The sequence below is a fragment of the Thunnus thynnus genome, chromosome 20, assembly GCF_963924715.1.
Source record: "Thunnus thynnus chromosome 20, fThuThy2.1, whole genome shotgun sequence".
NCBI classification, from domain to species: Eukaryota; Metazoa; Chordata; class Actinopteri; order Scombriformes; family Scombridae; genus Thunnus; species Thunnus thynnus.
The window spans coordinates 20,337,522-20,398,469 of NC_089536.1; the positions used below are offsets into that span (position 1 = coordinate 20,337,522).

General features: G+C 41.5%; 2 protein-coding genes across 8 annotated transcripts; one reads left to right on the forward strand and one right to left on the reverse strand.

Annotated features, from left to right (window-relative positions):
• Positions 1 to 5,252: 5,252 nt before the first annotated feature.
• mrtfab (myocardin related transcription factor Ab) lies at positions 5,253 to 43,374 on the reverse strand. Of its 6 annotated transcripts, none has more exons than XM_067576563.1 (18): positions 43,190 to 43,374; positions 21,981 to 22,046; positions 17,339 to 17,394; positions 16,643 to 16,718; positions 15,716 to 15,877; positions 14,430 to 14,593; positions 14,180 to 14,320; positions 13,910 to 13,978; positions 13,149 to 13,333; positions 11,374 to 11,545; positions 10,446 to 10,841; positions 9,331 to 10,350; positions 8,942 to 9,148; positions 8,764 to 8,856; positions 8,219 to 8,359; positions 7,992 to 8,084; positions 6,942 to 7,002; positions 5,253 to 6,836 (listed from the first exon to the last, which is right to left on the reverse strand). In XM_067576563.1, the coding sequence occupies exons 1-18, from the start codon at positions 43,311 to 43,313 to the stop codon at positions 6,250 to 6,252; spliced, it is 3,813 nt and encodes a 1,270-aa protein (XP_067432664.1). In that variant the 5' UTR covers positions 43,314 to 43,374; the 3' UTR covers positions 5,253 to 6,249. The 6 variants fall into 6 exon arrangements, with proteins under 6 accessions (XP_067432664.1, XP_067432665.1, XP_067432661.1 ...); XM_067576564.1 differs by lacking the exon at positions 43,190 to 43,374 and adding an exon at positions 28,049 to 28,774 and having other exon boundaries at positions 13,910 to 13,981; XM_067576560.1 differs by lacking the exon at positions 43,190 to 43,374 and adding an exon at positions 28,025 to 28,774 and having other exon boundaries at positions 13,910 to 13,981.
• A 10,104-nt stretch (positions 43,375 to 53,478) lies between these two features.
• On the forward strand, positions 53,479 to 60,543 carry get4 (guided entry of tail-anchored proteins factor 4). 2 transcript variants are annotated; one of them, XM_067576570.1, is made up of 9 exons: positions 53,479 to 53,646; positions 54,886 to 54,964; positions 55,592 to 55,673; positions 56,443 to 56,592; positions 57,226 to 57,364; positions 57,788 to 57,928; positions 58,655 to 58,730; positions 58,921 to 58,993; positions 59,661 to 60,543. In XM_067576570.1, exons 1-9 carry the CDS (start codon positions 53,507 to 53,509, stop codon positions 59,750 to 59,752), a joined length of 972 nt encoding a protein of 323 aa, XP_067432671.1. In that variant the 5' UTR covers positions 53,479 to 53,506; the 3' UTR covers positions 59,753 to 60,543. The 2 variants fall into 2 exon arrangements, with proteins under 2 accessions (XP_067432671.1, XP_067432672.1); XM_067576571.1 differs by lacking the exon at positions 53,479 to 53,646 and adding an exon at positions 53,817 to 53,964.
• The last annotated feature ends 405 nt before the right edge of the window (positions 60,544 to 60,948 follow it).

Below are 60,948 nucleotides of genomic sequence, written 5' to 3' on the forward strand. Positions count from 1 at the left end.
CAAATGCGGTTAGGGTTAGGATTAAGATTAGGGTTAAGGTTAGGGTTACATTAAGGTTAAGGTTAGCATACAAATCTCGTGAGAGTTTCACAAATTGTCCCTCTGGCTTATCCGATCTAGCACCAACCTTGACATATCTGATATTAATACACCTGAAACATTGTAAACTGATAAATATTCCGAGATAGTGTGTGGGAGTTTTTCCTCATTTTTATTCAATTTATGCTTGACTTTAAAATCTTGAATGAAAATGTTGATTGTTGATTGAAATGCAGCTGTGCCAGCGACTTTAAAAAAACCATGTGTGAGAAGCAGTTTATAGCAACAAGCTAAGCTATTTTTTTCCAATATGACATGAAAGCAGCACCAGTTTCAACTCTGCAAAGTCTATTTTTTTTTATGTTGACTGTCTGAAGTGAACAATGCCCCCAAGGACAGCTTATATTATACCTCCCCCTATACAGTTCACACACCACATCACACAACTGCCACAAATTGCCATCACCACTTAGTAGGTGGTTGTAATTAGGTAACTGAGTGGATCAGAGGAATCCACACTCAGTCAGCGAGCTCAGAGTGACTGTTTTGACTGCTCTGTTTGCACGTCCTCCTCTGCGACTGTCTCGCTGTCTCTCTGTTTTGCCCACGTACCTCTTGTCTTTCAAACAAACAGGTGTAGAACAAAACACCGCTGCTATTCTCTCAGTGCTCATCTCCCTCTTTGCCTCCCACTTCCTTCCCTGATCCCCCCTCAGTCTCCCCCCGCCTGTGCAAATGTCAGCCTTCACATCCTCTGCTATCAAAGGCTCCGCAGTCTCAGCAGGATCCACCCAAACCTGACTTCTCCTCTCACATCATACAACTTCACACCAAAAGGAGACGGAGGCACGACGAGAAACCTTCGCTCTCCCCTGAAACACCGAAAGGTTCGGCTGAACAAACACATTGGTTTTGTGCAACTTTTCTCTCAATAATGCTGCAGCCCAGAATCTGAACCTACAAGCAAGATTCACACATGATACACACATCACGCTTCACCTTCCATCATCTCTACATTTTGTAACACATAAACGTTAACAAAGGACAAACTATTGTCACTGTGAATATCAATGTCATGATAGCCCAAAAACCGACATTACCTCATTCTGACAAAGTAACAACGCACAGGGAGTTTAAATCTAAAACCTTTAGTGTCTTCAGTTACTAGATCAGTTGATGAGTCATAAGGAGTGTTATTCAGCCTGAGAAAATGATTGTATAATCTGGTTCTGGAGGAGCTTTACTAAAACTGAGACAGATTTGTAATGGAAATCCTGTTGCAAACTGGGGGGCTTGGAGTTTGAAAGGTGTGAGTGTTTACCAGCCAAGGAGGGTCTAACAATGAGTGTGTTTTCATACTTGTGCTGTTTAATCTGGTTGATTCGGAGTCTGGTTGGTTTTCTGCCTTGGTGAGATTTGTTTTGGCACATCTGAACACAGTAATCACACTCGGCGGCAGACCAAAACAACTGTACCGAAACCCTTTGAGAAGGTGGTCTTGGTCCAGTCCCAAATGAACTCTGGAGCGGTTTGTTTGTGGTGGGAACGTGATCCGACCTCGATCCAAACCAACTGGCGTACTCTGTGAGTTTGAGGTTAACGGCTCTGTAATTAGAAGCTATCATTGAGGTTTCAGGTCAAATTTCAGCTTTGGTTCTGAGAAATGACGCTTTGTTCCCAAGTTTCTTGAGAAATAGTTTACTTGACCGCAAGCTTTAGCAAGTCCACTAGAATCAGAGACATAACTGTTAAATTAGCAAGTCTAACCACAAACCTGTTAGCATTTATTTGGTGAATTGCAGGTCATGAAATCTCTGAGTTAAACCTGGGATAAATTAACCTGTATTGTATTTCTATGTAATACTTGGCCCCAGATTGTCTGTGTGCTCATTTTTATTAATCAAAAATAACTTAACGAAAATGAACCATGTAAGCACAAAACTGTCTGAAAACTAGATTTTTTTTTTTTACAAACAGGGTGGTCTCATGTCAAGGCATGTCATGTCTGTTGATAGTGTGCTTTAGTGGTTCATGCAATGCACCCAATCAAATTCTTTAATTGATTAAATGACCACAAGGAGTTCACACAGTGTACTTGGGGTTTTTGGGGCCGCAAGGGGTTCCCAGTTGCCCGCTTTGCCTGTTTAGTTATCCAGTGTCTAAGTTAGATATACAGTCACTGCTGCAGCAACATATAAATGACTGTATTTCAAAGTGTAGTTAGAATCTGCCTCACGTTTGAAATATTTTAATCCTGTTGAAACTACAGTCATATGTATACACTGTATAGATAACCCAGACATCTAACAATTTTTACTTTACAATATAATTTACCCTGGTTTTTGATGTACAAGTCACAAAATGAGTGCTCACTGGTAGAAGTAGAGGTAGAAGAAGAAAATCACCACAGATCACTAATCTGGATCCATGTCTGGATCAGTAAAAGTCTTCCCCAGTAACCTCTTTGACACCCATGGCATGATTTCATAGCTATGATGGCGGTCAGTATGAGCAGAGGGGTGCCACTTTTCTTTCATTCTTGTAGCCTTCACATTTTGGTGATAAAATTTTTCCGTGCACGTGTGATTAAAAATCCTGCGTGACTGCTGGCTGCGAGGTGGTGTTCTCCTGTCAGCGGGATGTGGAATACAGAGGAGATCTTTAGCCCTTGTGGCGCTGCGGCCCTTTGGAGCTCACTGTAGTTAATTAGTGGCAAGGCCTCGGGACTTTTATCTGCTCTGTGTATAGGACTGCACTGGGGAACTGCTGTGACCTGTGTGTCTGTGTTTGAAGTGCGTTTGTAAGAGTGTGCTGAGCTGGTTACATGTTTGCGTGCTGTGCATTGAAAATCTGTGTGTGTGTGTGTGTATGTTGGATTCAGTGTGTTCGAGAGCTACAGAAGGCTCATCAGGCTCTTTGAGAGATGATAAGGGCCTGGCTGAGTGACGCTTGAAGAACTGGAAAGAGGACGTGAACGAGTCAAACAAGGCATTAGAGCTCGATTCAGTCCGGTGGCGTAAAGAAAGGGAAGAGGGGGAGATGAAGGAGAGGTCACTTCACTCTCTCTGTTCAAAACAAGAGCTCCCTAATTACTAACACTTTTCTCCTTAATTCTGCTCTATTGAGGCTTCTGTGGGTAGAAATTAGTCTCTCTTCACTGATGGTTTTCTCCCTGTAAGAGACGCCCTCGTTTGAGTCCAACCCTACATTTACCTGTGATTTTCTTGCTATTAAACTCTGCTGCACCTGCATAGAACAACTAAACATGACAACCTGGTTAATGTTTTGCCACTTATCTGCAAGAAAACAACAAAAACGTACACCAGTAGCTGTTTTGAAAAGTGTTAATATGATAGCATTGGGGTTTAGGTTTCTGTCTTTATTATTATAAATTCTCTCCTTTTCTGCTGCTCTCCCATTTTGTGATTTATGTTAATATGATGAGTGGAACTTTAAAAAAAACTTGAAAAAAAGTAAACCTTGCTGCATTTTGCACTAATAAGCCAACTACCCCGCAAAAAAATATATCAGTGAAGTAAACTGTGTGCATTTAGTCATTTGAGTCTCTGTTTCATTCTCTGAGTTAGAGGTTAAGCGTTAAACGTTTCATCTTGAAACCAGTAAATAACATTCTGCAGTTCTGGTGTGAAAAAAATAAAGATTAAATATTGCAGTACAACAACAGTGAGAGAGGAAACCATGTAAGGTAATAGCATAAATACACACTGTGTGTGTGTCAGGCAGAAGATATCAATTTCTTCCCACAGATTGTTTTACATGACAATTAAGTATAAGAGCTGCCAGTGGAAAGAAAATATCAGTCACAGGTTTTAGTGTAGTTGACACTGAATCACTTTTTGAGGACCATTACTGTGTTGCTGTGTGTTTAGTACAACAGATCACTTTCAAAGTCATTATTACTGTGTACAAATGGAGCATTAACGATGACTAACCAGATAACATAGAAGACACAAAGACAATCAAAGTGTAAAAGAGTAAACTGACTTGATTTACTTGTTTTACACAGTTTTCTACTTATAAAGACTTACACTGCACTGAGTGATCAGGGAAATTTAAAAAAAAACAAAACAAACACCTGACAACTGAAAATTTTAATGTCTGGGACACTCAAACCCCAAACTGGAGAGTCAGACAGACAAGTGGACAGGACTCCATACGGCAGGAGCAAACATGTAGAAGTTTATTGGGGGTCGATAGGTCGTAATGCGCAATGTCAAACTATCAATACTAGATGGAAATTGTTGCAGTATAAATGGATCATTCACATATATATATATTACACACTACTGTCTTACATCAATTTAATAAAAATAATTCAGACACTTGTATATAATGTGGCTCAGAGGATATTAACACATTGTATGTGGAAGTGCCAGAGGATGACTAATAAACCACAAACAATTATTACAGATCTAATCAGATATTGTTTCCTTTTATCATTTCCTTTCTGCCACTGACATTGTAAATAATATGGGGGCGCTTTATGCACTACCTGGAAACCAAGTTACCCTGCAAACTCTTCTGATGAAGTGATGAAATGTAGTTTATATATGACAGTATGGTGAACTATACATTCCCCTCATATATTAGTTTGTTTTCCTTCTGTTTTGCTTTACTTTTTATGTCCTTATTTCATGTGGAAAATGTGAAAACTTAATTGTAATAAATATCTTCAAGCAATCATGTAGACACAAATCAGATTAAAGAGCAAATACTTGAGGAATTTTCCCACATGGCTGAACAAAAATAAAGTTAAAGGTCTCTACAATAAACTATCAAGGACTAAATGCCAACAATAGACTAAAGAAAGGGAAACATTCAGTTTTTGCATGAAGTCCACTGTCAATCAATCTATGTGTTTGGCACTGCCAAAAATCTGTATCATGTTAAGCACAACTAAAATTTGAACTAGAAAACAGCCATGACACTTGTTGGTATCCTTGTTGGCAGCTGATTTCTTTACAATGGCGCCCTCTTGTGACTGTTCCCTTTATCACCAGGATTATTTTTCCACAGATAGTGAAGAGCAGGTTACTAATGATTTGATAAATGATGAAGTTATCAATAATAACACTAATAAAGCGAGCTGAGATTTCTCTTTTTATAAAGTGACTATATTTGGACACTGTATTCATTTTATAATTTCATTTTACTCATTTGTTGCGAACATGTAAAATAAAAACAGACACATCTTTTGAGTTTTTATAGTATGTTTATTTTTTAAACTTTTTTTCTTTAAAAAATGACAAGGTCCAAGTGTTTTGGAAGCCCCGCCCTCACCCTATGTTCCCCAGCCGGCCAGCTCGACTCTAAGCAACCAGCAAAGAAAAATAAGTCATATGGACAATTGATAATATACACCCCATATACAGCAATACATAGTGGTCTACCATGTTACCAATAATACGCAACCTCCAATGAGGCTTCAATTCAAACTGTTGCCAATGATATGGTTCATTTCAATAGCAACTCTCAACCAATGACGGTTGTGTTTTTGACTAGTGTGGGCGGGGTTCAGGTTGCCACGGTAAGGCGGCGAGGCCACCGGCAGCTGCCTTTCTTTTTCACACCATCCGTTGACGGCTCAGCTGATCAATAATATAACACAAGGTGGCTTTCGGTCCGCCTCACCAGACAGCGCTAAGATTGACCTGAACGCCCTCTTTAAACCAATCAGATTCAGCATAAGTGCAAAGTTTAGGAGGCACTGGCACACACACGATGCTATCTCGAGAGAAGCCCGAGTTAACGTCATTGACGGCCCCTCCTCGGCTCTCATCTGTCGAACCGTTTCCGAGGGTTGAAATGACGTTGCGGTGAACAACGACCGCCTGTTGATTCACTTTGACCTGGTTAATGCAGGACAGAAAAGACGGGATTTTATCAGCTTGTCTGAACAGTCTGCTGTTTGGATCCACATAGAATTACAATTCAAAAAAGATAACTTACAGTCCACCAAGTCCTTTTCTATGAATTTCATTTCTATGTTTCTTTCTTATTTTCACCTCATCCTGAATAAAGTAACAGCCAGTGAAAGACAGGGCAAACTGTGTGTATGTGTGTGTGTTTGCATGTGCCAGTGACTCCTGCAGTGGTAGAGACAGCATAGAGAAGGTATCTGTATGTGCATAAAATAAAGACGGAGCCTGTACACAGTGTGAGCGAGCGCGCGTCCCTCAGTGGGCGGGGCTACAGACACGACTCCCAGTGCAGCTGCAGGTCTGTGCTGTCCAGAAAATCGGCCGAGAAGACGCTCGGCGGAGTGTGCGGCGCCAGCGGGGCCAGGCTCGTCCCCCCGTCTCCTACCCCCGCTCCACCTCCTCCTCCTCCTCTCCCCCCTCCGCTGCCCCCGTTCCCTCCGCCTGCGCTCCCCACCATGGAGATATCCAGCCAGTCCATGCTGTCCAGGGTGGGGTCGCCAAAGTCTAGCCCCGTAGAATGGGGGGAGAATCCCAGGTCGGACGTGTCCATGGGGGAGGGAGGGTGGTCCAGGATGCTGGCGGTGCTCAGCATTTGGCTGTGGAGGTCGTCGATCAGCGTCAGGCCGCCGTCCGGCTCCACGCCCAGCAGCGGGGCGCCGGTGGTGCTCTCCAAGAAGTCTTCCAGGCGTCCGCTGCCTGTGCAGGGCTCTCCTATGGAAGGCTGGGGGGAGATTAGGGGAGAGGTGGGAGTGGGAGGGGAAAGGTGGAGTGGGGACGGGGGAGAAGATGGGGAGGGCGGGTCAGAGTGGAGCGGGGCGAGGGAAGGGTCGGGGTTGGCCTTGAAGCCGGGGATTTCTAAATGGAGACGAGAGAGAGAAAACAAGAAAATTCTCATCATTACACATAATGACAGACTCATATCGTCCTTATGTCATCAATGTTTGTGTCACAGTTTCTCACCTCCGCTCTTCAGCAGGATGTCAAACAGGTCGTCCATCTGCTGACTGTTCACACCATTCTCCTGCTAACAGAGAGCAACACGGTGTTATCCATCAGCTGACAAGAACACACTCATACACACAGCTTCACTAGACAGAAAACAAAAATTACATCCTAAAACACAACAATTTTAACACAACTTTAAAACTTGATTTATTAATCGTTTCCTCTAGAAAATGTCAATTTGGTCTGAACAACAGTCCAAACCCAAAAACCTTCAGTTTACAACACAAACCAGTAAATATCTACATTTGAGAAGCTGGAATCTGATCATTTCTAGCATTTTTGCCAACATAATTACTCAAAGTTAAATCAATTATCAAAATTATTGCCAGCTAATTGATCAATTAACTAATTTCAGCTCTTATTTAAAGTTTCTGGGCCCATTTCGTTGTCTATTTAAGTGGATCACATATTATAGCAGATCTTAACTTCTCCTACGCAATGTGCAGCATTTTCCTTTATTCTAAAACTTTAAATGGTTCAATTTGGTCACATTTAGAATCTAAAGCCAGGAGAGGAGGAAATGCTTTATGAAGTCTTAACGAACCAGAATACAATATTCAAGCGACAAGTGTGATTTTTACTTTCTCTTATCTGGAAACACTTGACTGACCAACGTTTCACTTTTTCTACCTCCAGATATGTCACATCTGAATGAAACAAGTTTAAACCCACTCTCTGGGGATCCCCTAAGGCATTATGGAAAACAGTAGACAGTAGCTAAATTAAGAAGTAGAGGTGATAGACTGAGACAAGTCGGCAACACAAAAAAACACACATGAGAAAAGGGAAGAAAATAAAAACCCCTAAATAAAAACAGACTGATGACAGCAGCAGACAAATGGAGAGCAGCTTTACAGTCGAGCACTATCACAACACTGCTGTACTCATTTTACTCAAAATTCATTCAGTAAAACAAATGTGAGGAACTAAGATGGAAAAATGGAGGGACAGACAGAAAAAGGACAATACCAAAGGAAAGACGGAAAGAAAGTCTGGAGGACATACTTTGGAACGCTGAGTAGGAAGGGAGGTGTTGGGTTTGGGAGAGGGAGGGGTAAACAGTGTGTGCCGGTCGTAAGGCGGACACACCTCCTCTCTCTGCCAGGATGGAGTGATGGAAGTGATGAAATGAGAAAAGAAAGAGAAACAAGGAGAAAAAAAGGTCAATGAAGTTTAGCAGCAGAGATGAAATGATGATGGGAAACTATCGGCGGCGGAGGCGGTGCTGTTACCTTGAGGGACGAGATTATGTTGCTTTGGCTTTCGCTGTCGGACATGTCGTCGAAGAAAGGCTGCAGATTGGGCGGAGCGGTGACTGACTGGCCGGGTTGTGGAACACCACTGGTGTCCAAGTGCAGTGCTGCCTTCTGTCCCTGAGAGAAGAGAGTGGAAATATTTTGACTTTAGGACAGCGGACATCAAACTTGTTGGATACTCAGCTGATTGACTGTCAAGTCTTATTGCTGAATGTCATGGCTCTCATCAGCCCAGTAGATGATTTTAAACTGTGTTAATGGTGACATCTTGTGGAAGAAAGAAGCAACTCTTTGGAAGATGCAGACAGTCCTGCTGCACTTTGTTACATTACATTCATTAGCAAATGCTATTGTCCAAAGCTCCCTCATTTTACAACCATTTTATAAGAAATGGCAAATATATTTGGTGAGTAGTCAAGTAATAAGTTGGGTAACATGCAAAAACATACACATACACATGCACAGTGAACAAAATTAATTAAAATTCATGTTGTATAGTGACATATTCCAAGTTGTCGTACCTTTTTGATTGGCTGGCTCACAGGCTCGGCCTCTTTCTGCTCTTTTGATTGGCTGTCAGTGCTGGGGAGTTTACTAGGAGTCGACTGCAATCTCTGAAAGACGACAACAAGGGTATGACTGATGATGGTCTATCCTGGAGTGGATACATGTTACATCACAGATGAAGTTTGGCTGTACCTGCAGCGTGATGCGTCCATTGGTTTTGGCCAATGAGGACACTCCGTTCTGTCCGTCCGTGGTGTGACTGGTCAGAGCGATCAAGTAGTGGTTGCCGTTGCTGTCGGTGACCAGTGTCGGCGTTCCGTTGGCCTTGAGGAGGTCTAACGAAATAGCCTGAGTGTGGAACTGAGTGCCGTTCTGTTGGTTGATGAAGACTGGAGTCACCTGGAAACAGAAAGGACAGTTATTTCATCCATTTTACTGTCATTAAAACTTATTAGCATTAGTTATTTCTTGAATGTATTGATGTTGCAGTTGTATAACAGTTGATATGTGAAACTGAAATGACAATATAAGATGGCAGATGATGTTGGTGATGAATATGTCTGAGTATTTGTGGTCATTACCTGTTGTGTGGTGACAGCTGGCGTCTGCTGTTTCTGCCTCTGCTGAGCCTTAAGCTGCCTCCTTTGTTGAGTTTGGTTCGCTGCAGGCTTCTGAGTTGCCACCGTCTGATTCTGGATCTGCACCTGAACCTGCTTCAGCTGAACCTGGTTCTTCTGCTGAGCTTGGACCTGCCCTTGTGTTTGCTTCAGCTGGTTCTGCTGCACCAGCTTCTGCTGACTGAGTTTCTGCTGGGCCAGTTTCTGCTGTGCTAACTTCTGCTGGGCCTGGAGCTGCTTCTGTTGGGTTTGCTGTATGATGAGCTGCTGCAGTTGCTGCTGCTGGTGGAGCAGGATTTGAGCTTCTTTCTTCTGCTGTTGTTGTTTTTGAGGGTTTGACTTGACCTCTGCCACTTTCTGCAGCTGCGTCTGACTCTGCTGCAGCTGTTTCTGTTGTTCGGCTTGTTGGACTTGCAGCCGATGAATCTGCTGCAGCCTGAGCAGAGTCTCCTGAGAGCACTGCATCGGTTGGGCCAGTTTTTTTATCTGGGCCTCCTCTGTTACTCCCTCCATCCCCTCCTCAGACTCCAACTCCTTCTTCACCTTCACCACGAGGCCGTTGGGGAGCGTAGGGGGCTGAATGGCTGAGGCTTTTATCAGAGTTTGATGTTTAACCTCTGGGGATGTCGTTCTGCTCTTCTCACTTCCTTCTTTCTCCACCACTATTCCACCCGCCATCTTGCCCTGCTCCAGCTGGGATCTGAGCGTCTCCACCAACCTCTGCTTCTGCCTCAGCATCCGAGTCAACTCCTCGATCTGTTTGTCCTTCTCCTGAAGCATCTGGTCTTTGTCCATGGAGAATGTGTCCATGGCTACCCCAGACAGGGGCTCTGGAGGCTGGCCTGAAGCGGGTGAAGTCCTGGAGAGGCTGCATGAGCTCTGGGTTTCCTCTTTGACCTTGGAGAGTGGCTGTGAGAGCGGGGAGACATTTGGCGGGTGCTGAGGAGAGTGGTGCAGGGTGAGTTGGGTCAGGGGAGAGCTCACCTGAAGGACAAGAAAGTAGGATGTCAGGGAAAAGGCTTGAGGGAAGGAACATTTCATTTAACAACAACCAAAAAAAGTTAAGATGTAGATCTCACCATCTCTCCAAACATGTCTCCATTACAGCTGGTTTCATCTGGACTCATCCCCGCTAACGACCGCTCAGATGGAGTCGGCGACACAGGCGGGCTGGAGTTGGTGCTGCCGAAACGCATGACTCGCCCTGGAACAGTCTGAGCCAATGTGGAAAAAGCTACCTTAAACCCGCCCTCTCCTGATTGGTGTTCAGAGGTGGTAGTTGTGGTTGGAGAGGATGTGTTTGTGTTAGCAACTGAGACCACACCCTGCTGGCTGGGCTGCGATATGCCATTTTTCAAAACCGCTGCGGTGGAGCCATTTTGTTCTTGATAGTTACGAAGCCTCTCAATGAGATCATTCTTGGTGCCTGACACGGTCAAACCACGTAATTTCAGTTCCTGCTTTAACTCAGCGACCTGTAGGATGAGAAACCACACCAGCACTCATACAACAGATAATGACTCAAAGTGAAAGAGAACAAAACAATAGATATGTGAGGGACAAAAAAGTATCAAGTTCAGTGGAACATCCTTTAGCCTGACTTTTAAAAAGGTCATATAAGTGGTGTGAAGGGACAGCAAAGCATGACATCATATTTTGAGAATAAACAAATGATGTAATTTTCCCTCATTCAGCAGTTCCTTCATTTTTTGAGATGATAAAATGACCTCACTTGTGGGCGATTTTTAAGTTCACTTATTCTCAAACTTTGAACTTACGTGTCAAAACATGCTTGATCATTTGTATTAGTCAGTGAGAAAGTTTTAAATAAACACAGAGGACCTGATCTCATTCATTAAATGGCATTAAAACAAGTAGCTAACATGACCTCCATTAAAAAGATATTAGTTTTAAAAAAAAATTCTGATTAAATTTAGTTTCCAATGGTGTAGCAGATGTGCTATGAGGTTCTATATTTATGACACTGGGTAAAGTTGTTTAAATTACCTTGAACTCATCCAGGTTGGCTGGCAGAGTGCTTGGTTTGACTCCTCCCACTGCTGTTTGGCTCTGCCGGGCAGTCCCGCTCTGATTGGTGGGGGCTGAGGTGGTCGTCGTGGGAACACTGCGGGAGGGGGAAGGGCCGGAGTTGGTTGTGGGAGGCTGCTCGGTTGGTGGCCTGAAGGGAGACAAAAAACAGCTGTATGTAGTATTTCTCTGACAGAGCAGGAATGTTTAACAGAGGCCGTACCACAGGTTCATGCAAATGCAGAAGTGCGAATTAATAGTTTATTTGGCTTAATTAATGTTTTCGGTGGATTTTTACACTTTCAATTATATCACACTTTTATTTCCTTAACCTGATTGCTTGTAATCCTTCAAAATCAACTACCTTTCAAGTGCTAATCACCAATCATTTGCTCGTTGTTTTATTGCATCAATAAATTGTTATTCAAAAACTAAGTATATGTCGTAAGTCACACATTTTACTGTCAAGACACACCTGTTGCTCTGGGATTTACTTTAATTTTGAAATACTAGTGCAGTGCCTGTTCAAAACATGCCTGCTCAGAATGGGTAAACTGCTTGGCCTCCGGCCGCTACTTCAACACAGAAAAATTAATACAGTTGATGTGAGGTGTGAATGAGTATATACACCAACAACATGAAGGAAACTAACATTTTATTATACACAGATGTTATAAATAATAAATACTCATAGTAAATAAATGTTCTTTTCTCATTTCAAGTAGCCTAAAATGAGGGCTGCATTTAAAACTAAAATAAAGTGGATCGGTCATATTGGGCTCTTAGATCGTTTATTTTCTGTGCCTTCAGCTCGGATTTGAGTGGGTATGTTTGCTCCAAAAATTTGTGCTGTCTCTGTTGTGGTGCTTCACAATCGCCACAGTCTCGGAACATAAGAGACAAACTGGTTTTGAACTGCCTGTGGAAAGTATTTTCTTCGTTTTACATGTTTAACCACAGTAATTGTGTATTGGGCTCTGACCGCTTCCAAAATGTGGGTGACCTACGTTCAACGATGTACCTGAATGCCTCCTGTGCAGACACTCACTTACTGCTGCTCTGCTTAACCTGCTGCTAATGCTACGCTTTCTGTCTAGGCACAGGGTAAGATTGTCTATCTATTCTTGATTAAAATCTCTGTTCACTGTATACTTTTCTCTTTTTAGAGCACTTTTCTGTGACTCGTGTCATGCCTCGTCTCTGGTCTCTGTGACATGCTGGAGGTGCCCTGTGCAGGGGCAGGACTCTGCTGTCAGTCAGCAAAGTCCTGCCCCTGCACAGAGCGGAGTGGCTCACTGATCGCTGGTTTATTCAAAGTTTATTAATATTAAACATATTACATGTTCAAATTGCACCAAATTCGACACTGCACTCCCTTGGGTCCCCAGTCATACACCTACAAAGTGTGGAGTTGATCAATTGAACTGTTCAAGAGATATGTGAAGGACATACATACAGTACAGAGATTCCTTCCTTTAGTAGACAGATTACTTCTACTTGGAGCTCTAGGCTCAAAATATTCATCCAAAACCCACTAATGTGGAAAGAACAAGCCACAGCAGAAAGGTTTGGAGAAGACAGTAAGTCATAATGAAAACCGCTACAAGCTGTGCTGCAGAAATGATTTTCATGTGAACCACACTACGTGTTTAATATAGGGAAGAAAAAGGAGGGTGTTCCGTTAAAACCACTGCAATCAGTCATCCTCACTTCCACATCATACACACACATACGCGGTCATGCTTGATACTCACTTGGGAGGGGCGGGCAGGATGGTGTGGTAGTTGTAGTGCTGCTGTTGCTGGCTGAGGATCTGCAGCTGCAGGAAGAGCTGCTGCTGATGGAGGAGCTTCGCATAGGATGAGTCCATCTGAGGCGGACGCTCCTTGTCTGCCTTCTGGTCCGGAGGGATGTACTGGTGGTACTTGAGCTTCTTCACCTTCACCAAGACAACAAAGACAGTTAAAGGACAATTCCACCGTTTAGTACTTTCACACTAATGGATAACATCAATGTCTGACATCTCTGCTTCATCTAGGTCTACTTCAAGTGTCAAGAATTACCATGAGAAAAATGGAGAGCCTAATAGTAAAAGCATAACTACAGCACCTATTCCAAGAAAAGGCAACTATATTCTTGTGTTTTGAGGATACTGCGGTTGACGGAATTGGTATCTCTTCCTCTTCTACTATAGATATCTCCTTGTATGACTGTTATATGTCAAAAACTTGAATTTTGACATATACAGAACCCCCCTGCTCTGTGAATCTAAAGGAACCAAAACCACAGCCCTTTAAAAACGGCTCTTCCAAATCTGATGAGTCACTTTAAATGAACTCCAGCTCCTTGGCAAAATCTGACAAACACAATCTTCATTCTCAAAAACTGAACTGCAGTCATAAATCACTCTAAAAATGATGTGCTGACAGATACATCTTCATATTTATTTATACTTCTATTTAGTTTCCTGTGTCAGTGCCTGTTATAATGAAAATGAAACAAAGAGCTTGCTGACCTTGGGTTTGCTGTCCTTTGGTTTCTTAGGTCTCTGTTGAGGGCGGTCTGAACTTGTCTTAGCCTGAGACTGCTGACAGAAACCGTGAGAAATGGGGTCGGGGAGGAGGCGGTAACGAAATGAGGAGAAGAGGGAGGGTTAGACAGTTATAGCTGCTCCACAAATAGAGATTAAGGTCAGATTTAGTCAAAGTCGTCAAAATCTGCAGAATGTTCAGCTCGAAACAAGCTAATGGGTGAAAACACAGTGAAATAACTTGCGTTCCTTCACCTTGATATGTCCAGTAGAGGGGCGGGAATTTGCTGGCGTCCCTGTCGTCCCATTTGTCGCTTTTGGGAGTGGGGAGGAGTCTGACCCATTCACCTGGGGAGGAGGTGGTGGAGGTGGTGGAGGAGGGGGCTGCGCAAGGAACTGAGATGATACAGTATTACTCTGGTTAGTGGTGTGATCATGTTTATAATCACTTTTTGTATTGTTGGAATAATTTCAAGTCCAAGTCACTCTCATTCTGCAATGGTACCTGTGTGGGGGAAATGTCCCCATTCTGGGTGAGTCCGTCGGTGGGGGACAGCTGTGGGACAGCACTCAGGGGAGAGTCGTGATTGGTTAGCTGGTCTGGTGACAATGCATCACTGCTGTCTTCATCTAAAGATGAACTCTCTCCCCCAGCTCCCTTCGGAGAATCTGTGACAGACCAGAATACATACATATATGAATACATATATAATACATATATAATCATATAATCATAATGATATTCACAATCAGAATATGAACCAGCTTAGAAGATATAAGGCAGCAACTGTGGCATCTTTAGGTGGTCCTACTCTCTGGCCAGTAAAAGACTGACAATAGCTTGTGAATTTGGAAATTCTCACAGTCAGAGTAGCCAGAGGGCCGACCTGTTCATTTCCTGGCCTCATCATGCTGTGTAACACAGTCAGAAAGAAAACTGCTAAAAAGGAAATGACTAATTATAGAGAAGTTACACAACACTGTATGTTTCAAAAGACAACTATGTCCAAACATACTGTAGTTGTTGTCCATCCAGTGAGATGATGCAACTGACAGCTGCTAAGCAATGTGCGTGTCATGTGCTTATACACTCACTCTTACAATACTGCATTACAATTTTGTGGAGATACCTGGATGTTGTAATTTCTCAGCTTAAGGTGTGTTCCCACTGAACCATAATTAAATTTTAGAGGTGACGCAACTGGACACGAGGGCAACTCGGTGATAGAGGGGAACAGATTGTAACCTCAACGCAGTAAACACCTGCATTCATCCCTGAGCTGTATGGCTCCAATAGATTCAGCAAACATTTGTCAATAAAGTCAACAATTTACTTTGTGTTCAGTCTTAATGCATTTTAAGAAGTCCAGTGTTTTGGTGTTTATAAGTTTAGCTTCATGAATCATACTGCTTGCTTGCGAGTGTTACTGAATGTTGTGTGAGTGCGTGCGTGTCTCTGCACCAGCATACTTGTTTGAATGTTATAAATGAAGTGTTTTCTTTGCACTGTGTTGTTTTTGCTTCATCTTTACTCCACTGTGTGTCTCTTTAAATGATTCAATCTGAATAAATGACACTGTTTGAACGTATGTGCATGTGCAGTATGTGTATTTACATGTGACTGTGCCATGTGTTCATATGCTTTTTGTGTGTGTCTTTACTGACACAACTGTGTACTTATTAGAACGTCCTTATTGAATTCGTCTTTATGTTTTACATATTTCAAAAACACAACAACAGTGTATCGAGATGTATGCAACTGTTTGAATGTTAGGGGGTGTGTGTAGTTACCCAGCGGTGAGTGCTGCAGAGGGCAGCTGACAGACAGGATGTTCTTGTGAACCAGTTCGATGGGACCCGGTCGGTGGGAGATCTTGTCGTTGAGGTCGTCGGCCAGTCGAGCTCGCTTCAGCTGCAGCTGCTTGGCCTGCAGGGAGGGCTCTGCAGACGTCTCTGTAGAGGACACAGCAGGATAACATGTAGTCAAAACACCCATTGTGACCATATAGATGTACAGCAAAATCAAGATCAGGTTAAGTGGTTTGCGTTCACAGAGTGTTAACATTGCAATGCGACATGTAATCCATTTGAGTATTTTCAGCTGATCCACAAAACAGGAAGTTGGCTTTCTGAAGTACACAGATAATGAGTTTTAAGTCCTGTTTTACCACTTCCTACTTTTGAATTTAAACTCAATATAATTAAAAGAAACCCCAAAAGCAAACCTGCTGCTACCTCAAACTTTGAATGGATAATTATACAAGAAAACAAATAAAGATTATGAAGCATGAAAATACATGACGCAAATAAACATGCCACTAAATGAAAACCTTACACTGCAACAGTTTTCTAAAAACCTGCAGATACCACTGCAGAGCGCTGGTAAGATAGAAACATACTTGTTCTAAATTGATGTTTGTGGCCAAATCAAGTTAATGAGTTTTATAGTGCTGTGTGTGCTATAATACTTTGTGCAGTGCTGTGAAATTATAACAAATTAAAGTTTAACTCAGTGCCCGTATGTATATGAAGGAGGAACTGTGCAATAAATCTTATAACATGGAGCCGGTTCCGTTTTGTTTACCGTATGGTTCCTTTTTAAGTCAAGTTTCATGTATTTTTACGTCACCTTCATTCCCTTATGATATCTCTAAGGAAATGACTTTGAGACTAACGAAGCGGTTCTACCTATTGTGCTTGAAATGATTCAAAACTCACCCTCCAGAATGTGCATCCTAACCAGCTCAGAGCGCTCCGGACGACACCGGATCTTCCTCTTCAGATAGTCCTCAGTCTGGGCGTGACATAAGAGACGGAGGAGGATCAGACCAGATAGAGAGAAAACATTTGCTATATTGCAATGACCTACTCTGCCATTGTACATCCTTTTTGTTGCATCAAGTGTTAAACCAGTTCTGTGACTTCATTCTTATTTCATTGCTTTGTGTCGCTGCCCCCTTTTTTACCGTTTGTTGGCAGTGATGGCTCTTGTTGCTCATGCTAACTATGCTATAACTAAAAAAACATCTATGAACCAGGTTATTGGTTAAATTACTATTCCAAAACATAAATTAGCTACTTAGTATATTAGACCAGATGAGGATCATTAATTTAAATCTTCACTCAGCAAATTTTCACGTTGGCAGCTCCAGATGGCAGCGAAAGGTGCGTAAATCTGACTAACTCTTTCCATCCCTTTAGGTTTTTGTGGCTTCATACCTAAAGAGTGAGACCTTACTACAGTTTATATTGCACACCGAGTTTCGATTTATAACTTCCTGTCTGCAGATAAGCGCAACAGTAGAATTCAGTCTGAAATACTGCTTCGTTATTCATGCTGTTTATACTTATGCCGTTTAGCCCAAAGCAAATCCTTTAAGAAAGCAGGATATTCACAGTACTTAAGACACTCACCCTTGCTCGCTCCAGACTCCTCCTCTGTTCGTGAAAGGCTGCTGGGCTCTTCAGTGCTGCATCAACGGAGGGATGAAGAGAGGGGGGAAAAAAAAGAGAGACATAAATGTGACTCACACAGACTCTGATGGGACTTGTGATGCTCCTTTCAGCGAGTGACAATGTGAGAACAGATACAGCAGTAGAAGAAGACAGACTCAAAGCAGAAGTGGCTGTGAAACGAGAAGGTCAAGAGTGTTATTCTCAACCACATACTCTGACGACTGCTCGGTAGGCCGCTGCACCATGCAGCATATGCAGGAATGAGGTAGTGCAGTGGGAGCCACATGCATTATCAGAAAGGAAATAATAAATGCAACTGTTTTTCTTTGACCTGTAGCTGTTCATGTTTTCATTGCGCTCACTGTGGCTTTCACACTGAAGCAACTGCAGGAAGTGTTGAGCTGCAATCAGTGGTGGTGACTTAGCTTAGGTGAGGTGGGTTGTACGGAAACAGGTACTCAGTCAACCCACATGGACACACATGACTGTAACCATGACAAAGCTTTTCCTGACCCTTACTCAGCACTTTTATTAACAAAACCTTAACAACACCTCCCTCCTCTGGGTGCTGAGCTGGTTGCGTTACTTCATACAGTTTTTCTATCTATTCCCTCTCTTGTTGATCGAGGTTAGAAGTTGGTTTGAACTTATGTTTGGACATTTCTTGCAGCTTTTCAGCCAAGATTAAGGTGGAGAAGCACTAATTAAAGTTTAGGTGACTCCCTACCCTCCAAAAACATAGAACTTGCCTGACTTAACCCCATGTTAACCCAGGAAAACCCTGGTTCCTTTTATATTTTAATTTTCAAACGGTGGAGATTTCTAAAGACTTCCGGATGCTTTGTCCCTGTGTACGTCAGTAAACAACGGTATTTCACAGAACAAAAACCTCATTATGTGCTATAGTTTTATTTTCATTTCAAAACAGACGACGTGACTTTAACAGTGAATTTCTGGTGTCATAGACAGCAGACAGCCCAAACTATTTTAAAGGCCGACTGTCTGCGGAAAGTCTGATAGATGGACTGTGGCTGGAAGTCTGAGGGGACATCAATTCTTGATGACCAGTAGTCTGGAGCGGATCTTTAAAAAGTAGCGAGAGAACAGAGGAGACTGTAGACTGATGGATAGACTGCTGCGCGCAAACAAAATCTACATTCATCACGGCACTCAGCCATGACCGTCTCTTATGTCTTTACTTATGTGTGAGCAGAAACATGTATTTATATATTTTTAGAAAGACTTAAGAGAAGCCCAGATCCTGTAATCTGGAGAAACAGAAAATAAATTCAGTTCACAACAAACAACGTTCCAAAATTTGGATTATCATTTTAAATCTTAAAATTTTGGTTTATATAATTTTTTAAAATGTTGAATGACACAAGATAAAATGTGTAACAGATTTTATTTCATCTTCTTGCTCATAATTTTAAAATAACATTTTTTGATTGATTTGCACTTTTTTTTTTAAACACAATTATAAGAGGATAACAAATGTTAAAGACAATAACAAACTGTATTGTCTTTAACATTTAGAAACATTTTAATGTCGATGTGAGGCTTTAGTAAAGCTAAACAGACATGTTCAGAGATGTTCACTCTCTATTTGGGGAAGGATATTGGGAGGACAGCGGCAGTTACGATGATGTAAGATAGCAATCGTCTGATTGGTCAATAGCTGGTGAAATCCCTGCCAAGGGTGTGTGAGTGTGGATGCTTTGGCCACAGTGGGTGTCAGCTGTACATGTGCCAAAGATGACTGGGTGGGGGAAGGCATTCCTAATGTCACAACTCTTTGAGGTTCAGTGAGGACCTACATACCAGTTGTGATATAACCAAGCGGCCAAAATCATAACACAAACGGCACAAAACTGAAAACTGCTCAGCTGATCCTGAACATCTGCTGAAACTAAATAACTTGAGATTTATTATAGTGATTTTATACCTGGTGAATGGAGTAAGTTTCTACAAAAATGCACATTTTAACTGCTCAATGTTTTTATAAAGCAATTGTTCATCTAGGGCGTCAACAAACCCTACAGTTTCCCCCTGTCACTGCGGACACAGAACGGTTCATTCTAACTTGAAAATGCTCTCTTAAGCAGATGAATTTGGAAAACACCGGTCTCATGTTGTTATGTCTGTGGGAAAAAATGAGCGTTTCTTAAAAACTGACCTATAATTGTCAGCTTGTCAATTTCTCAAAAGTACTTCCACTTCGCAGTATGTTAAGTCACCAAATTCCTCTGTCGCCACTGACTCACTCTGTCATTGTCTATAGTGTGTGTCAGTGCAGTCATCTCATAATATTGCTATTGTTGACATTTCTGCACCAGTATCAAAACATAATTCAATTAAGTGTCTCAGTACAACACCCAATGAACTAGTTAATAACAGCTAGCCTTTATTTCATGCAACTGACAGAAACAGACATATCAGTAACAACACTTGTACTGAGTGTTAAGCTGAATTGACACATACAGTCCAAGACAACAGAACGGCATCAACTGTCTGGACACTTTTTAAAATGATCTGTTGATTTAATGATGCGTCTTACTGTTACTTATTGTTTGACACCCTTAAACAAACTAAAATAATGGGAGAATTCATCTGACTGTGCTCGGTGGGATGGAGAATGTTTAGCATATACACAGCATTTTCAAATCCATCTGCATGAACGACCTGATACTGCACCTGACACTGACCCAACAGTCCTTACATAACAACACAAGTGTTTATGAAGAAACTGTGTGGTCAAATTTATCAGCCAGCAGCACAGACATACAATAAAATGTTCTTTTGAGTCATTACATTGTACAACTGTAAAAAAACATGGGTGACCTCCTGACACAAAAGCTTTCTCTTTACTTTATTATTTTATTCCCATTATACATCTATTTATCCAGCTGCGTTTCTTCAGGCAGAGGTCAAGTGCCTTGCTGAAGGACACCTACACAGAACTTACTGAGAGATAGAGGCTGGAAAATTACTCATTCACACCACCTACAGTATCAAAACCAGTGTGATACCACAGAGGGAACTGGTCCCTCATCATGGTCAGCTTTCTCTACGTCCGTTGTTGACAAGAAGTCACAGTCATCTGCAGTCTTCCTATGGGTAATTTACTACGACCGCTTCACTGCTCTTCCAGCTAACTTGCCACCTCATGAGCTAAAATACCCTACTATTTGTTTCACTCTCCCTCCTCTCGTTGCTCCTCATGCAGTTCATATGATCTTTACGGCCCAATAATTCAACAGGGGGGCTTGACGGCTGAACAGCCTTTGCTCTACCTTGCAGAGTCTCCTGGGAACAGTCAAAATAAGGGCTGTTTGTAAAATCCTTCCAGGAAGACGTCACCCTGGCAGCACATACCATCTTTGATGGATCTCTTATAAACCCCTGCTTTATTTTGTCTCTGTGTCATGACAGTTCTATTTAATTTAATTTAATTCTACCAGTATATGCTGATCCCAGTCCAGCTAACTGCCTGGCATGAGGCCCTGTTGCATAAGCAGGACAAATTTACGGTAGCTACTAAATGGCTGAAAGTAAAACTTCATGCCACCCACTAAAACAAGCCATTAGTCTGAGTGTCCACTCTAGTACGTTCTTTCATGCCTAACCCATTTATGCAAGTGTCCTAGCCAGGTTAGAAATATTAAGTGCCTTTTAGTGAACAGACATACTAACTAATTCATCCAGGTTTAGATATTAACACCAGCCAACAGTAGTGGTGGTGTACAGCAGAGTGTGAGTTAAAAACTGCTGAGAATGTGCTGACATCAAGCCTGAATGAGGCCTAACATCCACCTTGTCAGATATCTTACCTCACTGTGAACATCTTCTTCTATTCTACAGTCACTTGGTCAAAAAACATTAACTACCATACAGCCTGTATGAGGCTGAACGCTGGGTGCTTAACGAGGAAAAAAAGAAAAAAGTATCTCCGCCTCTTTTAAGTGCGGAAGTCTGAAACAGGAAGTAGATACAGAAGAAGAGGAAGCTGTCCTATTTGATAACACAAAGTGGTGCAAAGACACCACTAAATATGACACATGCACTCATATGCTGATAATACATGTAGATAAGAGCTGACATTTTCAGAGAGCGACGGAGGGAAAAAGCTGAGGCTGATTCTTGTTCTTTGTAAACATATTTTAATATCCTACACAGACAGACGGATACAATTTAGCCACATATCCTGTTAGCAGGTGTGGATAATCAGATACGTTATTGTACAGGCCCGTTTAGCATGTGAATCAATCGACCGTACACGTACAGTATAGCTCAGGATTATGTGACGATCTAATTAATCTCTATCAGGGTCCGATGTGATGTCTGAAGCTTCGGCGTGAGGAAAGGGTTAACGCTTTGACCTCGGCTCAAAGGCACAGAAACACTGCTCTAGTTGTCTGCATCTATAAAGTGCCTGTAAGTAAAAAAAAAAACCTTCAGGTGAATCTGGATCAGCTTGAGCTTTCTCTATAGTGTGTGTGTGTGTGTGTGTGTGTGTGGGTGTGTAATGAATTAGATTATCAAGTGCACTGCTGTCTGTTGAAGCAACAATACCATCTGTACATGTATATATATCACTTACGTGGCATGATCCCTTGGCTGACCAGTTCCTCTCGTGTGCGTCTCTGCTGGAGTTTGAGTTGGAGGACTGCATGGAGACAGAGGAGAAGAGAGAGTCAGTGCCGGCCGGTGAACAGAAAAAAAACAAAAAAAACTCCTGCAGCGATGGAGCTTTACAGCCTCTTTATAGTTTCTTAATGTCCACTGATCAGCAGTCCATCCTCCACATTTAGATAAATAAACCTGTACGGGCAGCCAGATGCATTTGGACTGGCATGAAGAGGACCTGCACTCTCTGGCACTCAATTCATCCTCACCATTTCCCCCTTTCTGCCGTGCTTTTTTTTTTGAAGCTACAGTGGAGGCGGGTACAAGAAGGGCGTGAGCAGACTAGTACTACACACTTCCTGTTTCTAGACTTTTTTTTTTTTTGTTTTTAATTTCAGTGTGAAGATGTGTGTAAAAATACAGTTTATTAAAAAGTAAATGAGGGAGACGACACAAATCAACAAAGGAAGTAAAAAAAAAAAAAAAAAAAAGAATGTGGAGTTGAGAAAGACCAGCATCGATATGAGGATAGATGAGGGAGAAAAAAAAAAAAAGCGCATATGGGCCGATTGCGCCGTCATCTCAAAACAGGAAGTACTTGTTACATAACACAGAGGCTGGCAGGGAGAGTGTCAAGGAACACAACGCGGGACAAAAAGGAGCTGGACCATGTCTGACCTTTCTGCACACACAAAGTTTCAGCTGTTATGAACTGTGGAGCCTTGTTGTATCTTTTAGAATCTAACTTGCCTTTGGTTGAAAGCTTATTAGCTCTCATTCTTGCACCATAATCACAACTGAATGCTATATTAGATATCAGTTAATGATGCATTAACAACTTGGTGAGACCCAGATGAAGAATTGGAGAGGAATAAAAAATTCAATTTGTGCAGCTTCGGGATCAAGTGAGTGCATTGTATTTCATCATTGTGCAATGGCCTTTGCTGTGGTATCGGTTTCATTGCAACACAATGATAATTTAGGGAAGTGAGCTGGACCCTTTAGTTAGTCACAGAGACGACTATAAACACATCAGTGTCACAGGTTTGTCACTGCAGACACTTGTTTGTGGTATGACAGCTTTTAGATAAATACAGATACATAACTGATAGTGCGCTTTACTTCCACTTTGCTTCTTAGCAAGACCTGTTTTTTTATTTTAAAACTGATGTCGCAGACATTTACTGTCTGTCTTGTTTTTATACTTCACAGAAATTGATAAAATCAGAGGAAGGACCTAGTATGTTATTACACCAAATACTATTTTCACCAACAGACGTACAGCTCAGCTAAACTCAGCTGAGAGTCTTGTTTTATAAGTACCAGCTGTCCCTGCTAAAAGGGTATGTGTATGTGTGTGTGTGTGTGTGTGTGTGTGTGTGTGTGTGTGTGTGTGTGTGTGTGTGTGTATATGAAGTGGAACACACCACTGAGGCTTCCCAAGCATTTCTGGCCGGGGTTGTGTCTGCTACTTTGAGGACAAGCAGCACCTGTTCCTTCCTACTAACAAAAGTGACATCATTGGTGCTCGACAGGCCAGCTAACAGGTTAGCTGCGCCGCGTAGCTGCTGCTCTGTTATGACAAACAATCCAGGCCTGGACAGCAGCACCGAGAGTCCCATGAATTAATGTCAGAGCCTGTGCAACTAAATGTCATTCCTTGGCTCTAAATCCTCGCTGGCAATCCCAGCTCCCCTCTGTTATATCCACAAGCGTGTATATGCGCTGCGTCTTGGGAGATCAGGCGAGCACTAGAGACTCCCCTCTGGAAGCAATAACATGTCAGTTCACACTCGGCCGTGTAGACACAAAGACCTAAACACAGCAACGCCAGTGCGTGTACTGTGTATGTTGCACCCGTGCCTCGGCTAACAGATACGTTTTCCCTAAGCACCAAACACTTGGGGAGACTCACGTGTTGCCTGAACATGCACACACACACACAAACACAAAAACACACACTGACCGTGCCATGGCCGAGTGCAGGATAAGAAGCCGCACCGCTCTTCCAGGGAAGAGGTTTATTCTGGGAGAGAGAATCTTACACTTTCCCTCTATCACAGCCTCACATCTCCCTGCTCCCTTCTCGTTCTCCACACACACACACACACACACACACACACACACACACACACACACACACACACACACACACACTCCAGTTAACTAAGTTATTCTTTGTAGTACTCTCTCTTTCTCATTCCTCTCTTTATCCCTCATCTCTGGCACTAAGTCAACTGGAAGTCCGAGCGTTGGCTGTTTAGTTCAGTGGTCACGGTGCCTTGTAATGGCCTTTATCACCCTTTTATCAACAAAGTCAGTAAAGAATTTAGTATAGAACTCAACTTAAAAGGACAATGTGTCAGCCGTCGTTAAAACCTCTTTGTCGCTGGTTTGAAATAGATTGCTGCAGACGTCTCACGATGACACCTCAAATTTGCTGGTGATCGTGTGAAAAGTGTGAAAAGCAGCATTGGTGTTAAACTGTGGGCTGATGTGGGGAAGCAGATATGAATCATGTTTCATAGGAGAAAAACTAAATCATTGAATAACCGAATGAAAAACAAATATGGAGGCCAGGAATAATTAATTCTGCGTTTTTCTCAGAAGTGTGAGTGAGAGTTTTAGTATCAGTAATGCGTTTACATGAACTTTATGCATTTCTTTTTAAGCATTTCCTTAATAGAGGTTAAGGATAAAGAGAAACCAGGTTAACAGAGTTCGACTTCTGCTGGATGAAGCAAATATCTTGGCCATATATATGTGTAACTGTGTTTCTACAGGGGATGTTACGTGCGCAGGTTAAAGGCTTCAGGCAGGAAAAGTCCCGCCGTGGCAACAATGCGTCAGATTAAAAGGAAAGATCACTGCAATCAAATAATTAACTCAATAGTCAGACTAAAACTGAAACAGAAATACATTCAAGTCAGTTTTCCGAGCTGTACGGTAAACTATTTATAAAATCCACAAACATGCACACTCATAGAGAAATACTGAGTATAGTAAAGGTTTTGGGAAGAATCTGATTACCGACAAGCTGCCAGTTATCTTGTATTTTACAGTAAACAGGTTATTGCAGGGCGTGTTAACACGTTCCCTGATTTCTCACTGTAACCTGGTGTGTATGTACACATAGTCAGTGTTGATGCTTATATTTGCAAACTGTGAAAAGCTGAATGCCTTCATGTTACGGAGATGAGGGATTAAATCAGGTTTGAGGGCCATTTCGGTTAATTTAAGAAAAGGATAAAAAGGCAGGGCATGTTTTATTGGGATACTAGGCCACAGCCAAAACTGGCCTCCGCAGTCATAAAAAAGTTAGAGCGAGAGAGCACGGAGGGAGAGAGGCACAAAGACGGCAGAGACGCCTACATTTACAGCTTTTAGATGAAGCGGAGGGAACAATAGCGAACCACACTACTTAATCAATCAAGCCAGTGATCTTTTGGTAACAGGATGCCGTCTCTAACCTCTGCACCAACCTGCTGGCCCGAGAAAGTCACACCGAAAGTCACAGATAATATAAAGCTAGAGAAAGGCAGCAAAACACAGTTTCAGTTTCAGAAAGAAATCCTCTTTTCACATCTTAAATTCTTAATTTGAAGATTTGGGTGTTAAGTGAGAGCCTAAAATGATTTGAATATCTTCAAGTAAATCATTGACCAACATGCCATTGATATTTCTAACCTAATAAATAAATAACATAAATAATCATTGATGTCTCAACTGCAACTGATAAAGTGTCTGATGATCAAATAACGATGAAGTAATCCTCTCAGATGAGCTCAGTAGTTAAACACAGCCGTCTCACAGCTATAAATCATGAGCTACTACAGTAAAAAGCTTTAGTTAGGGGATTCTGTGTGCGCGCACTGACAGAAAGGTCACATACATGATAGTCAACTTCTACAGAAGACCTTTGAAAAAGTAAAATTAGCGGGGGGGAGAGGGATCCGAAGGGTTAGGTTTAGGGTTAGAGAGGCGTCGGATAGGAAGAAGGAAGAGGTCGGTGAGGTTTTGCCAAGATCTTGGCAGCCAACTGGGCTAATCCTGCTCCGCTCATGTGTCGTTAGATCTGATTAAACATGTCTGAGTGCCGTCACTGTCCCAAAAGACTCCCCCACACCTGGCACGGCTAAGCCTACACACACACACACACCGACTATAGCGACACACATGAAGGCTGAACGCTCCGTGCTCACACAGGGTGAGAAAGTCGGCAAATGAAGACGGAACCAGACGAGATCGTACTGCCACATACAAATAATTACCCCCCTCCCCCCTCCCTCCAACACGAGTCTCACAGACGCTCTCAACAAAAGGTTACACTTGGCATTGACGTTGGAAATTTGGAAAGCCTGTTGATGCTGTCCTATATGAGCTCATCATTTGCGCACAGTAGCGCAGTTCGATTGCATCTGTTGAACAGAGAGATAAATGCAGCAACTGACCGCAGCAAATGTTTCACACGAGTGGAAATGGAAAGAGGCTAGAGGGCAAGAACAATGCAAGGTTACTGCCATTCGCACCTTGGAATCACTCCCGCTGCCTTCGCACTGCCGCACTGTGCTGAAAGCCAGATGACAACAAGAAGAGGTGTGATGAATACTAATCATCTTAAAGTTCAAGGAACAGGAGTCAAGATTTTTAAAGCTTCGAGCGGTTCTTGTCACTCACGCTTTCTTTCAGATTCGAGACATGCCTCCTTTGAAGGATTTAGCAAAAGTCTGTTGTTAGCCAAAAGCAGATCTGGAATAATATATTTCAACTGACAGCTTCATCTTTCGTCTCTAGTCAGTAATCTATGACTAACCCTTGCCTGTAATGCCTGTAATGATGGTAATAAACAAACTAAAGCTTACTTTACTGTTCTACTCACTCAAAACTGATATTTTGGGCTGTATCCCCAGTTTCTGATCTCATGTCATTGTTGGCCGCCTTGTTTTTTACCATTTTTGTGGATATGGGCAGTATTTGTTTTAGATCTGAAACATTTAGTCGACGGACGGAAAATGAATCGGCAACCATCGGCACCAAAAAAGTCGAACGTTTGCTTCTTGAGTTAGAGAATCATTATTCTGTTTTGATATCATCGTGAACTGAATGTTTTTGGTGCAGAAGACGACATTTGAGGACGTCATCTTGAGCTCTGGGAAACTGTGTTTTCACTATTTTATGTCACTTTATAGACCAAACAATGAATCGATTAATCAAGAAAATAATTGGCAGATTTTCCTTTGTTTTTTTCAGAAATGTACAAATACCATCAAGATCTAAAGACTCTTGAAGAGATAAAATCAGCTACTTCCAGGCTGAAAACGTCATTTTATAAATATTAAACATTTGCTGGTGGCTCCAGTTGGGTCATAACTTAAAGGTAACATATGGAGTTTTTGACCACTAGCAGCGCTATAGAGCAATGTTTTGATGTGTGGCTCCCAGCTTTGTTTGTTATTGTGCATGCACATGAGCATGCAGGGTGACACCATACACAGTCCTGCCGATGGTTTTACACTATTTGGCTGATCTAAAGGGGGGGCAGAAATGCACCAAGACACTCAGTAATGTGCCAGAAAAGTCAGGGATGATTTTTTTTTTTTTAACATTTTCCAAAAATGGGCTTTGGAAGAGTTTTATGAAGAGGGAAATGCATTCAACATGTTCAGCCAGCCTCAAGGACACACACGATGCATTCTGGTGAGTAAACATTAATTTGTTTAGTTGCAGGGAAACTCCATGGGGCTCCTTTAATATTACGGCAACATGCTATGTGACTTCAGCATCATGGGCTGTAGTCCCCCGCACTTCCTTAATATAACATAGTGGTCATGTCTACTCTGTTGAAAGGGTTTATTAGAGAGACCATCCACTTCCTTCCATCTTTAAAATGAAACAAAATCGCTTATTTTTAGCAGAGCCCAATTAATTATTCATACAAAGCCATAAAGTACTGTTATGAAGCTGTAGACTGAGGCACACAAACACAAATCATATCAGATATCTTGTGTCTCTACTGACTGTGTGTAGCTCCGGATCGCCCACCTTCTTTCAGGCTGTGATAGACAAGTCTGTCATGATCCATCTTCAGTCCTGCCTTCTCCATGTCTTCTCCCATTGGAGGAGAGCCCCCGGGGGAGGGTTCAAAGGACAGGCAATGGTTGGTGTCCAGCATTATCATTCAGAATGGAGATCAATTAGATGGTAAACATTGAACTTCTCATTCAAAAGTGGTCCTCCTCCCAAATACCAAATGTTGGCTGTTTTGGCTCAAGAGGGGAGGGAGGAAGAGTCCTCGATGTGTCAAAACTGCACCAGCTGTCCCTTCAGTTAGCTGTCCTCTCTTTCCAACAGAAGGACGCGAATCAAATGTTGTAGAAGACTCCCATACAAGTCGAAGATAATCTCCTTTTAAAACAAAGACGACCAGGAAAAAAAAAAAACGCTGCTACTGCCTCTCCTCTCCTCTCCCAATACCTCTCTCTCCTCTGTATCAGGATAATCGATTGGTCTGTCTCAGCTTCTCTCTCTTTCTCTACTTCCTCCTACTCTCTCCTTTCCTTTGCAGTGGCAGCCGGCGAGTCACGACAGCGTTGCTCTGCGAAGGTTTCCCGGAGAGACGGGAGGGGAGGAAGAAATCCACAGGGCGAGTCGTGGATGAAAAAGCGCAAGAGAGCCGAGGGAGTGAGCTGAAAAGAGGCCAGTGGCGGAGGAAGAGAGGACAGCAGTGAGCTCAGCGGAGAGTGCCCAGTGAGACTGCTCTGGTTGCAGCTCCTCCTGAATCTCGCAGACACACACACACACACACACACACACACACACACACACACACACACACACAAGCAGGGAGTGTTGCCGATAAAGTTCTCCTGCTCAGCTGTTGCCATTCATTCACTGTTACAGGCTGAGGGGGGCTGCCACATGCAGACCTCCACCCTGTTAAACACAAACACAACCTATAGACCAAAATCACAGCGACATCAATGAGACAATCAGTTCTTTAACGCTGTCGGAACAACTCCTGCTACACAGCCTCGCTCTCAAAAAACGGTGACTCAGTCAATCTATAAACAGTTTACTGAACAAGTAGAAACGGCAGTTACTGTTTTCAGTTATGACCTCATCCTGCGTTATCGACCTTTGTCAAGGATGCTCTAGCTTAATCTGATCCCGGCACGAATCACAAGCCATGACTTTTAGAGGGACTGATTGATACCCAATCACCACTGTGATCCTGAAATGTTTTTTTTGTTTTATTTGTTTATTTATTTATTTTTTTACACAGACTGCCCTTGAGGAAAGGCAGTGCACTCTCATACAGGGATTTAAAGCTGACGCACCGTAATCCCATCAACAAAAAAAACTTCTTTTGCAGTCCAGTCCCACCACCAAACTCTCTCTGGCTCCTGCAGAATGCTGATGGTAAACGCCGTCGCTGGCCGCAGCCCCCCCTCTTCCTCCCCCTCCCCCTCTTCTCTGTTTTAAATAGCAGGGCCAGCTGGCCATAAGGGGGCTATATTCAGCTTGGTATCACCTGTGCACTCACAGGGTAAGGTTACTTTGAGGCACACACATGCAAACTTTAAGCCCCATTTTCTCGGACTAAATCAATTTTTCATGAGGCATGACACAAGGGGAGATACATTACTTTCATACCTTCCATTTCACTATATATATATATATATATATATATATATATATATACAGCACAGAGAGGAGTCGGCCTATTAATAAAACAATGGCCAAACATCCAATATGAAAACTCAGCATGCTGTGTGACAACATGGCTGCTCAGTACAGTCCGCCGCTATCATACAGGTGACACAGACGCGACCACAGAAAAGTCAGACGACACCTTGAACAAACGGTGGCTGGTGTCTACAATAACTGTCTGTTATGAGTGTATGATTAAAGTCCACCTGCTGGCATGATTCACAGTCTGGGCAGGAAACACACAGATGACAACACATACTGGGATTAGGATGTTGCTGTGTGGGTTGAGCTGATCTCAGCGACACACACGCCCCGCGTCATAAACTCACACACGGCGCGCCAGAAACGTCGGTTTATTTTCATCTTCAACGGCTCCAAATTCAAAAATCAGCGGATTTAATGTCGGTTTTCTTCTAATTCCGGGGGAGCTTCTGTGTGTTTACATCTCCACTGGATTTTTCCAAAGACTCTGTTTCTGTATCACAGAACACAAAAGGGCCATAATTCCCACAGCGATAATGACATCATGCGTAGATGACAATTCACAGCTTAATTGTAACATATAAAACGGGTGTGGTGTGATGACTGTCATTATTATCTTGACTGTAGAGTTTTTATGGTTTTAGAGCTCAATGGCCCCGGTGTGTGGGAAGAAAAGCTATGTCGTTTCTGATAACAAAACCGTACCCGGCTAAGAAGTTTATGTACGACTACAGAGATAAGAAACTAGTAGATTATCTATGAGTTATTGATTTAATTTACTGACAGTTTAACAGATAAAAAAAGGCATCGAGACAATTATTAATTATGGCAGGCCTGATTGCCGGGAAGGATGCCAATGTTTCAAATGTATAGCAGCACTACCGCTATGGGACGTTTTTGCATACTGTTTGAAGACTAGTCACTACTATTACACTGGGTAGTGATTTTAGCCTTTAGCAAGAGAAATTAGCTGTCATAGTTGTGGATTCAGTTGAACATTCCACTGAAGCTATTTGGCCTTGGACATCCTTATCTGGAGCTTTCTTTATCCTTCGCTGAAAAACGTTTCTGGGAATGAAAAAAAAAAAGGAAAACACTTCTTTTTGTGCAAGCAGACAGGATATAATTACTGTATGGAGTTCTAGCTAAAATAATGACTCAGAGGTTTCCTGTGGATGTGTAAATGAATAGAAACCCCCCCCACAGCTTCCAGTCAGTATAACCCAGACCACTGGGAGCATGGAGACCTGAAATTGTTGTTTTCCTCTAAAATGGCATGTAAACATACTGGATTTTAGTACTGATGAGCTTGATTTGGAAGAAATCAATTCAAACCCAATCCTTCTCTGAAAAGTAGACGGCAAACACACATGCAATACAGAAAAATTAAATCAAGATAGACATACCTTAAAAATTCAATTCAAGGACTTCAGTAAAGGTGACAAAACTAAAAAAAAATTCTAGACTAGCCCCAAATAAAAAGCTGCCACCGCTGTATGGTTAAGGACTATAATGAAATGACATTGTCTCCTCATGCATTGTCATTTCTTCACAATCAAAACATACTACACAATAATTTAGGAGGTTATAGAAAGACTGGATGAGAATGTCCACTATTTTGCTGAGGCATCCCAAACATCAACACCACTATTCTGTAGCCGACTGCTTTTAAAAACACAACATGACATGATGTTTTGTTAAAATGGGTTGAAATGAAGAGGATGAACTGACTGTAGCTTCAACTAATGTTTGAACTTTTGTACTCTGATAGTGAGACATCGTGACCTGCTCGGAACACAGAGCGTTATGTCCTTAGGTCATGACCAGCCCCAAAACAATTACCCCACCGCATTCCATTAACCTTCCCGCAAACAAGTAGTAGTTTCCGAAAAAAACCTCATCCAATCATCTAATCACCACTAACAAACTAGACCGGGCAGGCCTGGTTCAGGTGAAGCGCATTTACAGCCTGGAGGCAACATTCTCAGAAACCAAACAGTCTGATGGAGACATTTCTGTCCATGAATGGGACAGGGTCTTGTTTTCCTGTTGGCTATAGAGGACACTCTGTCCAGTTTACATATCAGTGTATAACCTCTACTCTCATACTGGTGCAGTGACTTTGAATATGGATTTCACATAAATAATTACACAACTGATTCCATATGACGAGGCCAAGTCAGCGATTGCCGGCAGCTTCAACTTCTTTGATTTGTTCTGGCAGCTTGTCAATAACAACACGTTATAACAACTGGTGTGTGTTGTCATTGTCAGTGCACACGTCTTGTGCAAAAAGACATTCTATTAAATTTCTGCATGCTCTATGAACACTCATTGAGTCCTCCTCCTCAAGAAGATAGATAGAAGCAGCTATCTAAAATCAATCAAGTCACTACAGGAAGTTTTTAAATGTGATGCACAGATTCAAAGTTAATTCATATGTGACCGGTCTATTACGAAGGATTCTCTAGTGGTGTCTTCTACTGTGAGTCGCACTACTTAAGAAGACAGATAAATAAGAAGCTCTCCTACTGTATGTGCACTTTGATAACATCTTTTTAAAAAGAAAGGGAGAAGTCTTTTCACTAGGGCTGGGCTATCAAACCACAATCCTTTTTGCACTAATCGCCGCAGAGTGCCAAATTTCGAAAGTTGGCAGTGAATGCTTGGCTGATTCTTAGGCATGTTTTCATTTGTTGTTTGATCAGATATTTATTTTCCTTTCTAACTTTTTGGACATTAAGCTGTTTTTTTAGGCAGAGTTCCTTGTTTAACGCTGATCTATTTTCCATATTTTTTTTATGGAAAAATAAGATATTTCTATTCCCCAAACTAAGGAGTCAGGAATGGTATGGTGTTGTTCACTGCACTGAAACACAGATAACAGATTCTCACAATACCCACTTGTACTCTTCATCTGTATTATCAAGTTTTTCTGCATTTCATACTGGTGATCTTCAAGTCACAAGTAAGTTTACCAACAAGTACAAAAAAAAAACAACAAAAAAACAGATGCGGCAAACCTGACCTGCCAAGAAACCAAGCGGGCCGAACGTCAGTGTACTGCAGGTCACACCGGCCATTAACATTCCAGCAAGGAAAACAGAAGGTGTTTTTTCCTTTTACTTCCTGGTGCCCCCCCCTCATCCCCCCACCCCCCGTCCACCCTCCCACCCCACCCGGTCTGCTGTGGAATTTACCAGCACTGTTTGCATTTGGCTTTGACTCAACACTGACATCGAGCTGGGGATTTCTTAGTGTTGATCCACTGATATTTTTGAACTGTGAAAAAAAAAAAACACAGCCTGAGGAGTCTGGTTAATGATGTCAGAAACAAGATGCTCACACTGAGGAGACTGGGAGCTGCATGGTAGCCATGTGTGTAATCATGAAGAAAGGATGTGGAATCTGGCACAAAACCCTAATGTAAACGGGGGGGACTATAGCGAAGCTGCACTTAATCATTTACTCTACTGTGTTTGCACAGGAAGGAAGTGACTGCCAGAAGCTCGTAAGCCAACTCTTCATGTGTTTACACATGAAACAATCATACCAGTCTTTTCGGGATATCGGACAAATAATCCCTTGCTGACCTAATGCTGCACTTGAGTTTCATTCCCAAAAGGAATAAAGTTTTATTTTCTTCTTTTCAGCTGTCAGAGTTAAAGAATAGCTTGAAAGACAAAGGTCTGTTTTGCAATGAACAGATTACTTAAGAAGGGGGGGGATTGTACAAAGGCAAACAAATCTGGAGGCGCACACAACCAAATAGTCAACTTTTACTTTAAAGCTAAGTAAGGGGAAATTTAAGGTTGATATAACAAGCACATCATTACCAGCTGTACCATTAGCACTGTGGGACATTAAAGCCATCTGAATGCTGGTAAAAAAGTTTGTTGTGGGTCTAAGTGCTCTCTGAACGTCTCTTAAACACTCAAAGCTTCTCTGTTGACCAGCCTGCAGCAGCACTCTTCACCTTGTCACGTCTTGTCAATAAAAAGTAGTCCAACTGAGGTCTAATTGTGTACTGTTGAAGGAGAGAGAGAGAGAGAGGCATCTATAAAAGCACAAGTGCTGAATGAAAAATAAAAGGCAGAAGCCAGTTGGCAGCTGTTAACATCTGGTAACATGAACCTTCACTGTAAACCCGAAAAGCTGGAAAGAGGGAAAAACAGAGTACCAGAACCCAGAGAAGGGTGTTCCCTGACCGGCGATGACGGCTTTGTCACAGACTCTTACATAACCTGCACATCTGAAAATGATTTTTATTGTAACGAACCCCCTAACCTCCTGCCCTACTTACAGAGGAAACACAGCTTTCTTTTCTCTTTCGCGACTGGTTTGCATTTCGCTCCTAAAAAACAACGGACTGCTGGGCAGACTGGCAGGGAAGACGAGCGGCCGGAGCCAATTAGCACGACAGAGAGAAAAGAGAAATAAAGACAACAATCGCACGGGGGTTGAAGTGAGGGTGAGAGCATGTGTGCAGCATGTGAGTGTCTGACAGAGAGTGTCTGTTTTTTTGGCCTGGGTTTGAGAAATTCTCTCTGATAGTGTATGTGTGTGTGTTCTTGCCCAGTGTTTTCCTTCAGGTTGGGGTGTTTTATAGGCCTCTTCTTCCTGCCTTCCCCTCCCCTTCTTCATTCTCTTATTGCATATAACATCTAATAAAAGCCTGGCTGTTAATTTGCTTCACCGACCAAAATGACAGGGTTTTTATTAGACACCGACCTTTAATGTCGAGTGTTTAAGTGAGCTGCTGACGCTAAATGACGTGTACACGGAACAGAATTTCATAGGGGGGGGGAGAAAAGTGTTGCTTCCTTCTCTATTTACAAAAAAATTTACTCAAAAATGAGGTCAGGCCAGCTTAATGTTTTCAAGTTATTGTGCCCACCTTTGTTACTTATCTCTGATTCCAGGAAGGTAGTTTGTCATCTGTGGTGTTTGCAGATCTGGTTTATTGCTGATAAAAAAAAATCTTTCACTTTCTGATGCGTCTTACTGATAACGTCTCCAACTGACAAACAGCCCAAACAATAACCACATAAAAGACACGACTTGAAAGTTGAATTGTTCTCCACCGCCGTAAAAAATCCTTCAGAGAGAGAGTACGAGAATGTGAAAACAAAGGCAGAGGCAATCGAGTGGCCGTGACAAGTCTGAAATGATCATGAGTATTTTTAATACAAGCAGAAACAGCTGTGTTCTTTAGTGTGGTCTGAGAGTGGGAACACTGGTGGCCATGTGCTGGCGGTGAGAGAGTAACAGACTGGTGAGACAGGAGACGAGCCCTCTGAGCTTTCCCTGGAATCTCTGGAGTCTGGTGACGCTGTTGATGCCGTCTTCTGTTATCAGCAAACTTTCAAAGGGTTTATTCAAACGCTAAGACTCGGCATGTTGTTAAATTAGCTTAATATGTGACTTTATTGTACTTGTGGCCTTGTCACATCATAAAATATCAGTGACTCCTTGTGTTTCATATACAGCCCAGATAACGAACGCCTTGAAAAACATTGATTTCATCTCATGTCGTCATCAACTCTTGAATTTTCTTTGGCGCATGGCTCATCGTCTGAGTCACCCGAATTAAACAACAAGAGTCCCGTCAGTTAACGGTGACGTGTGCTACGTTCATCAGCCAGCATTAATTAGACCACACCTAGTCCCATTAGTCACAAGCTAATGGCTGCTCTGTTCTTCAAAAAAACCACAGCTAATTGAGTTGTCGACAAGGAGCAAACTAAACCAACTCGAGCATATATGTCCCGCAGCAGCAGGTTTGTACCTGTAACTGTGTGTGTGTGTGTGTGTGTGTGTGTGTGTGTAAGTACACCTCTGAAACCCAAACTCACATATTTGAAAAGTAGAGGGTTTGTAGTGGATAATGTTGGGTAAAGCTCATTTTAAAATGACTATGGCTTGCCATATAATGCAATACAAGACTATTGCTGTGATTCTCATTAATCTCATTAATACTAAGCCCATTTCGATTACAACATGCCACATTAATTATCAGGTTTTTCTACACACAACACTGATTAAAAACGTGTGTATTTGAGTGTGTAGTTCCAGCTGTGTCCGAACCACACACCACAACATAGGGACATTTATAAATGTCAGTATACAAAGCTGTATGTAATATGATATAAGTGTGTGTGAGTGTGTGTATTTATATAATAGCTTGTTGTTTGTGTGTATATATATATATATATATATATATATATATACACACATTTGCTGGGAAATGTGTGTTTGCATGCTCAGCTGCTCCATGCTGCATGTTTTCAGATTGAAGCGCATGTTATAAGATACGTGTGTGTGTGTGTGTGTGTGTGTGTGTGTTTAAAAAGATTTCTCAAGCTACATGAGTGGGCTTGTACCTGTGGGTGTGCAATCACCGAGCAGAGCTACGAATCAGTGTGAGTGTGCTTAGCTGATAAAGCGCTTTTCTTTAGCTGGAGGCTACAGATGTGAGCGAGGCTGTTTAGCTATGCTCTCTCTCTCTCTCTCTTCTCATTATCTAACAGGAATTTACTGGATCACAAATCAAAGATGTGAGTGTGTTAGTGCTTGTTGAAATACCGCGCTGTCAGGCCACACTGGGGAAATGGAAGGCTACCAAAGCCTGTAAGTGCACGTCCAGGTCCAGGTCCAGGTCTCAACAGTGACACGAGTTGCGGAGAGTGTGTGTGTGTGTGTGTGTGTGTGTGTGTGTATGTACTGGTGAGTCATGCACAATCAGTGGGTGTGTGCGTGGTGTGCTGGACACATTTAAGATTTAAGCATTTTCGCAAAACTTGTCTCAGTTGCATAAATATGATCCTGCCTGTATGTTTATCAGACTAAAAGCTGTTTACATTGATGACAAACTACGACGTTTGCTCTCCTGTTGTTTAGATTCAGCCAGTTTCATTATGTTACTGGAAAGGTAAGATTTCTCCTGCAGTTTAATTTGCGCCAACACGCAGGCATTCACTAAATACACTTTATAATTCTTACAAGGAAATGTGCAAGAGTTACCAAGAAAACATGCTGCTGTAATTTTAAAAAAATGTTAAGTGATCTCTTTTGTTTTTGTGTTCCAGTCCATTTTCATTCCTTTTTAATTGGACACTTTTTTTTTTAATGTTTTTGACTTTCTTGGGAATATCTAGATTATCTAATGCTAGTACACAGTCAGTGGCAGAGAGGCGAGGAGACATGCAGCTGGACTGTGTTTGCTGCAGCTGTGTGTTTGGATCAGATTGAAACACAGCCCCTCCTTCCTTCCTTCTTTCTTTCTTTCTTTCCCCCCGTTTCCACTTCTCCAATCCTTTTTTTACAGCCTTATTTTTCAATCCCGTCTCCTCTCATATTACATTTCTTCATTCTCTCCACGCTTATTCCTCCTCTTTCTTGCTATCTATCAGTCTATCTATCTAATTCTTCTCTCCCTCCTCCTACTCTCAGCCTGACAGAGTGCTATGAGGCCTCTGCTGCTGGCAGCCTCCCAATCTGTTACATAACAGTACCCACAGCCTCCCTGAATCACTGCTGGGCTAGGCTAACCTCAGCCAAGCAACATATCTAGCTACCCCAGTGTTTCCCCTACCGTTGCCTTGCGCTAATGGCACAACATCAGAGTGTAGGCTACGGCCCATCTATTGTCATTATGAGAGGGTGGGGAGGAATAGAGACGTGATCTGTATCTCTCTTTGTTTACAAGTCTGGATGATGTAGTCGGCCAAAAAGAGAACCTCACTGATGGAATTTCGACTACCCTGCTCCTCTCCCCCAACATTTAGCAGCACAGTCTGTATCCCTGCTCTTTCTGTTTTTGAAGAAAGGTATCCAAGTCATGCTTTAATTTCTCTTAAATCCTGAACTCCGGGTGGCAACAAAGCTGTAACTCCTGGGTTTTATCTTGTTTCAAAGACTAACACCCTTATCCTAGTCCCAATAGTGCAGATAGCTTCTTCTTCTGTGACAAGAAAGTATAATGGTCAGAAGAAGGACTCCCTGTCTCTGAAAACACTGAAGTCTGGATTTTAACTTGCCTGTGTGCCACTGCATTGCTGGTGTATTAATCAGTTAAACCAGATGGAGCAAAAAGCCTGCAGACTCTCAGACCACAGTGAGACATGCTAGAAAATCGCTGTGTAAGCTTCTCTAAGACAGTGCGGGCACAGAGAAAACACTGTCTCATCGCATATATCATTTAAAATACCAGTCTTAAACACTAGCAGACGTAGTCCGTGCCATGATCTGGAACAATCTGTTCTGACTGAATTGGTCATCTCCAGTGAAATCTGGAGCAGAGCCTGTGACGCCTCTAACCTACTTTTTCCACCCCGGCTCCAGCCCCTGTGTTGTCTGTTGTTCCTCACATAACTTCTCCAGCCCTGTCTGGACCCTGGTCCCTGGACTGTAAGTCAGTCCTCTGAGGTAGTAGCTTGGCTGGACATTTGAAAGCTGCTGGCAGTGAGACGGAGGCGTGGAGGGAGGGGATGGTCATTTTTCTGAGAAGAGCCCCAATACATCAACCACACCTTTCGACTCAGGAGCGTCCCCATAAACCTGGCCTCACAGCCCTGCCTGCTCCCTTTATACCAGAAACCCTCTGTAGTCAAAGTAGTAAATGACAGCATGCAGGCTTTACATCATTGGCTAATTTGAACACATCTTTTAATTGAGTTTTTTCTTTGTTGCTGTGGTTAATACCTACAGTCCTGCCTTGTTATGTAAGCTTCCAAAAAAACTGATAAAAACGATCAGTTTCCAACCATTAATACTAACAGCTTTGGTTGACAGTAATGATATGTGTCCACGGAAAAAAAATGTGAAAGTTAGTACATTTTTACAGCTGTGGATGCAGTGTAGGCATTCCCATATAAACACCAACACTTAAGACTGCACTGTCAACACACTGCAAGCTCTCTCACCACACCTGTAGTCAACAAATACAACTTGAGACAGACTTAACACATGACTTTCAATCATTGTCATTGTTATCTGAAGACAAACAAAACACCAGAAAGCAGTAATTGACATTACCTGAATGGATAGTCATATCCCTCTGTACCATGCTGAGGGGAAGCTTCACCCTCCCGGCAAGATTAGCAGTTCATACTCCCGACACAAGCAGAGTAAATAGTGTGAGGAAACAACAGCGGTAGAAGGTTGAAGAGAAGTCCAGCCACAGAAAAGCCACATTAAAAAAAACACACGTTTTTTTTTCCTCTCACCGGCAGCTGCTACTCCACAAGTTGCAGTACACCTCACATTCCCTTTCTCTGGACTGTCTGCCTACAAGTGTGTGCACGCCCCGACTGAGAGGGCGTGTGTGTAGGTCTGTGTCTCTGTCCCTTATTGCTCCTTGGATATCAACAAGGTCCACCCATGGGCTCCAGTCTCCCCATGGCAACACCTTTTTTTTCCCCTTTGTGCGCCCGTACTTTTTTTTTTTTTTTTGGAGCGCTTTTAAAAAAAAAATACAAAAACTTACTGCCACTCTTCTGCACTCTCTCAGCCAGTTTGGAAGTAAAAAATTGGAAAAGAACAAAAACGAGCTGGTGCCAAGCCTCACCTCCTCCAGAACAAGTAACACACCCCCTCCTTTCTTGCTTTCCATTTTCCCTCGCTTTCCTTCTGTTCCCTCACTGAATAGTTATGCAATACTGCCATTTCAGACATGACCTCCCCCTCCTCTTTTATTCCCCTTCCTCCTTCTTCTGCCGCTGCTGCTGCAGCCCACACTTCCACGCTCAAACTAGCTTCTTCACTTCAAACTTTTGAATGATCTCAATCACTTTATCAGAGCGTAACCAGCTTTGTTTACTGTCCTGAACCGGAGTTGAATCTCTCACACTCACAAACACACACACACACACACACACACACACACACTCGTGCACTAGCGCGCACAACCTAAACATCTGTCTCACGACCTCAACATCTGTCTCTGATCCTCATCCTGCAAAACATGTCACCGCTCTCTATATATACACACACATGCGTTAAACAATAAATCTTCCTGTGCTCGTCCATTACAGAGGAAGGAACCTTGTGCAATAAACAGATTGCATAACCTGGTAGAAGATATGAAGGTCTGATAAGTGTTACTATGTGGGCATTCCATTCTGTTTCACTGCCACTAATCCATGCATATAGAAATGCACATGCAGTCACATGCAATGCATGTCTCCAGTGCTCTGAAAGCATCTCCATGCTAGAATAGCTTGCAGGAGTTCCTGCAGCAACATGTCTGCTTCTGGCTAGCAGAATGAAGTGTAAAGAATAGGCCAACAAGAGCAGGGGTTGTTTAAATTTGGGAGTGGTGGCCTGAGGCTGTGTGTGAAAGTGTGTGTCTTTGTATGTTTCTGTGAGGTAAACATGGTCTTGTGACTACTTGTCACAGGACAATTCTTAAACATTTCTTACATGATGTAAACATTGCTTGAAATATTGCTTGTGTTACATAAAGTTTCCTCTGATTATCTCTTATTATTTCCATTGCACTCAATGGTTTAATCAGGCTGTTCCATGCTTCAACATATTTTTTCCACCCGAGAATTGTAATAAATGAGTTATTGTGCATTATTCTCTAAGGTGGTAAATCATTTACTAATCAAACCCAGCCTAACCTTCCTCTCATGACAAATCAACAGCGGGTCAACCAACTTTCTCGAGCAAACCGGGTCGCCGACGCCCAGCTCGGAACAATGGCCAATGTGGCTGACTCTTCTGATATGGCAAGGTGTGTATATGTGTGTTACACTGTTCCAGGGCTGAACAATACTCTGATATATCTGCTTATCTAACTGATTGTGTCTGACTTGGTTGCAGAAACATTACAAATCTTTGTTAGATTGAAGACATTAATTGCACATGCCAAAGTGCACCTAATTTTCTGTGCAGGCAATTGTATGTCTTGATTTTGATTTAACTTTATCAAAACTGAGGGTGCATTCCCACCACACATGTTTAGAGTGGTTTAGTAGAACTTGGTCGGGTGAGAAAGATGCTATCTGATCTCACGTGGCATTTAATAGATGCACCGAGCCAACTGTAATTTCCAAGTCTTGATCCTTTGGATTTTAAGCCTCATTCACACATAGTTCCTGGTAAATTACTGGGATAACCTTTCAGGCACTGCTAGTGACTCGCTGTTCACACATGCAGCTACAACATTCAGGAACATTTCCGTCTTGCGCCTTTTCACACACGCCACGGCAAAGCTGGAATAGATGGGGCGAGGGACAGTCCAGCAGATGGCGGTAATGCAACACTTATGGATGCCAACCGCCATGAAACTCGACAGAAGAAGAAGGCGAAACTCACAAAACTCAGATCAAACTTTCAAACTAGGCAGTCCCGATCAAATATGAATAAAGATGATGTTACTGCATTGCCTCATATGTTTCCAGAAACATATTTTAGTCTACTGTTTAGCCGTAATATGAGAAAGTTTGTGACGCAGCCGCCATGTTGACAACAGATGGGCCAAAACCAAGCACCACCCATATCGCAGTATGTCACCCACACATTGAGTCGTAACCCTTTACGTGCTTTTCGCTGTAATGTTACTACTTTCATTCACAACACAGCTGTACTTGCATTTTCCCTGAAACGTTACTAGGTCTTGAGATGGGAAATTGGCAGTACTGATTTCCCTGAATTTCCATCCTTGCTCCCATTCACATGTGACCCCATGCAGGAAATGTTCCTGATCATTTCAGGAATAGACTGCATGTGTGAAAGGGGCTTTTGATGTGATGACAGGAAACAACCTTGAAGCGTGTTTTATGGGTATAAGACAGATATTGTCACGTGCCAGCCTGCAGCTGCTGGTTCTTGGAAATCCCAGCGTAATAACATGAACCATTGACCACAATAACTGCAATCTGAACTGCTGCCTAGGGCTGCAAATAATGACTATTTTAATTGTTGATTAATCTGACAATTATAGAGCTTAATTGTTCTGCCTGTTAAATGTCAGAAAATAGTGGAAAAATTCCCACTGCAGTTCCCAAGAACTTAAGGTGATGTCATACAATTGTCTGACTGGCCTTGTCTTGTAAATGAAATATCTTTGAGGTTTTCACTGTTAGTTTATTCTTATAGCACCTTTCAATAGCAAGGCAATCCAAAGTGCTTTACATAGTAGGCTATAGGCCTATACAAAAGGCATACGTTGATATAAAAGAGAGAAAAAAAAAGAAAGAAAAGTGACAAATTCACACATTTGAAAAGGCAGAATCAGTTCATATTTGACCTTTCAGTCTGAAAAATGAATTTCAATTTTCAATTATTTATTTATTAAAACAATTTCTGAATCATTTCTAATCTTTTCAGCGCTGTGTGCCCATATTCAGCTATTACTTCTTGATAGCAGAGAGGAACTCTCTCCAATAAACAAGCTACCTTTGACTGCCTGTGACTTTCATTTAAAAGCTCTGTTTCACTTGTAGTTTGGCAGTTTGAATCTAAGCAAACCAAATACATTAATGCAGAAAAATCAACTTTTCCATTATGATTCAAACCAGAGGAAACTGTTACATATCTCACTGCACAGAGTGAGTCAAATTCTCTAAGAGTCAAGAGCTTTAAGGGAACTCCAGCTACAGCAAAAGGCCTGCAGAGTCTTAAATCGACAGTCTGAATCAGGGGACAACCATGGTGTGCACTGCCAGAGGCCCGCACTCTAATCTACTGTAACAGGAGGTCGGCACAGTGGAGCAAGCCAATTAGATCCAGCAGCTTCTTTACTCCCTTCTTTCTAATGACTTCACTGCACAGTCTTGTACATAGACACACACACACACACACACACACACACAATTTCACATGAGCACCTTAATCCCCACAGCGTCTCTCTCGCCTCTGTACACCCTCTGTGGTGAGGTACTTCACTCCACTACACTGACAAATGAACAAGATGTATAGACACATCTGACATTTAACTTCTGCCTCGCAGAGAAGTGTTTCTTCCACTTTCTACTTAGCCCCGACTTATGTAACATGTTCTCCGTGCACACGTTTTTAGCTGGGAGAAATTTATATTGGAAATAGGCCACCTCTGTGAAGGATGAGTAGTGCTAAGCCAAAATATTCACTTTGGCTGGAAGCAAGAGCATTGGCCTACAATGTCTGTTGAGCGATGGGCCACTGTTTCCTGAACATTCACCCAGCAGCTCAGACAAAAAAAAAAAAAAAAAAAAACAACTGTTCCCACAGCCAAGAAAAACCATGTACAGTTGTTTATATTACTTTAAGGGAGGATTTTACAACTCTGGGAAGTTACCAGGTCGGTAATAATTTATTACACAGACGCTTGTGACGTAAACAGCTGCATTAACAGCTCGCACGTATTATCTATGTGTTTGCTGAATTACTCAATGTGCGACGGCTTCTCTGACCAATCCATCCAGAACAAAACAGCAAAAAATGTGAGAGCGAAGTACAGGCCGTTGACAGAACAAAAAAAGCGTGTATGCTTCACTGTCTCACCATTCTTGCGCTCCTGTAGAGGCAGCAGGTTGGGAGCGGGTTGAAGGGACAGCTCCTGAAGCTCAGTAGTCACTGCCTCGCTCTGCGGGCTCGGGGCCGTGCCCGGCGCCCCGCTGACTTCCATACTGCCAAGACTTGGCCCCTCCCCTTTCTGTGGGTGTAGCGTTGCCAGGGTGACGGAGAGACCTGCGGCAAAAATATGAAAATAAAAGTTTAATGTCTCATGAAAAGATTAAATAAGATATAAAAGACAACTTTTCTTAATTTAAAAGATGTTATTTTCGCTAGTTCTCTGCTCAAAGTATAAAACCGCACATGCATTCTAGATTTTACATGACATGAGGGATTTTCCACTATAAATTGGACAGATCCCTCATGTTTATATCCTAGAACTGTTTTTGCCTCACTGTGTGACTTCAAGTTCATTTGATTAAAAATACACAAAATCAACCATCACCATTTTTTCATCTATCTGCGAGGTATGACTAAGTGTGAATAAAGAAAGTGCTGCTATGTGAACTTGTGTGCTGTTTTCAGAAAATGAAGACATCAGATCATCTTCAATGGAGTTTGTAGAGTATTCAACAAAGCCATGTAATAAAAAATAAAAAGAAATGGTACCCAAGGCACTTTTACAGGCTATGAGTCAAAAAGCTAGTCCCAGGCCACTGAGCACTTCTCTTTTCCTCTCCGTCTGCCTTTTACTCTATTTGTCTTCTTCTGTCGTTCTCCCTCACACATATAAACAACTAGGGAAAGAGGAATGACGCGAGGCTGTAGGCTAGGAGGTTAACTCAGCCATCAGGGAAGAATTTGCATGTTTGAGCTTTTACAACTGTTGCTGTGGCCGCTGCTTTAAAAGGACAGAACTCTGTTTATGGACTTTTTTTTTTCAAACCTCAGTAGAATTTCCACAGTTCACCAATATTACAACTAACTCTCAGAGGAAATATTTCATAAAGGAGCAATACATGTTTTTAGCAAAAATAATGAGCATTTTATAGAGACTGAAGTTCTCCATCAGTTTAGATTATGCTACTTGGTTTCCAGTACAAGTGAGAACACAGACTCTAGTTTATGTATGCAAAATCACACATAAACAGTTCAAAGCATCCAACTGTGTTCCACTGTCATATATGTCAAACAAAAACTTATTTGATTAGTTTTACATCATAGCTTGCTCAGAACAGGCCCTTTTCACAGTAGACCTGTTGACTGATTATAGCAGGAAAAGCACAGGTGTTACTAATAACATTAACAAGGGCTCTGCTGTCCCAGTAAGCTGTGACAGTGTGACAGACTGAAACCAAAGCAGCTAAATGGATTTCAGTCATTAATTTACTAGTCCACCTGTGCTTTTTCAAATGTGAAAATGTCCTCAGTGAAAAGAGCCCATTATTATTTGGGACGACAGTGAATTGCTGAGCAATAACATGATGAGATCATATCATCGTGATATGATTTCGCTGTAATTTGATTCCCTTTAATATTGAATTATCACTCAGCCCTATTTATGTGACATTAAAATGACACCAACTGTGTCATAATGTTGACGTGTGCTGAAGTTTGACTCTGACTTGTGTTTACAGTGATGAGTGGCTGCTGGGGAGGATCATTTGAAAAAAAAAACCGTTGCATTTCACATTAGCAGCTATGTTTGTAATCCAAACTGGTTAAACCTGAGGTGAAGCTAAGCCTTAAAACTAACCTGCCCAACATTATAATACTCTGCAGGGATATATTTCCATGGTAACTAATGTATTTAAACTTGCTTTGTGAAACAGTCTGTGAAACTGCAAAACACAGGGACTAAACAGGCCCGGTAACTTGGGCAGCGCATTGCTAATGGTTGTTTACAAAGGCAGACGCACTGCTGCGTTGTGTGTTGATCTCTCCTCTTGCCCTCTCTGCAAATATGTGTTTTCTAGCCGTGGGGTTCTGATGGGGGTTCTGCCATTACTGCACAGCGGGCCTGAAAACAATGAGGCAGTGTTGTCTGAGATGTCACTCTTCTCTCTCACAATCAAATGCCAGCGCACACATGTCTGAATAGTGGCACACTAACCACATGACACACTAAACGTTCACTTGATCTTGTTCAGGCATTGGGGTATCTGCCAGTTTTATCATGTTAAAATGCAAAACTGTTAAGACCTTTTGCGATGCTTGTTAGAATAAAGGATAAGTGAATTAAAACAAAGAAAGGAGAATATCTGCAGACATATTAGAATAAAGGTTAATGGGCTCGTGCTGGATTTAAAAGGCAGGACTTAGGACTTAAGCAGGGTTTCTCAGTCTTTTCTACTTTGTTTTGATACAAGTACAAATACAGCATCTGAGTTTTGGTATCAATACCAAATGACTACCCTGTTTACATATCAAGCAACCCTACATGTGACCAAGCCCAAAGCTGAGAAACTCTTGACTCTGAGTGTTATATTTTTTTATGTTTATTCAAAATCAATTTAAGCTTTAAAGTACACATGATTTAAGAGGTTTTTCAGGATGTTGGATTCATTTGGGCAAATCTCAAAGGGACACATCAGTTTGATTTAGAGGAACATCACACTCTTCCTCTCACACTGGATCTCATCTGAACTTGTTCCAAAACATCGCTTCTTTCTCCTGATGGTTTCTTTAACTTTCTCTTCCAATTACAAACACGAGCACCGCCACACTACTAGCCAGAACGGCATGAAATCTTGTCACTACCATTACGTGTGGGTCAAATGTGATTTGCTGCATGATATATTCCAACATGTGGCAATCGTCAAAATACTCCGTAGGCTAAGTGAAACTGATCGTGATGTAAAATCATTTCATCCTAGTGTGGCCCTTGATGTCCTCCGGTCACGGTCATGACAGCATCAGCTAATATATTTGCTGATTTAACTAAGAGCTATAGCCCAGTAGCAAAAGCATGCAGAGTTTTGAAATCACAATCTCGACCCTGGCTGAGAGAAACAAACTGAGAAATTGGTTTAGAGAAGGAAGTGAGTAACATGACAATGAAATTCAGTGGTCAGGCTGCCACAATATGACAAAACCTTTCTATGACAAGTTACTAAATACTTTAAGAAACACAAATAATACATTACTAACATCTAGAAAAACAGCATATGTTTAGCATGATTTGGCAGTTATATAATATGTGCAGTGGCTTTAAGACAACATGTGATCTGTCTTTGTGCAACACATCACTTTGAGATGCATATCTGCTGACAACACGTTGTGTGAATGTACGTGCAGCTTTATGTCTCAGCGCTGAATGAAATGATGCCTCAATAGTCTAGCCAGGACTCAGAACATAGTGACCTGGATATCAAGCGTTAAACAGCCAACAAATTCAATAAGAAAGGCTCTCAGGAGATGCTCAGCGCAACATCAGTTGCTTCATCCTTCCTTACCCAACAGAGAGGCTGTTCAAACACGCAGCATGTGTTGGTCTGGTGCAATGCATTTAAAAGAGACAGTATGTACTTCAAGCATTCTTCTCTACACGCCCACACTAGCCTCCCAGATACAGTATCTATCACACTTACACTGGTACACATCCTATGAGAGCCAAGCTTTTTTTTTTCCCCTCACCATCACGCACACACGCGCGCGCGCACACACACACACACACAGGAAAACCAATATCAAGAATGTCAACACATTTTCAGCAGACAGCGGCAAAAAGAAAGGATGTGGTTCCTACCTGGCCTGTCATAAACAAGGCCAGATGTTGCTTGTGACTCACCTGTGTTACTAAATCATGAACTGGCGTTTTCCCATCTTTAGCAGGACAGAGCTCTGAACGATTCTGTTGAGGAAAACAAAACAAAAGCTTCAGCAGAGAGCAACTGTTATCTCTATGCCTGCCAAACCCATTTTTCTGTTCTGGTCCATTACTCTACGGATTATGATGCTGAGCAGGAAACAGTAGTTATACCAGTGTTAGCAGGGCATGTGTAGTCAATAAAAAAGCTTTTAAAAGAATCGCGAGCATTGGCAATATGGTATAAACGCATCCACGTTGCAAGAGGCCTTTTCCACAGATGTCATGGGGCAGCAGCACCCTTCAGCTGTCACTGTCCAAAACAGACAAGACATGCTAAGCTATTGTTAGCTTGTCTGGGTGGGAGTTAACCCAAACTGTCCAAACGCAAACCGCACACAAACGACACAGTGGACGTGAAATGACTCCAGCTACAGAATTGCGCACTTACCGGCTAATACTGTCTACATAAGAAACCTTTTCGCAAGCTGCAGACAGTCAGACAACAAAGTTAGCTGGCTATAGTTAGCATGCTAAACTAGCCAGGCATTCCCGCTAACTCCTAGCTAACATTTCCTGTCTTTCTAGCAAATGTTGTGCTCTGTTTCATTGAGCGTTGTGTATTTAAGCTTACTTATCATGCTCGCCACTTGTGTGTTGTTATCTGTAAGGATAAACGGCTTTGGGCATCCCACCACCACTTCCGAATCACAAAGGAAACTTTGACCGGAAAACACCTCCTCTGCGTGGGACGAGAGAGAGCTACTTCCTTCACATCACCTTTCCATCAAGTTGATTTTTACTCTTCTGTGTCATGTCCGTGTATGTTACATACCACACTGCCTCCGTTATAATGTATATGGCATTTAACTTTAATTAAAATGAACGGAGAGAAGTTAATTAATAACGTAATAGACATCCAAGACATCAAAGTCTGTGCCGCCATCTAGTGTTAAATTACGTGTACTGCAGAAGGTAAGACATACAGCCTGTAACATACCTGCCAACACTTCCGATTTTCGTGGGAGTCTCCCCGTTTTTAACCCTTTCTCCTGCTGTGCTCCCGATTTTTCCCGTTAATCTCCCGATTCCATACTGATACAAATCACATAAATGTTTCTCAGTGTCTATGTGGGATATGTGTCGTGGTACCTGGCAACCCAACCCAGACGCAGAAGTGAGCATGCGCAAACGACCCTGCCTGACTCAATCAGAATCAGAATAATCTTTATTGGCTAAGTACGTTCAGATATACAAGGAATTTGACTCCGGTTTAGTGGCTCTCAATGAACTTACACAAAAATAACGACACAACAATCTTCAGAAATATACAGAAGGAATGACTATATTCATGTGAAACCGTTTCTGTGAACTGTAAACGCATACAAATAGTGCAAAGAAGTGCAAGGAGTGATGAGATGAATATTGAATGGTTAAAAAAAGGGACATGTTATCTTATATACATGTAGTTGGTGGTTATGTGCAGTATATTCAGCCTGTTCAAATATACAGTAATGAGTAAAATGTATTATGCATTTGTATTTTGAAAAATAAATATGTATAATTTGTAGGTACAGTGGGTATTATAGTGTTCCAGGGTTATTGCACAGTGCCACAGTGAGTTAACTGTTCATGAGTGTGACAGAGACGAGGAAGAAATTGTTCCTGTCTGTTGGTTTTGGTGTACAGTGTTCTGTAGCACCTACCAAAGGGGAGAAGCTGCAACAGGTTATGTCCAGGATGTGAGGGGTCTGTAGTGATTTTCCCCCGCCCGTTTCATCACTCTGGGAGTGTACAGGTCCTGGATGGAGGGCATGTTGGCACCAATGATCTTTTGTCCTGTTTGGTGGCTGATCCAAATCAGACGGTGATGGATGTGCAGAGAATAGACTCGATAACAGTAGTATAAAACTGGATCAGCAGCTCCAGAGGCAGGTTGTATTTCCTGAGCTGGTGCAGGATGTACATCCTCTGCTCGGCCTTTTTGATGACTGTGTTGATGTTTGACTCCCACTTCAGGTCCTGGGAGATTGTATAACCCAGAAATCTGAAGGTTTCCAATGAAATAATGACATGAAAAGAAACAGTATGTTACGACCGGACACAATAAAATAAAGAGCCAAACTTGTTCATTTCTTACTTGTAAACACATTACCTAGATGAGCACCATGTATTTCCTTTCTTTTGACTTCAAAATGCTGTAGCCTTTTTGTTTCACGTGTATTGTATCATCTGTTGTAAACTGTGATTTACTATTTTACGCTTTCCATCATTAAAGCACTGACTATTTTTTTCTGATAAAACGATGAAATGTAGAAGTGACTGAAATATCTAGTGTTGGGTGTCTCTTTGTTGAATTGTATGATTCCTGTAAACAAGTAACACATTTTCTACATTTGTACATGTTCATTTGACCTATTAATAAGTTATGAAGTCATTTCAAGGAATATATTGCTAAGAATGTTAGTTACAAATCAGTTCCTTTCTAGGAATTTATTGGGTATATACGTATGTATAATCTTTCTAAGAAAATTACCACATTGTTACTATTATTATCATCATTTGGTAACCATTTTCTTTTGTAATACGACAATGACTAAAACCTTTTTTTCTGCTGTAGGACAAAACTTAACTGCTTTAAGTCTTGATAAAGCTCAGCACATTAGATAACGCGCAAGAATACATTTCAAATCAGACAGTACTAGTCAACTGACACGTATCCATTTGACAGATGTTTGTTGTTTCTCTTTCACACAGGAACATACTGCTCAGACGCACAAACATGATTTCTATGACTGTCACTAAGCATTTTGAACCATTCAGAAGTTCACGCAAGCGTTTTTCATATTCACACAGTAATTTCTCTCACACATTATATTTGCTTCTGTCTGCAGTCAGAACAAAGTGCAACTTTTCTGTGAAGATCATCAGCGGTTTCCTCTTCCTGCTCCTTGTGGCTTTTAGTGAGTGATTCACCATATTCTGCAACAATCATCCATTCCTTGTCCATGAGTCAAACCTTGGGTGGTTGTTTTTCTGTTTTTTTTTTAAATTTCAGTCCTCTGTTTTCAAGTTTTGTTCCCAAATGCATGTTCCTAACACTCTTTTCTGTGTCTCACAAGAGTCACACAGACCCACAGATTATATAAGAGAGGTCCAGCAGGAAGTGCAGTTACTCAAACAGCAGATGAATGTGTTTGTTCCGCATGCAGACACAATACCAACGTCTTCACCATCTTCATCTGTGCCAGTATGACTAATGCATGTATGTACCTTGTTTAGAGAGTTTCTCACTTTTACTGTCCCGAAGAAAACACCGGAATAGTATGGGTAGACTACTCTATACCAGTGGTATTCATGTAAAACACAGCGAAGAGTGATCCAGGTATGAATTACACCGTCACATTCATAAAAGGCTACAATTCACATTGTAATGTGTCTAGAATTAAATCACATGGAGAAACAATTGTACTTTATGAACTGTGGAAACTAAAATATGTCATTTTCTCTCCTTTACATGCAGGTCAATGCTGGTCCTTTACAGGCAACTGCAGACATTTATTTATCTCACTGTCCAATCCGGTCTCCATCGCTGACATGTGACACTCAGCCACATAACTCAAAGCCATTAACCCAATGGCTATATTGCAAGTGCACAGAGGGAATGTAAGTCATACGTTTACTGTTGTTTAGCTGGAAATGTCAGGCATACTTGTCACCATTATTAACACAGTGCACAAAAACCTGTTCAACAGATCTCTCTGTCTGTTTCTCTTTTAGGGAATGATGACTGCAGGGGAGAAAGGTACCTAATTTGGAACTTTGGTTTATGATCAGGATGATGCATCGTTTCAGGCCTTCAAATCACCTGTGAGTATGATAAGAGTGATACAGTAAAGCTCTCATGCGCATGCATTTTTTAATTTGCACTGACATTTTCAAATACTCTTGTTTGACAGCCCCCATTTAGTTTAGTTGGGGGCTAGGGGTCGTGAGATGATTAATGGGAGAGGAAAGAAGAAAAAATGATCTGATACACAAAACTGTTTTCAAGTTTTTGGACTCTCTAATCTTTGTTTTTTGGTGAAATATTGGATCATTTGAAAATTTCTTGAAATGAAACCATGTGAGAAGTTTAGAGGGAAAAATCACTATTTGGTGAAGCTGTTAACAACTCATAGACATGTGAAATGTGACCCCGACTACACACTGCTTTTTGTAAGACGTCAAAAGCCAAAAAGGTTGGAAACCACTGGTTTCATCTTTAACAATGTGTTCTATTTTAAAAGCTTGTTATATTATCCATTTTGTCAAATCTTCATCTGAAAAGCAATTAAAGCTGTCAAATAAATGTAGTGGAGTAAAAAGTACAATATTACCCTCTAAAATGTAGTGGAGTGGAAATATAAAATGGAAATACTCAAGTAAAGTACAAGTACCTCAAAATTGTACTTGAGTATCGTACTTGAATAAATGTACTTAGTTACTTTCCACCACTGATAGATAGTGAATAATAGATTTAGCCCGAAGGAGAGATGACTCAGACAAACCTCATGAGACGATGTGAGAGTGACCATGAACACAATCTTTCCTTAACCACCACCAAGTAGTTTTATTTCCCCAAACCTTAACCCTGTCCTAACCATACTGCCTACCATACTTTTTGTGCTTAGCTGGTCATGTGAGGTTACAGGAACTTTGTTCTTCCACTATTTCCACTTTTTTAGATTTACTAAAAACAAGTCAAGACTAGTGTTAAAAACCTGTAAAAACTCTTAATCTAAGGAATTCACTAGAAGGAGACATTGGTTAATTCAAAATGAATTTCTTTAGTTTTGGGTAATATGGGATCATGTAAGAATTCTGTTTTTAATCTTAGTACTTTGTACTCTGTTGAACTGGTTTGGATAGAAGTCACTGGTTTGTTTAATCAAACTGTTGCTCTATTTTTATCAAGGAATTGAATTATTTTTTAAATTTAATTTTTTTATTTTTATTTATTTGGTCCTTATTGTAACAGTGTTACAAAAGAATGCACATATACATAGATAAATTATAACAGATCATATCAAACAAAGAAAGAAAGAAACATTATTGACTGAAACGTGTAGGCTGAAGCTTTAGGTTATTATGCCTCATATGAAAAACAAACAATACAAAACTATTGTCCCAAAATACAAAATCAAACATTTCATTCACCATTATGTTCATACCTCAGTTTTATATCTATTTACTATGTTATTTTTGAACTTTTTAAAAAATTTTACAAAGTGAACTAAACATTTTTAATTCTCTGTCACAGTTATTCCATAAATTAACTCCTTTAACAGTTATACATCTATTCTTTATATTTGTCCTAGCCTTTGTTTTTTTAAACATACATATTCCCTTAAGTCCATATTGCCTCTCAGTGCAGTTTTAGAGTCATCCAGATTGCTGAATTTTAAAGTTAGAGTTAATAAATAGTGCATTGGTTGGTTCATAATAATCTGTTTGATGTACAATTCTTATAGCTCTCTTCTGTAGTATGATAATTGGATTTGTGTTGTTTTTATAAGTGTTTTGTGAGGGAAATTATTGTGTGAATATGAAAAACGCTTGTGTGAACTACTGAATGGTTCAAAATGCTTAGTGACAGTCATAGAAATCATGTTTGTGCGTCTAAACAGTATGTTTCTGTGTGAAAGAGAAACAAAGACCATCTGTTCAATCTGAAACAGATCCTGCCATATCTGTTTGGGTATAATCATGCATAAAGTAGTCACAACAACTCCTAGAGGTTGGTGTGAAATAGATTAAGAAGTATTGGCCACACTGTTCGGGGCTCACTCCTCTACAGCAGCTTGTATGTCTGTATCGAGTGTGAGTGAACCATGCTCTGAGCATTAAAGAATTAAAAATCTGATTTTAAGGGGTGGGATTACGTGCATGATTGTGACATCACAAATAGCTTGGAGCCAATCCTGGTCCAATATTCAACTTACACAAGTGAGATGTCGAAATTTGAAACCCCCAGCGCACAAACACTGAGAATGGACTTACCAGTGTGGTTGGAGACATCTTGTGTCCAGTAGTTAAACTTCTGGAATGAAATATATATTTGCATATTTATAGTTTTATGAATTTTTAAAGAGAGAGAAGGAGAAGATATAATTGTAAGGATTTTAACAAGATAATTTAACTTTTTTGTTAAAAAAAACAAAACTGTATCAGACACAAATTATTACATACATCTTAAAACATGTCTGGAGGGGATCTTTAAGAATTTGGATTTGTGAATATAAAATTTGGTCGAAATAGTAAGTAAATTAATCAAATAGAACCGCGAACAGAGATTCCTGTCATATTCAGTGAATCCAAATAATACATTTTTCCAAAGTAATAAAAAGTGGGCGTATAGGCTATATGGTCAGCAAATTAAAGTACTACAAACATGGACGTATTAAGAGACTACAACACAATACACTACGGCAAGCGAAGAGGGTGTTTTGGGTTTAAAGCTTTGCGGTTCGCTACTGTCAACACTTAGGATACAGCGCTGCTGCGGAGCGACGACGATGTCGGAGCAGGAGTCTCTGAGGTGCTCCAGTGCCAGAAACCGCGGAGGCGTACAGAGGGTCGAAGGAAAACTGCGAGCCAGTGTAGAAAAAGGGGATTACTATGAAGCACACCAGATGTACAGGACTCTATTTTTTAGGTAAGGAGTCCATTTCATGTCCGTTGGGTCAGTTTGCAGTTGTCACTCGGCTTTGAGGCCTGTTCCAGACCATTCTGCTGTCAACCTTCCTTTTCCGTGCTGCCCATTTATGATTGGGAGGATTTCACTACGAACCCACCCACTCATGTTGGTCCTGGCTGCATGTTTGGACAGCTGTGGTGTCGATCTTCTACCCACAGCCACAAAAAATGGGACTGCTAACTACAGCTAGCAGGCTAACTACGTGTTTAGCAACACACCTTGATAGCCGAAGCTCGAGTTAGCTGCGCTGCTAATGCAATACTCAAGACAGCCGAGGTCTGTGTTTAGGTGTTTATGAGAAAAGATATTTAATTTGTAAATAAGCAGACTAACTGTTTTCTCAACCGCTGACGTTTCCCTAAAACATGTTTGTTGGTGCTGTCCAGCTGTGTTAGCATTTAGTTAGCCAGACAGCCACACACTGCACCGTCGCAGTCTGGACTACTGATGGCTAACGTTAGGCATGTTTTGTGCACAGTAAGCAATATAGTTATTTAGTCCTACTTGACCATTGGTCAGATGTGGGGAAAAGTGTGGTCAGAATTAGCTATGGTCTGATTTCTTTTGTCCGTGTAATTCATTGAAGTAGCATTGAGACAGGCTGGTGTACAGTCATATCTCAAATACCTATTACACCTACAGTATTGAAGCAGAGACATATTCTTTATCACGAAACAAGAATTTGCCAAGTATGTTCACACACATAAGGAGTTTGACTCCGGTTTAATGGCTCTCAATGTACTTATACAAAAATAACAACACATTAGGATACAGTGCAAAGAGTGAAGAGTGCAAGAAATGTTGAGAATGCATGATAAAAAATAAAGATGTTACTTTATATACATATAGTAGGTGGTTATGAACAGCGTATACAGCCTGTTCATATATATATAGTAGTGAGTGAGTCATAATTGCAATGTTAACTCCTGAAATCCTCTTATACATGCAAGATGGAGAGTGTGAGATTACTGCAACTGGCATGTTGTCTTTGAGAATGTCAATAAACAAACATGCTGCAATATTCACTTGGAAACCTTGTTTTGTATCTCAAGCAAAAACACAGCATGAATATGTCTTATCTTGCAGCCCCATGCAGGAAGGATCTTGAATGATGCAAACACAGCTGGCGTCTATCTGGATAAGCAGATAGCGTCATCCCATACAGTATGTAACGCTGACACTCCTGTCTTCTAACAGGTACATGTCACAGGCAAAACATGCTGAGGCCAGGGAGCTGATGTATAATGGCGCTCTACTCTTCTTCAGCTATAACCAGGTACATGTTACACTAGATTTCTGCTCAAGAGACCTGATCAGTTGGCTATTTATATACCAAAACAGGATTTTTTAAAAAAGTGTTATCAGTGCACACATGTTTACAGAAGAACCCCAGATGGGAAACTGATAATGTCATGTTTGCAAGTATCTTGTTGGGGGATTATATTTATTATCTGCTTTTGTATCATTATAATTGCAGAGTAATGTCTATAAATCTGTCATTAATCAGTGAAACAGTGCATGTAAGAATACAGCTTTTGTATGGGGTCCAACTTTGTGTGCAACAGTGCGCAGAAGGCTAATATTGACATAATATTATTACTGTTCAAACTGCATATAAACTGTGGTTCGTGAGTAGTTACACTAGCACCACACGTGAGCACATTATCAGGTTTCCAACCTTGCTCAATCTACTTGCACTTTTTACTTTACTTTTTTTGTTTTTTGCATGTGCAGTAATGTAATGTAACTCAATTAAGTATCAGTTTTGAGTGATGATTTCATGATAGATACATCGATTAAGCTTCTTCTTCCAGCCACCAAGGTGCTCGTCTAAAGTATTGAATTCTTTTGACAATAACGATTACAAAAATGAAAATAGAGCTGCTTGTGTTTTGCTCTGCAGCAAAACAGTGCAGCAGACCTGTCCATGCTGGTGCTGGAGGTGTTGGAGAAATCTGAGACAAAAGTTGAAGATGAAATATTAGGTGAGTGGCAGCTTTCAGCCTTTAAAAGACACCAATCAATCTATAAGAATACTTGTGCTAAACTGTACATTTTACAATGAGATGTTTAAGAGTGGGTGGTTGCATGATATATTGTGCTTTTATGTGTGCTGTCTTTACTTTGTGTGAAAGAAAACGTCACGTAACATCAACTGTGTTGAGGGTTTGGCTTTGCATTGTTACTTCTGAAATTGTTAAATAAACATACAGAACCTTGTACAACAAGATTTACATTATTTAATGTGTCTATGAGGAGCTCTTAAAATGTCAACTTTAAAAATGAATTTCACTGCCACTGAAAGATACTTTGAAACACTGAGCAAAGCAAGAACCAGTAAAATGAAGCTTCTTATGTAAATAGTTAATGCTTTATAAGAAGAATGTAACATTTGCATTCCCAAAATGTAAAGATGTTTACAGTGTATGCATTGTTTATGTCTTGATCAATAACTTCTAATGTCTTAGTGCTGTAAGGCATTTTTGCAGATGGTGGAGACAAATGGCAGTGGGTGATAGATTGGACTTTACGTATATAGTCAATATGGCCATTATTGATTTGCCCTGATACTGCATTGATCTGCTGGATCTGTTTAGGAAATCTCTCATATGCAAAATCACTTATAAATGCTGCAGCATGAAATTGTCACAAGGACAGTACAATAGGACATTTCAGATTAGAAAGGACGTTCTTTGTCATTGTACTGATGTTGGGGGTTGTGTGTGTGTGTGTGTGTGTGCGCGCGCTGAGCAGAAAACCTGGCTAAGCTGTTCAGCCTGATGGACCAAAACTCTCCAGAGAGAGTAGCGTTTGTGTCCAGAGCCTTGAAATGGTCGACGGGCGGGTCCGGCAAGTTGGGTCACCCGAAACTCCACCAGCTGCTGGCTGTCACCTTGTGGAAAGGTAAACCAATTAGATCATTTAGTTTATGTAGTGTAGAAAATAACAACGAATGCTTGTAAGTTACAAAAGCCCAAAGTGACTCAGTATTGAATCTAATTATATAAAACATGTATACAGTAGTTGTCAGTAGTTGTGTTTGGCTTTTTACTTGCTCATGAACTAAAAGGATTTTTTGATTCTCAATATTGTTTGCAATTAATGTCATAAGTTAATTGATCATTTTACACAGAATTTGAAAGCATCTTGATTTTTCCCTTGATACTGTGTTCCCATGTATCCCCATTCCCATGTTCCCAAAAATCCCATTTATAGTCATAAACATAAGTCTAACAAATCCAACTTAGACTCGAGAGCAGAGCACAGCAGCAGTGTATGATGTGCATCAAAACATCTGTTTTATATTTAAGCCAAGACACTAGTTCATGACGCATGTCCTCTCACATCAGGGTTCCCCGCTGTCCTATTTCCTAGAGCTGGCATGCGTTAGTGCTCAAGAAGAGCAGAGATTGGTTAATCACTCCCCCAGCTGAGTCCATCCCCCCCAGCTTCCACACCTCGGTCTTCTTATTGTGCAGGTGGCCTGTTTGGAAGTCACAATCTCAGCAGTGAAAATATCATTTTTTTTGTGTTCAGAGCAAAATTACAGTGAGTCTCGTTACCACTTCCTGCATTCGTCTGACGGGGAGGGCTGCGCGCAGATGCTGGTGGAGTTTTCAGCGTCACGAGGCTTCCGCAGCGAGGTGGACATGTTTGTGGCGCAAGCCGTCCTACAGTAAGTGAACAGTGAACGCTCCGGATGCAACAATATTCTTTTTTTTTTCTGGAAACGTATGAGTTCTGAGTGCAGCAGCAGTCTGTAATGTGAAGTTATTTTTAGATTAAGGCACTCAGGATTTGTTGTGTGCGGTGGAGAAAGTTGTATTGATGCATCCTTCTCCGGCATGTCGGCCCTGCAGTCATATCTGCTTTCTATCTGTCAGCAGTTTCTTCAAAGTGTCTTTGATCTCTCTTTTTCTGGTCTAATGTCCCTCCCTCTCTCCCTCCCTCCCTCCTTCGCTCTCTTTCTCTCTCCATCCTCCTTCATCCCTTGTGTCACACTCTGTAATATTCTCTTTCCCATCGTCTCCTTCTGTCTTTACCCTCTGTCCCCTTTCTATTTCTGTCTCTTCCTCACTGAACCTCCCACCCCCTACAGGTTCCTCTGCCTAAAGAACAAAAACAGCGCTTCCGTGGTGTTCAGCACATACACAGAGAAACACCCGTCCATAGAGAAGGGCCCTCCCTTTGTCCAGCCTCTACTAAACTTTATCTGGTTTCTGCTGCTGGCAGTGGATGGGTGAGGAGAAATTCAATATATATATGAAGGATTCGTTATGATCGCGACATCATGCGGGGTCCCACTGTGGCTTATTTAGTTGAAAAATGTTGTGGCAGTTTACCTCTTGCACTTCAATGACGAAAGAGACAAATGTGGATACAGTGTTGTCACACTCAATATAGACATACAAGCTGCTGTAGAGGAGTGAGCCCCAAATAGTGTGGCCAATACTTCTTAATCACCAACCTTTCGGAGTTGTTGTGACTACTCTATGCACGATTATACTCAAACAGACACGACAGGATCTGTTTCACAATGAACAGATGTTCTTTGTTTCTCTTTCAAACAGGAACATACGGTTAAGACGCACAATCATTATTTCTGTGACTGTCACGAAGCATTTTTAACCTTCCACAAGTCCACGTAAACATTTATACATATCGATAGAATAGTTTCCCCTCACAATATCTGCACACACTCCATCAGCGGTCATTCAGAACACGCAGTAAGCTAATTAAACTAGCATTAGCTGACTTCCTATTGCAGCAGTAATCCCATTTGATGATCACGAATTTTGTACAGCAGATAGAACAAAACAAACTCTTCGTGATGTGTAACATTGGTTTAACTATTGTTGAGCTTGTACCTCTAATGTTTGACAGATGCAAAGTGCTAAAAATCAGTAAAAAATCGATTGATAATAAAGTACAGCACAGTAAATGTTTCTTCTCTTTGTTTCTTCAGGGGTAAATTAACAGTTTTCACAGTGTTATGTGAGCAATATCAACCTTCCCTGAAGAGGGACCCCATGTATAATGAGGTGAGTGTTTTTTACTTTTATTCTGTCACCCTATGTGTTATGCTCACCTGCCATGACTATGACCTTAAGTCATGTTGAAACAAACGGCGAATGCTTAATGTTAATGCGTCAATTTCTTAATATCGTCTTGTTCATGTTATGTCATGTCTCTCCTCTTCCTCTTTCTTTGGATGTCCTCCTTGCTCTTCAGTATCTTGACAGAATAGGACAGCTTTTCTTTGGGGTTCCACCCAAACAGTCCCCATCATACGGTGGACTGCTAGGTGAGTGTACCAAGACTGTTTATTTAATACCTTTTTGATTTTGCTGCATGGGATGTATAAAGTTTATCAGAGGCGCCCCAGTGGATTAGAGGTGAAGATGCCGACCAGCATCTGCAGCATCCCTGGCTGGAGTCTGGCTGGGGACCTTTGTTGTGTCTCTCTCTCTTGTTTCCTGTCAACTCTCTGCTGGTGCTCTTTAATACAGGCATAAAACCTCCCCTGGCCCTCCAAAAAGAACAAGTTTATTAGGGATGCAACTTATTTGCTGATTAATTTTGTCAATTGACTAATCAGTAAATTCATTCATTGTTTCAGCTCATTAGTTGATCTTATCTTAATTGAGCAGACTTTATGTGTTTTACATAGAAGTTACTGATGAACTTCATTTGTGTTATTAGGCATGAATTACTTTTCTGCATGAACTGATAACACTTCGCTCTCTTTTAAGCCTTCAGGTTTTACACATTAAATGAATATTTTTCTAATTCTATGCACATACGTACATGTACGTCTTAAGTTTGATGTAATGACAGATGTAAAAAGTAAAGCAAGTTTTGAAAAAGAAAATCGCACTATAAAATAGTTTGTAGTCCACTGTGTGCACTTGATTTATCGTCATTTTCACATGAGGGATGATGATGATGATCAATGATGTCGCACCCCGCAGGAAACCTGCTGAACAGCCTGATGGGGTCGGGCGAGGATGATGACGGCGCTGAGGAAGCCCAGGAGGACAGCAGCCCCATAGAGCTGGATTGAGCCTGCAGCCGAGGACGTGGAGAACAAACGAACACAAAAAAAAAAGAGGAAAAGACCTCGCCGCCTCCCTCCTTCACCTCCACAACAGGGGTGGGGCGAGGCGCCGGTCTGTGTTTTCAGAGGCGTGCTGTTTCACAAACACCCCCCCCCCCCCCCCCCCCAAACCCCCACCCCGACCCCTCATCATCCCACCCATCAAGTCCAAAATCAGAACAAGTATCAGGCCGCTAAAACACCCCTCTCAGCACTGCCTGGACTGACTGCGCCAAACTGCAAACTCTTCCCGTGTTGAATTATTGTAAGACTATATAATTTTATTTTAATCATTATTTTTGTTAGTTTTGGGACTCTCTGTTTAGGGTTTATGGTTTTTAAACATAAAATAACAACAAACTGTCCTTTCCCTGTGAATACCTGCCTGATGGGTGAATGTTTGGTGTCCCAGTGGAGAGGACAGCATCACAAGTGAAACCCCTCCTTATAATGTTGTTGTTGATGACATCATCATAAGAGGGGTTTTAGGTCATTTCACTACCATATTCTAACTGTTTTTGCCAGACAGTCACACGGAGCTGGATCAGAACCATGGTGTGGCTGTCGTCGGCTTTTTTTTTTTTTCAACAACTTTTTTCCGTTAAGTCTCTTTCAGTTTCTTTTAAATTAAAATGATTTGTAGTCAAGGCCACCTTTCAGTTTCTCTAGTTTGTCCATTAGCTTCATGGACAGAAAAGACAACAGAGTTATGTGTAAGAGGTCACCTTGCACCTTAAGTATCAACCAAACAAACAAACCCTGTCTTTTCAGTGTCTTCTCAACACTGGTGGCCATCATCTTTATTTAAGTTAATTACTGCAAACCTGGGCTGTCTGTGTTGAAAATAACTCCGATGCAGACATCTCACTTTTTTACCGTGCACTTGAAGGACTGATGCTAAACTTGTTAGCATCTCCAAGAGGAATTTTGTGTGGTAAAACACAAATTTTGGCTTTTTTTTTTCTCTTTACAGTTGCCAAGTCATAAAAAATGTCTGGCAACGACGTGTTTGAAGCACTTATAAAGAGTTTATTTTCTGCTGGTTGTTGGCTTCGGGCGCCTGTCTTACATGCTGTGAAGAATAAAAAGTCCAAGTTTGAGTTACCTTCCAAGTTTGTAAACTGATCTTTATGACAGAGTAAAGTGAGACACTGTGAAACTGG

Bases quoted from the DNA above. Each gene is read 5' to 3' on its own strand.
- mrtfab (XM_067576559.1), bottom strand. From the start codon at position 28,184: ATGATAATGCTGGACACCAACCATTGCCTGTCCTTTGAACCCTCCCCC. The intron at 14,594-15,715 runs GTAACTACACAC...GGTCTGTCACAG, and splicing joins TCTGCAGCACTCACCGCTGG to ATTCTCCGAAGGGAGCTGGG. The intron at 13,334-13,909 runs GTCAGCAAGCTC...GTCTTGGTGAAG, and splicing joins CAAAGGACAGCAAACCCAAG to GTGAAGAAGCTCAAGTACCA.
- get4 (XM_067576570.1), top strand. From the start codon at position 53,507: ATGTCGGAGCAGGAGTCTCTGAGGTGCTCCAGTGCCAGAAACCGCGGA. The intron at 57,365-57,787 runs GTAAGTGAACAG...CACCCCCTACAG, and splicing joins GTGGCGCAAGCCGTCCTACA to GTTCCTCTGCCTAAAGAACA. The intron at 58,994-59,660 runs GTGAGTGTACCA...CGCACCCCGCAG, and splicing joins ATCATACGGTGGACTGCTAG to GAAACCTGCTGAACAGCCTG.